Source organism: Enhydra lutris, unplaced genomic scaffold (genome assembly GCF_002288905.1).
Source record: "Enhydra lutris kenyoni isolate GAN:26980312 unplaced genomic scaffold, ASM228890v2 scaffoldscaffold3, whole genome shotgun sequence".
Taxonomy (NCBI): Eukaryota; Metazoa; Chordata; class Mammalia; order Carnivora; family Mustelidae; genus Enhydra; species Enhydra lutris.
This window is the reverse complement of record NW_019154087.1, coordinates 7243918-7316006: the sequence shown is the minus strand read 5'-3', so window position 1 is coordinate 7316006 and position 72089 is coordinate 7243918.

Genomic DNA, 72089 nt, shown 5'->3' with positions numbered 1-72089 from the left:
CATTCTTTTTTCTTCTTTTTTTAGCGGGGGGGGCAAGGGAAGAAAGAATCTCAAGTGGGCTCCATGCTCAGCATGGAGCTCAATGTGGGGCTCCATCTCAAAACCCTGAGATCGTGACCTGAGCCAAAATTAAGAGTCAGGTCGCCTAACCAACTGAGCCACCCAGGCACTCCTTTTGTAGTTTATTCTTAGTAACATCACATACCTCTTCTAAACAGAAAAACAGAAAAAAACAAATCTCCACAAAAATGCCTTACTCAAGTCCAATAATTTATAGTAGAAATCTTTTAATTGTTTAATTAATGAGATACTAGAGAAACTTATATTGACTTATTTAATATTATTGATAGGTGTACTATTATTCATAGAAACTTAATTACTATAATTATAATTTGCATGTGTTCCATGATTTAATGGAGAAAATATAAATTGAATATAATGCGAGAATAGAGTTGTAGAAATAAAAAATTAATTATGTCATACTTTAAAGACTTTTAAGCATGTATCATTTAATTGCATAAGCCAATGCTTTTAGCACAGACAGAAGGATCAGCATCCTGAGTAATAGCTAAATAGATTTATATTGCCTACTGGTGGAATATAAAATCCTTGAATTGTAAAATTTATTACCTGAATTACACTGAGTTGGGAAAAGTTGAGTTTTTCAAGCTTTGGTACCAGAGGACTGGTTACTAATTGCATATGATTTTGACTTTTGAATTACTGCATATAATTTAAGGCAGGAGGACAGACTCCTTAGTTTCACAGATTTTTTTCTTTCCTTGAACATCCAACACTCTAGGTAAGTTCTCAGAGAATTCTTAAACTGTTCTTTTCTGACACAATTTGTTTCTTTTTTTCCCCTCTATCTTTCTTTTGGCATTTCAATGTTCATCAGTTAAAATTTAGATAACATCTTAAATTAGGCAGAAGAATATTAAGAGAGAGAGAAAAGCCCATATTTTTTGCACACTTTATAGCTCTGTGACAAAGAATTTAATATACTCTGAACAGCGAGACAGATGACTGCCTAGATTTCCAAACTCTGTGTTGAATTTAAAGCTATCAATTGGATTGTAAGTTAAGGTAACTTAAAATTTCAATTGAGAATCTTCAAAGCAGAATCATAAAGTGCAAGCAGGGGTTGCATAATGTACACGAGATACTTAGTGATTATGTATATATGTAAGCATGTTTTTAAATCTCAATGGATGTATCAATCAGGCTAGCTAATAACCTCACCTCTCCAACCTTTCTGCAAACTTGGGAGCCTGTCTAAATTGTATCTTAATTTAAATTAAATATATATGTGTGTATATAGCACTTTATTCACATTCTGTACAATGTTAAACACTTCAAACCTTGAGAATTTCCTCAACTTAGTACTAAAAAATGGGGCTTATGTGTACTTATTTACATTCTGGTTGCTATTGAATGGTGAACATTATTTGCTTTCGTTTTTGTGCGAGGCTTTTTAAAAATAAAAAATCAAGGGGTGCCTGGGTGGCTCAAGCCTCTGCCTTCGGCTCAGGTCATGATCTCAGGGTTCTGGGATCGAGCCCCACATTGGGCTCTCTGCTCAGCAGGGAGCCAAGGATATTTTTTGGCAATGGAAATAACACTTAGAAAATAGAACATGTGTAGGTCATATAATATTATCTCTAGAGACATAGATTTTTTTTTTAAGATTTTATTTATTTGACAGACAGAGATCACAAATAGGCAGAGAGGCAGGCAGAGAGAGAGGGAAGCAGGCTCCCTGCTGAGCAGAGAGCCTGATGTGGGGCTCCATCCCAGGACCCTGGGACCATGACCTGAGCCGAAAGCAGAGGCTTTAACCCACTGAGCCACCCAGGCACCCCGACATGGATCTTTTTTACAGAGGAGAAATATTTTGTCAAGTTTAGCTTATGCTTGAAAATTATGGTATTGTGTATTGAGAATCATTAGGAGATATATATATATGTTATATTTATATATAAATATGCATTGTGTTTATTAATATAGAAATATATTTATAATATATAAATATAATTTATATTTATTTATAAATTTATTTATATGTATTTATAATTTATATTAAATATATATTTGTACAAATATATATTTATATATCATTTATATAAATATATAAATATATTTCTATATAATATATATAAATATATAAATATATTTCTATTTCCACAAGCTGTCATCTGCAAGCTAGAGACCCAGGAAGGCGGGAGGTGTTCAGTCTGAGTCTGACGGTCTGAGAACCAGGAGTGCTGGTGGTGTAAGTCCCAGTCCAAGAGCAAGAGGAGACCAATGTTCCAGCTCAGCAGTGAGAGAGAGAGAGAAACTGACAGAACAATGAAGAGCTTTGGAAGTGTAGAGACCTGAAATCAATGATATCTTCCATTTCATATCTTTAATGGTAAATAACCAAACAATTTAAAGTAAATGTTCCGTATTCAATGCATCCTTTGAGAGCAGTTTCATTTTCTATGACACTGAAGTTTAGCTGGTACTTGAAAGCAATTGTATTTTTAAATTTCAGAAACCTTGTTCTGAAATTTAGGACAGAACCCAAATGCCAGAAATCCATGTTCAATAGCAAATAAAATGAAACTGTACCTTTTAAAATTTAGAAGATATATTCCATATTATTTTTTATTTATTTTGAAGTATACATATAGAGAGCGTGGCTTATAGCATGACCGTTCAGCACTAGGGAAGACCTTGCCTCTAAATTTCTTAGGCCCAGCTGGGAGGGATAAAAAGAGGAAGCCTGGTCTCCCCTGAAGGTGCCATGGGAGAGGGGAGGCAGGGCTGCATTGCTCTTCGTAACACGTGGTTATTGGGCCCCTTGGTCTCTTCTGGACACTACGTGGATTCCATTTTCAGTCCACATCATTTTACCACAAAAACCCCAAATAAAAGTTCTGGAGCCCTACCTTGACGTAGATTCCCAGTTTGGCTGAAGGATCCAAATCACAAGGCACCGTGTCCTGTGTTTTCCCCACTCTTTTATCTCTAAAACCTAGCATAGCACTTGGCACATAATCAGCACAATATAAATATTAATTCAATAAATGAGTATATGAGAAGTCTGAAGTGAACCCTGTCTTCCTTTATATAAATATATATTGAATATCTTATGAATTTACCCCAACGTATGCTGACCCCTTCCCCCATGCTAATGATATAAGAAATAACATTTCTGGGTATTAATTACAATTTCTGTCACTTTTTTTTAACCTGGGAATTTATTTTTTTTTAATTTTTAAAATTTTAATAAACATATAATGTATTTTTATCCCCAGGTGTCACTTTTTTTTTTTTAGTTTAAGGATGGTATTGGGAAAGAACAGCAGAGACAGCTTTCTTCTTTCACTTTCTATGCCTTTATATAGTAAATTTTGTTTAGCTAATAAAATGTATCCAAAAAGAACCAAAATGAAGTCCATTGCATATTATCTAAATTAAGATTCTATAAAATATTGAGGTTGGCCTTAAAATGTACATTGTCCAGATTATGTGACTATATTCTGTGAAATCTTGATAAGATTCTGCTAGTTTTGAAATACAGTATATCTTCTAAATTCTTTTCAAAGTTTAGTATTTTTCAGGAAGTTCTTTTGTGCTTGAAATTTTCTTCTCATATTTTCTTAAGTTTCTTGCTTGCTATTCTGTTCTCAGTAGGCATTTCCTAATTTTGCAATTCCAATTTATGTACTCTACAATTTGGATGACAGTTTCAGATGTCATAACTAACTAATATACTACCTAGCCCCATATTTTACACAGAAATAAAATAGTCACAGACAGAAAAGAAATGCTATGTTAACATTTTCCCACAGTAATTTCTCTTATTATGTAAATCATAGTAATGGTTGAAGAGAACAATTGTACCTCATTTTAAAAATAAGCTCATGGTTGTTCAGCTAAATATTTAAAATGTCACATAAATGTTCCAATTATTAAAAGCCAAAATGTAATCAGGTAGGGCCTCTGTTATTCAGACAACTCTTACAGCCAAATTTAAATAGTCAAGATTAAAGGAGAATCATTATTTTAAAATCATGTTATAAGATTTTCAAACACCATTAAAGTCCAGATTTCTACCCCTCTTACCTCTTATCGATAGCAGACCTTGATTTCTAGAATTTCTATGTTATCTTCTTTTAAATATATCTGTTTGCCAACCTAGGTTTTTTGCTTTTCTTTCTTTCTTTCTTTCTTTCTTTCTTTCTTTCTTTCTTTCTTTCTTCTTTCTTTTTCTTTCTTTCCTTCCTTTTTTGAAACTGAGCATTGGGGGTGTCTGGGTGGCTCAGTGGGTTAAGCCTCTGTCATCGGCTCGGGTCATGGTCTCAGGGTCCTGGGATGGAGCCCCACATCAGGCTCTCTGCTCAGCAGGGAGCCTGCTTCCTCCTCTCTCTGCCTGCCTCTCTGCCTGCTTGTGATCTCTGTCTAATAAATAAATAAAAATCTTAAAAAAAAAAAAAGAAAGAAACTGAGCATTGGCTGATATAAGTTTTTCAATTCAAAAAGATTAAGCTACTATTTCTTTTGGATTAGATTTAACTTTAATTTCTTGTCTTGGTTGTACCTTTTATATGATACCCCCAGAAAACTTCATTATGTTAATATATTAAAATGTTAAGGTATAAAAGGTAAAAAAAAATAAAGTACAAATCAGAAATATATTTAAATTTGTATACATTTTTGTGATATGTATGCTAATGTCTCTAAATTTGCATTCTTAGATTGACTCCTGATTTCCCTAAAATGTGATCCTTTGAATGGGTGTGTATTGTGTTGCCTGATGGGGCTCCAGAAGGGTCACTAGGATGATCTGAACTTGCTGTATTGTTTGAGGATATTCAGCTCTTCAAGAAAGACAAGAAAAACAAGTTGTGATAGACATAAGAAATACGAATTTTAAGGGGCGCCTGGGTGGCTCAGTGGGTTAAAGCCTCTGCCTTCAGCTCAGGTCATGATCCCAGTGTCCTGGGATTGAGCCCCGAATTGGGCTCTCTGCTCAGCGGGGAGCCTGCTTCCTCCTTTCTCTGCCTGCCTCTCTGCCTACTTGTGATCTCTGTCTGTCAAATAAAAAAAAAAAAAAAAAAGAAAGAAAGAAAGAAATACGAATTTTACGTACTATCTAAGCTGGTAGCTTATGAATTATAGGCACAATGTATAGTAAATGGCAAAAATACATAATAAAGAAGCTAGTAGCTTCTGAAATAAGAACAGAAAAGGAGTAGCTTCTAAAATAAGAACAGGATTGATGTAAGTACAAAAAATAAGTTAATAATGTGTGAAACATGCCAAAAATAGAGTCAGTGGAGACTATGGCAGAATAAAAAAAAAGGGTTGATGGTAAAAAGAGATGGAAGGAATAAAAACTGGTCCTGCCATTTCTGGGCTGAAAGCCATCTCTCTCCTAAATCAGCCACCCATTGATGACACCTAATATGTTCCTGTTCTGACTCCACATGTGCTCTATCCAAGAAGTGTAAATAAAACCCATGGCTGTTCAGCAGCCTGATGACAAGCTGCTGTGGTAGCCTCATATACTTGCCCCTGCATCTCTGATAGCATGCATGTGTATCACTGATCTGGGGAACTTTCTCTGAGGGCCCCTTGCTCAAACATGAACTTTGGTGCTGGAAACTTGTGTAAAAACAGATCAAGGTAGTGTGGACTTTTAACCACTTGCAAGGTATCCTCTTCCTTTCTTCCTTCCTTCCTTCCTTCTTCCCTTCCTTCCTTCCTTCCTTCTTTCAAGATTTTATTTATTTATTTGACAGAGAGAGCAAGAGAGCACAAGTAGGGGGAGCAGCTGGGGGAGAGGAAGAAGCAAGCTTCCTGCTGAGCAGGGAGCCCAACTTGGGGCTTGATCCCAGGACTCTGGGATCATGACCTGAGCTGAAGGCAGACTTTTAACTGACTGAGCCACCCAGGCACCCCCTCCCACCCTTTTTAAAGATTTATTTATTTGGAGAGAGAGGAGGGAAGGGGCAAAGGGAGACAGAGAATCTCAAGAAGACTCTTTGCTCAGACTCCCTGTTTCTGGGGGCTTGATCCCACAATCCCAAGATCATGACTTGAGCAGAAACCAAGAGTCAGATGCCTACCCAACTGCACCACCTAGGCATCCCATTTGCATGCTATCCTAAGTGTGTTACCTTACCTCATCTCTCTTCTTTTGTCTCTTGCTGTGTGATTAAGCTGTGTGATTAAGCTAATAAATAGTGTGACTCAAGCATTTTATTTGGGTTTGTAAGTTTTCCAATTCTTTGGTCTCTGGGGTAGCTTACCTGGTAGTGTGGAAGCTAGGAATTGCTTCAGAATAATTTCCCACATGATACTACCTTGCTAGCTTATGTACCAGGAAAATATTCAAACCCTGGACAGAGGGTCTAGAGACAGTTGGGAGTCTAACCAACTAAACGTTCAAGGTCCATAGTTTATGTTAAATGAGCAGAATTTAACCTGCTCAGACATAAATGGACTTGTAGTCCTTATTGGATCAGTTAGTATGCCATCTCCAAGAAAGACCTGGGGAAAAATAAACTTAAAATCTAGTAGTGAATAAAATATAGTTATGTAACTTGCTCTTTATCATTTTGTTCATTACATTATTATTACAAATAGACCAAATGCATAAACAACATACTTCTGTCAGTAATATTTCTTATTTAAAACTGAGGTTTACTTGTTGAAAAATAATTTGAGAATTACCATTTTAACTATGCTATATCTATATCTTAATCACCAAATAATAAAAAGGATTACAATATTTTCCCACAGTCCTTTTTGTCTCCTAAGAAGCAGAAGAGCTGATTTCCATGTTATTTATAAATTCTAACTAAGGTAACATATACATTTTAACAAAATTTCTGCATAAAGTTAGCTCCTAGGCATAAGTTACATTATTTCCTTGCATTCTTTAGTAACAGTCCTGGTTTCCATTCTGGAATAGGATTTTTGCTTTTCCTGTGATTCTTGGTCATGAGAAACATAAAAAGAGGATAAAGAAATCATTTTTAGCTCAAAATATTCATTTGTGGGGCATCTGGGTGACTTAGTTTGTTGAGCATCCAGCTCTTGGTTTCCTCTCAGGTCATGATCTCCAGGTGCTGAGATGGAGCCCCATGTCAGACTCCGCGCTTAGCTCTGAGTCTGTTTATCCCTCTCCCTTTGCTTCTCCTCCCACTTACACTCTCTCTCTTTCTCAAATAAATAAATACATAATATCTTTAAAAAATGGTCATTTGAGGTCAATGTTACTTTTTTATGAAGTATATATAAATAGAGATCATAAAGTAGTAGTCTTTTTGTTGTTGTTGTTAGTGATTTTTTATTTGATTTTAAATGCCTTTGGGCTCTAGTGGATATTGCATTCCATCAGAGTTTCTATCATTCCTTATTGTCTTACTGCTTCACACAATTTCCACTTGTCCCCAGAAGACATTGGAGTCTGTCACTCCACGACTCAAGGCACATTTAAAGTTTAATGGGAACAGTGAGAAAGACAAGGATGAAAAATTACTCTTGGTTCTAGTTTCACCAAAAAAGATGAAATTTACTAGACTGTTCTAGAACCATACCCTAATTTTCCTTTCCTTAGGAGCTTTGAATTGCCTTTGTTGTTAAATGATAAAATGTTATAAAATACATTTTGTTGCTAATTTACCCATTATCTCTTTTTTTCTACTTTGCGGTATTTTTATAAATATTCAAAATTTTCATGTTGAATATCATTTGGTCAAAAATAAATGGACCATCATTATTTATTCAAAAAATCTCTGTCATCTCCAAGAGAACGATCCAAGAAAAAAGATTTTCACATTCCATGGTAAGATTTCTGCTTCTAGGGATTAGAGAAGATGTATTTTTCCCATCAAATATAACTAAAAACCCTGGAAGATAACACACATATTACATATAATACATACACACACACACATATATATTTTCTATAGATATAATTTTATGCATTATATATAATTAAATAATTCAAACATAAATATTATATTGAGAAATCAAATATATAATTAAAAGGATATATACAATACTTAGGCTTATTTTACATACTTATAAATATATAAAGTATAAGCATATATACTTTAATTCTTATATTTATCTTATATATTTATATACTATTTATGCTTATATTTATATGCATATAAAATAAACATAAGAATAATGAAAAGTGGAGTGGAGTGAAGGTAGCAGAATGGACCAACTTGGAACCCCAGACTCAAGGAATAACACATGGGCCAGTCCTCTGTTTTGATTTTTCTTTTTTACTTTTTGCCTTTTTTTTTTTACTTTTTGCCTCTTAAATTCCAGCGGCTAGTAACCTACGCAACAACCCCTGCCCTCTTTAGCTGAAGGACCTCAGGCTAGCAAGAGAGAACTATTAGACAACAACCGCTCTACTCCACACAGAAACAGAGGTTTAAGGATGTCTACCAGAAAGAGCCTGGTGGCCAATCTAGATTTGCCAGAAGTCAGTCCCAGCCAAGGAGGCCAAGAAAATTCTATTTTTCTTGGTCTACATTTCTACAGGAACAGTTGATAGGAAGGGATAATCACAAATTGTGATAATTCTCTGGCAACATAATATTATCCAAAGGAGAGGAATTCAGCCTGAGAAATACAAGTGCAGTCTGAGAAAATGGCTAGAGCAGACACATCTCAGACTTTTGTTCCGGCTCCTGTCAGAGAGGAACCCGGTGAGCCCCAGGAGCATGGCCAAGTACAGTATAATTACTGAGTATAATCAAAATAGGGGGAACAGGCTGAGAATTAATTGTGAAAAGTGAAGGCCAGCTTTGCTGCAAACCAATACTTGTCTTTGGGAATGCGCTTAGAGGGGAAAGGTTGAGCTGCTGAGAATTGGGATTTGTAGGAATGGTTTGAGAAATCAGACCCCACCATGCTAGGAGGAATTCAGGGCTGGCCCTGTACTAAGGGACCTGGTGCCCAAAGGCCTGAACAGGATGGGAGACCCGAAGCAGTGCCCCAGCTTGAGGAGGGCACAGAGTGGCAGGGTGCGTGGAATGGAGTTGTGGGTTTGAGGTAGGATAGAACAATTGGCATGCTTGTGAGCCATCTTTTTAAATCAGGGGATCAGTTTAGAAATTGAGGTGGTTGAATGAGATGAATTCAGGATCTTTCCACTCTTGGATTCAATCAACAAATCTATGCATAAATAAAATCCACATCATGTTCTTTCTTAGAACTGTGGAGTAAAATGCTTATAATCTGTCTTCATTTGTTTTGAAAGTTCATAAAAGGTGGAAACAAAATAATTCAAAATAGCATAAGAAAATATAAAATTGACATGAATGGTGTTTCAGAACAGTAATGCATGTTAGCCAGCTGCATCTCACAATATTTGAAAGGTGTAATGGTAGAATAATCTTTAAGCCAGAAGAGCACAAACCAGTCTCTAATGACTCTGGAGATAATGAAGTAAAAGTACAAGATTACCCATAAATCATAATTATTCTGGTGTCCAAAAACATTTTACTAATAGAATGATTCTGAAAATCTAAATAATAAATTGTTAAGGAATAAAAATAATTTATAATTTCTACCTTTTAAATACAACACTTACTCTAACTCCAGAAACCAACTATGACACCCTGGTCTCTACAATTAGTTGCATGAATCAACTTCTTGTTTTTTTTACTCCACTGATTTTGGATTCACATTATTAACTGCCTGGTGCTTTTCTCTTTTAAGCACAATGTGTTATGATGCAGAATTAATTTGAAAAGTATTTTCTCAATCTCACCAGTATTTATTCAAGCAGAAAAGCTGAAGAAAAATAAATCCTTCCCGAATAGCTATTTTAAGCTAAAGGGTAAATGAGATTGGATACTATATGAATGCATACCTATGCACATTAATACATAAAGCAAAGTTTAAAAACATCTGAAACCAGCAGTTGCTTTCTTTGACTTTTCAATTCTGCTTAATCGTAGTGGGATTTCCCCAAACCTTATAAAATGTTGCTGTAAAACCTAAGGATCATCTTTTATCATTTTAAATACACCACTTAGCAGAAACATCATGATCTAGCATTTAGTATAATTTCGGTCGATGAGCTTAAGGTATTGTGTACTTTCAACTCAGTATTAAATTAACTTCTGTGTTAAAGGAAGGCTTAGTCAAGAGTTATAAATTCAATTTTTTTTGTTCTTGTTTAAACGCAATGGTTAGTGAATTGGACACTAATCTCTTTTCTTTAAAAAGAGCATACTGATGGCAATTTATTTCCAGAGAGAAGCTAATGCAACTAACTGGGTATTGAGTGTTGTGGCGTGTCCTGGGCACTGATCTAATTGTTTCACATTAACTAACCCGTTTAATCCTCACAGCAGTCTGGAAAACAGGTGCATTTATCCCTCCCATTTCATAGAGAAGGAAAGTCTTGAACAGAAAAGGTAAATCATTTACAGAAGTTGTCAGAGCTAGTAAATTTTAGAGTTCTGTTGTCTTCTGGCGGGCTATGGTATAAGCATTTCTGAACTATCAACTATTCCATCCATTCCAAGGTAATGTATTAAAGGAAAAGAAAAAAAAAATGTCACATGGAAGGGTTGCTATTTAACTCTATACTCAACAGATATTTGGAAGTCTTTCATCAGAAACTGTATCAAAACATAATATTTTCCTCACCATTTTTGCAGCCAATTGATATGCTTATAAATTGTGAATGAGATAGAAGAAAAAGCTGAGTTGGCTTAAAACAGTTTTTTTTAAGTTTTGTTTTGTGAGGTGAAATTAAATAAGCATGTGGATAACTGACATTGCTTGAATGGTTATCTGTCTTTTGCCAGATAAAGGAAAGAAGATGTTGACTATGGCCGTAAGGAATGATGTGGGCCCCTTGGTCAAACTGCTGATGAAATGCCTACACCGTCCTCGCCTGCAGTCACGCTCTGATGTTCTGCTGGTTTCCAGTCAGCTGAAATGGTCTCTTCTCTTCTGTGGTGAAACTGGTTTTTATTTCTCAGGAGGACACTCTGTGGCAGAGAAGCAGGTTCGATAATTCAGAGCAACTGTCTCAAATGGCCCAGGTTAAGACCTTTTCCAAAGGTCAAGCACTAATCACAACAGCTGCTTAGTTACCCAGCAGAATAATAAATAGTTCCCAAGCCCAGTCTCTCTATATGTAAACACACTTGGTCTCTGCTCTTCACTGCAACATTTTAAGGTGAATTGCAAAGAGTGCTGTTGTTTACAAAGCAGATGTTAGAGCATTAATGGTGTACTATTTACAACTCCTGGGTGGATGTTAAAGTTTGTGTTTGCTTGCCTTGAACACTCCGTATCAACACAGCTGCCAGAGATGGTCTGTGCAATGTTTGAAACAGTGTTGGGAGTGGCTGCTAGGAGCCACATTCTCAGCATAGGAATCAATATTAGTGAAATGTGGTTGGTGGTGTTGCATTTCCATCAGGTTCCTCATCTGTCAATTTGTCTTCTCATATCCAGATGAATACATCCAATTTATTCATTTTGTAAGACATGTAAGAGACTCTCTTTCCTTCCAAGATGAAACAAGGCAATTGATGTGTATTGTTTTTGCTGCCTACAGCAATGACGTTTCAATATTTAATGGATCTCCAGCCGGGTGGCATTGACCGCTCTGCCAAGATAGTAAGAATCCTGGAAAACCAATGCTTATCTTAAGGCTATGGATTTGTTCTGCTACAAGAAAGACAATGACACAGAGTAAAGAATAATGGTGAGCTGGCATTATTTGGGGTGGAGGAAAAAAAGAGTCAACGACCGCCATCTTTAATAAAGAAAGGATTGGGGTTTGGAAGGAGGAAGCATTTGCTATTTATTTATTTTTTAAAAGATTTTATTTATTTATTTGACACAGAGAGAGAGAGAGAGTGAGAGAGCGCGTGCACAAACGGGGAACATCAAGCATATGGAGAGGGAGAAGCAGGCTTCCTGCCTAGCGGGAAGCAGGGAGCGGGAAGTCTCATGAGGGGCTCAATCCCAGGACCCTGGAGTCACAACCTGAGCCAAAGGCAGACAGTTAACTGACTAAGCCACCCAGGCACCCCAGCATTTGCTATTTAATTTTCAAAAAGAATGTGGTGGAACTCTCTCTGGTTTCCCTAGGAGTATATGTCACACACACAAAAATCATAAACAATTCTTGCAATCTAACAAAGCTAATATTGTACAGTGCTTATACCCATGGCCAATTATTTCTATTTTAAATTGACACATTCATTCAACTTCAGTCCAAGGCATGATTTTATAAACCTTTGGATTTCTTTTTATTGCAGATACTAGTATATTAGTTTTGTAGCACTTCAAGGGAGAAAAACCTTCTCATCAGTTTTTTTTTTTTTTTAGTTTATAGTTAAAAATTATGAAGTAGCCTATTAATTGTCCTTTCATTGTTATTCAAAAGCTATTTATGCTTATGGTTTCAGTAAAAGCAATGACAAGTAAATGTATTTATTCTTTAGAAGACCATTATAGAGCAGCTAAGTGAGCCCTAAGTTTGAATAGAGTAAAAGTGAAAGTAATATAGGCTAAAAGTAAAGAGTAAATATAAGTAAAGTTATTTTTATCTTAATTCTGTGGCTCAAGTGAATGTATAGGTTTGCAATGCAATGGAAAGAAAAACAAAAGAAAGAGCAATTCTCCAGTCATCTCACTTCCAGGTAAGGAGCTAAACTTGAGAGATGGTGACTGGATTTCCAATTTCTGGGAGCCAGCTGCTGACCTCAGAGCCGCCCCAACTTCTGGCCTACACCCTTACGTGTTTGTGTGAGCTACACTTTCTCTTTATCCTGCAGTGGTCCATTCTCTATTGTTCAGAATAGCATGCTGGTTACAACTGCTCCTCAGGGTTGCTATTAAGACCCTTACTAATCATTTGACAATATTCTTACTCTTCTAGAGGGTTTTTTCCTCACACTGAAAATGAGATCATGCCTCCATAAGTCCCAAGTATGTTTTCAGTGTCCACAAAGGGCTGGGTTTCTATTTAGGTGAAGCAAGCCGCTGCTGCGTGGTAGGATTTCAGAGGGCCCGACTCCTCCCCCTTCCTTGTCCCATTCCAAAATCTGCTTGCCACACCTGTTCACCAACTTAGGACATTCCTTTAACAGGGGACAAAAGCTTTCGATTTATAATTAGAAATATGATTTAGGAAACCCCTCTGCCGGAGAGTTCCAAGCACAGAGGCCCAGGTTACTTTATGGGGTGTCACATTTCTCTTGGCTTTGGCTGCCACCCAGAACACTCAGAAAATCTTTCCACTGTGCCACTCACGGGCCTGCCAGCATCTCACTGATGTGTAAGCATATGGTCGTGATAATGTGTCTAGGGGAAGCTTTATTAAAATAGACCAATTCAAAAGCTGTTACACATCTTTCAAACAAGAAGTTACAGTATCTAGAGTCCCAAAGGATTATTGCTCTTTGTTACAAAGGTGCAAACTTTCTTAGGAAAATCCTCTGTGAATCTTTAGCACAAAGTTCGAGGTAGTGTCCCCGGCGTTAGCCTTCTGTTGACATGATGCGTTTCCTTTTCTTCCCATATCAGTAATGTTCAAATATGATGGAGGTCCATTTTCGAATGCAAGAGTTTTAAGTGTTTTATTGAAGAGAGTAAAAGTTTCACACCATTTTTTTTTTCTTTTAATGTTTCAGACAACTCCAGGGAAAACTTTCCCATTTGCTAGAGTTTTGGGAAACCTGCCATCACTTGGAGCACCGGGTTTCAGTGTGAGTAGAACTGTGACCTTCCCTGACTATACTCTTCTATGTGTCAGGAAGCTAAGTTCTTGAATGTTTCAGTAAAGACCCGACTTTTGCTGATGCGAGGCTGGCTAGTATTACTGTCCATACAGCAATTATACTCACTCATTACCGCATCATTTTATCTGTGTAGTTCAAACAGTATTAGGAAACATTACTTTCACCACTGACGTCAGTTTGTCAACACGTGTAGATTTACGGAGTATCACTGTGTCTGAGGATCCTCGTGGTGTTTGTTTCATGAGGAATCCCTGATGTGATTTACCAGGTCGATGTGTGGCTTATGATTTCCAATAGCCATAGCAATACATTTTATGCCAGCAATTTCTAACTAGAGCTTATTTCACTTTAACTTAACCCCTGCAAAGGAACACTCCCCTCTCAAACCTTCATTACTCCTCCCTTTCAAGTTTTGACCTCTTCTGGTTCCAAGCATAGAAGTAAAAAGAGCACCCGCTCTATTTGCATGCATTAGCTGAGACCTTACTTTAATCTAATGCCATTTTGCACTTCTCCAAAACAAGAAAAAAATCTTTCCTTTTCCCCAACGATATTTTTTATCGGTTTTCTTTGGACTAACAAGATTCCCCACCTACGTTATGATTTCTTCAGTAGACACTGAGTGGAAAAAATTAGTTGATTCTTAGTGAGAAGTGTTCATCACAGAGGATACCCACTCTGGCCAAGATATGTTTTCAATAGCTCCTAAAGTCTGTGTATGCCTAAATATGCTTTTAATATAAGAACATAGGGAAGGAAAAGTTGCTATCAATGTTCCAGGTGCCCGGTGTTGAAGGGTAAAAATTCATTATCATTATTATTGTTGTTGTTTCTGGAGGGAACTTCCTTTGAGGGTTGCTATCAGTTTTTATTTCCTGAAGATGGAAATTTTGTTTACTTTTGTCACATACACCCTTTGTTTTGGGAAATTTACCAGGCTGGGTCTTTTAGGTTGACAAAAGTAAAGCAAGTGGTCATTATCATTTATTGTTCTTGGAGAAAACACAAAATAATTTACACATTGGAATGAAGATTTTAGACTAAAAATTTAAGATCCAATTAAATATCTAAGCTGGGCAACTAATCAGTTAGGCTTTCCGTAGAGCAGGGAGCTGATGTGGGGCTCGATCCCAGGACCCTGGGACCATGACCTGAGCCAAAGGCAGATGCTTAATGACTGAGCCACCCAGGTACCCAGGTTGGTGGATTTAAAAGCTCTGGTGGGAAGACTGACACCAGAGCTTTTAAATCCACCAACCTGGGTACCTGGGTGGCTCAGTCATTAAGCATCTGCCTTTGGCTCAGGTCATGGTCCCAGGGTCCTGGGATCGAGCCCCACATCAGCTCCCTGCTCTACGGAAAGCCTGCTTCTCCCTCTCCCACTCTTCCTGCTTGTGTTCCTCTCTTGCTGTGTCTCTCTCTGTCAAATAAATAAAAATCTTAAAAAATAAATAAATAAATAAATAAATCCACCAACCCATCAGTTAAGTTTTTTATTCCCCAATAATTGAAATATACTGAATTATTGGGGGTTTCTATACTTGGTGCTGTGTAAGATTTAATAAGCTAGATTTGGGGAAAATAATTGTTCTTTGCATTCTCTTTAGTAGGCTCTAGAGATCAGACCATCTCCTAGGGATTGGGTTAGAAGAGGAAATTTGGAAACAGAAATATTTCCTGAAGGAAATGAATGGTCCTACTGTTCTCTGTTCTTCACTGAGCGCACCTTAGACTGGAGAGAAGGCAGGCTTTTCTTGTTTTGGAGCTTAAGAGTAAGCAGTTGTTGGATTCAATGTTTACAGTTTCTGGAGATGCTTGATGACAACTCGCAAGAACTAGGCAGGGATTTTGAGATTAAGTCAGGTTCCTGTGGGCTCTAGGATTAGTTTGTGCTATTGATCATGTAATTGACACATGAAATTTATTTCTGTTACACCTTGTATATTCCAGATATTCTGGAAATAAAAATAATGCATATAGCCTGCCCTCATTTTTGCTTTGAAGTTTTAAGGTCTACCATGAAGTCAACACGAAGAGTAAACATCAGTGAGGAATTGAGTTTAATAACAAGGACAATTCATTGTATCTTGTCAATAATCCTAAGAGAGAGGTGATTTGCCTATCTCTTTTTGACAGCTAGGGAAACAAAGGGAAAGAGAGATTAGGGAACTTCCCCTAAACTACACGGATATGTGTGGAGTTTAGCAGCCACAGAGTTCCACTGGTTCATTTTTTCTTTCATTCACACATTTATTTGTGCTCTCTCTAGTGCCAGTCACCATTTGTCTTTTTTTTTTTTTAAGATTGTATGTATTTATTTGCGAGAGAGAGAGAGCAGGCACACACAAGCTGGGGGAGGAGGGAAGAGGGAAAGGAACAAGCAGACTCCCCGCTGAACAGGAAGCCAAATATGGGGCTAATTCCTGGGACCCTGGGATCATGACCTGAGATGAAGGCAGGTACTTAAGGACTGAGCCACCCAGGTGCCCCACCAGTCACCATTTGAACTGAAGGATATAACAATGAATAAGACAGAAAACATCCCCACTCTTCTGGGGCTTATATTCTATTGGGGCAATGGCAGTGGGAGAAAGAATCACCTACCTGGAAGAATTCATAGACTAGAGAATAGTTCCTCAAAGATATTGAGAAATTTCTCACCAAAGGAAATATGAGAATGGATGGACTGGACATATAACAACTTGCAGAGCTAATGGTTTGACAATTAGGGTATTGGATTTTGAACACCAAGAAAATGAATTTAATTATAATTAGAATATGGCATCAGCAGCAAGGTGATGCTTTAAAAGGAAGAATATTTGTTGTTGTTTTTTAGAGATTTATTTATTTATTTTAGAGAGGGAGAAGGAGAGAGCGAGTGCATGCGTGAGTAGGTGGAGGGGCAAAGGGAAAGAGAATCTCCAACAAACTCCCCACTAGTGTGAAACCAGATGTGAATCTCCATCCCAGGATCCTGAGATCATGACCTGAGCTGAAATCAAGAGTTGGACACTTAACTGAATGAGCCATCCCAGTGCCCCTAAAAGCAATAATATTTAATCATGGTAATGCTTCATTACCTTTCACACTATGATAGATAGATAGATAGATAGATAGATAGATAGATAGATGATAGATAGATATATGTGTACACACACACACACACACACATGTCCATTCATATCTATCTATCTATATATAAAGAACAGCTTTCTGAGGAAAATGAATGTACTCAAAAGACCTAAAATTTGGATGGGGGACAAGAAAGAAGGGAGAGGGGTTATATATGTTGGTATAATAGTTATCACATAGAGACAGTAAGTGATTTTGGATACATTTCCTATCCCTTGTGTTTATGACATTTGAATATTTTCTTTCCTTAAGTATCTTTTTGGTTTTGCTGAATGGTCATGAGACTCACAAGTTTTGTATGGCATACTATATTCTTTTCATTATCACAGTAGTTTTCCCTGCTGAGTCTTTAAACCAACTTACCAGTTTCGTTTTCTTTTCTCTCAGCTGGTGCTTCCCCATGTGATTTAGCCAGCTTAATTTTCTCGAGTTTATATTTTTATTTTATGATGTGGACAAAGCTAGAGACTGTTTATGAGGAAACTTATAAAGAAAAAAAAAAAAAAACCCGAGTCATTAGGTAAGTGATTTCTTTTTTGCTTGCTACCTGATGGCCTTAAATGCCTTCAACACATGGAGAACACCATTTTTTTTTTTTTTTTAAACCAAAACTATTGTGGAGAAAATGAAAAGCAACAGGTAATGACTGGAATGGTCTAATTTACAGTAGGAGTTTTAAATGAATTTTCTACAGATTTGATCCTTACCTATGCATTCTTTATATATTTCTTTGGAGAATACAAATTTATTTTGCATATGAAAAAAATGGAACAAAAAGTTCTTTAAATGGAATTTTCCAGCTTTAATCAGTGGTAAAAATAATATATATACCTTTACTATGTTATGCTCATGTAACCTCATTAAGGTACAATTATGCTTCTATTTCATCTTCTCTGATTCTTCAAACTCACTGGTGGTCTTTCCTCTTCTATCACATGAGAGCATGATTACTGAAAATAAATATTCTTCTCTATAAGCCTCAGGTTTACAAACTCCATAAATATTAAATGTGTTTTTTTCCCCACTCTCCTAAATAAGATGGGGGGAAAAAGCAAGAAATAGAGATTTCAGATATTTTGGGTGGAATAATAGAGGTTTTTACATTGCATTTAAGAATTGCAATTTTAGGGGCGCCTGGGTGGCTCAGTGGGTTACTGCTTTCAGCTCAGGTCATGATCCCAGGGTCCTGGGTTCAAGCCCCGCATCAGGCTAACTGCTCAGCAGGGAGCCTGCTTCCCCTCCTGTCTCTCTGTCTGCCTTCCTGCTTACTTGTGATCTCTGTCTGTCAAATAAATAAATAAAATCTTAAAAAAAAAAAGAATTGCAATTTTATATAAGTGTGTATTTATAGGGAGGCTCAGAAAGCTATAAGGAAGGTTCAGAAATCTGTGTGTATTTAGGAGAAGTTCAGAAACGATAAGGAAAGTCTGCTGGCATTTCTGCTCATGACCATTGCTCTGTTCTTCTACCTCAGCATATGGCCTATCTCAGTGAACACGACAGGTGCACTTAACAAATGTATATTCTGCAGGGACTGTTCTACGTATACTTAGTCGTGACGTTAACATTGCTTAAAACTTTCATATACTTTCAAACTTTTATCTAATTTTTCTATCAATTATTGAGAAAGGAATAATAAAATCCTGAATTATGGATTGATTTATTTCTCCTTTTAATTATGTCAAGTTTTTTTTTCCACATATTTTAAGGACTGCATACACATTTAGGATTATTGTATGTACTTAATGAATTCACTCTTTTAACATTATGAGATGTGTCTCATTATCTCTGGTAATACTCTGTGTCCTGAAATGGACTTTGTCTGATATTAATATGGCAATACCAATATTTTTGTGTTAAATGTTGCCTGGTACTTCTATTTCCTTCTTTTACTTATGACAGGTCTTTATCTTTATATTTAAGGGTCATCTCCTATGAACAGCATATACTTGGGGTTTTCTTTAGGGATTATAATAATCATCCTTAGTTTATCACAGTCTGCTTTTAATGCTATTATAACACTTTATGATTATCTTAGAAAATGATAACATCCTTTATGTATTTTCATCATGTATTTTATTTCCACAAATGTAATGAAACCCATGATATAGTTATTTTTGCTTATGGAATCAACTAACTTTTATGTTTTCTGTTTTTAACTGGTTTTAAATAATTCAATAAGAGGAAAGATATTGTTTTCTTATTTACCCAAACACTTACAATTTTTAGTGCTCTTTATTTTCCCTGTAGATCTGAATATCTATCTGGTACCATTTATCTTCTGCTTGAAGAACTTTCTTCAAAATTTTTTGTAGGGTGGTTATATCCATTGGTAAAGTATTCTTGGCTTTTGTTTATATAAAACATCCTCAAAAAGAATGTTCTTCCATTCCCACCACTGTATTTCAGTTTGTATAATTTCTGTTGACTTGTTTTTAAATTCACTGATCCTTTCTTTTAATTTTCTCATTTGTAATTATGTAATCCAAAGATTTTATAGATACTGCATAGGTTTTTCATATGGTTATAATTGTTTCATATGATTGTTTTAGCTTTTTTAAAACTTTTATTTAAATTCAATTTAGTTAACATACAGTGTATTATTAGTTTCAGAGGTAGAGTTTAGTGATTCATCATTTGCAGATAAAACCCAGTACTCATCACATCACGTGCCCTCCTCAGTGCCCATCACCAAGTTACCCCATTCTTCCTCCCACCTCCCCCCGAGAAACCCTCAGTTTATTGCCTATAGTTAAGAGTTTCTTATGGTTTGCCTCTCTCTGTTTTTATCTTATTTTACTTTTCCTCCTCTTCTCCTATGTTTATCTATTTTGTTTCTTAAATTCCGTATATAAGTGAAATCATGTGTTATTTGTCTTTCTCAGATTGAATTATTTCATTTAACATAATACCTTCTAGTTCCATCCATGCCATTGCAAATGGCAAGATTTCATTCTTTTGATGGCTAAGTAATATTCTTCTTTGCCCATTCATCTCTTGATGGACATCTGGGCTCTTTCCATACTTTGGCTATTGTAGAAATTGCTGCTATAAACATTGGGGTGCATGTGCCTCTTCACATCATTAGTTTTGTATCCTTTGGATTAATACCTAGAAGTGCAATTGCTGGGTCATAGGTAATCCTATTTTTAAATTTTTGAGGAAACTCCATATTGTCTTCCAGAGTGGCTGCACCAGTTTGCATTCCCATCAACAGTGTAAAAGGGTTCCCCTTTCTCATATGGTTTATTTTAAAATTTTTGCATAAATCAAGTCCATTGCTGTTAATTTCAAAACATGTTATATCAGAGAATCTCTTCTTTGATTTTATGAGTCATATTTTCCTGTTACTTCTCATATCTATTGATTTTCTATTAAATACAGGATATTTGAGTGATGCATTATAAAGACTTAGAATCTGTTATCTTCTTCTAAAGAGTGTTGAATGTGGTTTTAAATTGCTATTGATTATGCTGAACCTACGGAGTCTTGATTTTAGATTGTGTTATGATGTGTCTGTTTTGGTTTTCCCTTTAATCATGGTATGTGGACCTTGTTCCTAAGGCATAGTTATTCTTGGGTTTTAATAGAAATATTACTTTGTTTATTTTATTCTCTTACTTGGCAGAGCTTGAACTTTTTTTTTTTTTTAAGTTTTATTTATTTATTTATTTGACAGAGAGACAGTGAGAACAGGGAACACAAGCAGAGGGAGTAGGAGAGGGAGAAGCAGTCTCCACTGAGCAGGGAGCCCGATATAGGTCTCCACCCCAGGACCCTGGGATCATGACCTGAGCCGAAGGCAGAGGATTTAACCCACTGAGAATAAACAAAATAATATTTCTATTAAAACCCAAGAACAACTATGCCTTAGGAATAAGGTCCACACTCAAGTTGTCAAAGAATCAATTTTAGTGCTAGAAAGCTGAAGGGCTCACTCAGGCTTTCATAACAGAGAGAACTGAATTCACGTACAGGTCTGCGTTTCATACCTGGGTACTTTAGGCAACATACTTAAATCCCCCAAGCCTCAGTTTCCTCATTTTTACATAAGTTTAATAGTAAGTCTATATCTGAGAGATGAGTGGGTCATAATGAAAAATGTGTGTAAGTCACTGAGCGTGGGCCCAGAACAAAGCGAGCCTCATAGGATGTTACTGGTTATTCTTATTAACTCAACAATAAGGATGTGTCAAGTATTTTTCCCAAGTACAGTAAAATGATCCAAATAAAATTCCAATTAGAAAATTAATAAAATTAATGAAATCAACTCTTATGCACTGAATTATGCCCCCCCCAATTTTTTTTCCCACATGCTGAAGTCTCAACCCAGTTTCTCTTAATGTTGTAATTGTATTTGGAGAAAAGGTCTGTAAAGGGGTGACTGAGGTAAAATGAGGCCATTAGGATGGGCCCTATTCTAATGATGGGCCCCATTCTGATGATCTTAAAAGAAGAAGAAATTTCAGGGATGTATCTTCAGAGGGATGACCATGTGAAGAGGCAGTGAGGTGTCTATCTGTCAAGGAACAGAGATCTCTGATGAAACCAGCCCTGCTGGCTCTTTGACCTTAAACTCCCAGCCTCCAAAACAAGAAATGTCTGTTGCTTAGTTCATTCAGTCTGTGCTATTTTGTTATGGCACCTCTGGAAACTAATACACAAAGATTCAGAATTTTATTTTGGGAGGCAGTTTTTAGTTTACGAGGAAGCCTTCAGCTGAGTTTTTGGATGGGGAAGGTCCTGTAAATTGCCAAAAGAGGACAGGTACTTAACTTATTTTAAATATACCCAGCAAGGCATATTTCAGAATATGATCATTTTTTTAAAAGATTTTATTTATTTGAGAGAGAGTGAGAGAGAGAGCACAACCAGAAGGAACAGCAGAGAGAGAGGGAGAAGCAGACTCTCCCCTCAGCAGGGAGCCTGATGTGGGGCTTGATCCCAGGACACTGAGATCATGTCCTGAGCTGAAGGCAGAGGCTTAGTAGACTGAGCCACCCAGGCGCCCCCAGAAAATGTTCATTTTATTTTATTTTTTAAAGATTTTATTTATTTATTTGACAGACAGAGATCACAAGTAGGCAGAGAGGCAGGCAGAGAGAGAGAGAGAGAGAAGCAGGCTCCCTGCTGAGCAAAGATCTCGATGTGGGGCTTGATCCCAGGACTCTGGGATCATGACCTGAGCTGAAGGCAAAGACATTAACCCATTGAGCCACCCAGGTGCCCCAGAAAATGTTCATTTTAAAGTAATAGGAATAATTATAATAATCATGACCTTGAATTACGGTGTAACTATATTAATTATTTTATGCATAGTATCTTATTTGATTTTATTAACATTCTGTAAAAAAGTTACTGTTAATTACATTTTAGCAGGATGAAATTGAGACTTAGATGAGTGAAAACCATTGAATGAGTAAGGTTGGAGTTTGGGATGTGAGTTACGGTATGTCTGACTGCAAACCCTGTACTCTTAACAATGTGACTATTCTAATATTCATAGTATATCATAATGTTCCTAAATATTTTTAGGAATAAATGAAATAAGTGAAATTAAACAGCAATATACATAGCTGGCCCAAGGAGATTTAAGCATTCATGTGAATCACACACACACACACACACACACACACACTCACACACGTGCCTGCGTGCTAAGAATTTGCTCCAATGTTAAAATTGTCTAGAGCCAAATAATCAACGTGCAAACAAACAACAACAACAAAACTAAACAACCACAGAAACAACAGAGTAGTGGTATTTCTAAGAAGGGCTTGATAGAGAGGAAACGGAGTAAACATTTAGTTAGGGACAGAGTATGTACAGGAATTCTCTTTAGTCAATTTGAGTTTCATTTTTTAAATTTATTTTTTTTTATTTTTTCAGGTCTTTATTTAAATTCCAGTTAGTTTTAGTCATATTTCAAGTCTGTTTAGGAAGCTGATAATTGACACATCCCTGCAGACATATACTTCAAGAAACCTTTCCTTTTAATCAATTCTGCTAATTTTCTTTGTCTTTCTACATCCTGAAGGATACCTTCCTTAGAAGACCTGTATGCAATCAATAAACCAGCAATAATCTTTTCTCAAGGTTTCTATTTCAGATTCATTAGGGATTTAATAACATTTTGCCACACTCTGAGTGGGAAGATCTGGCTCATTTTTTTCTGATTAATGAAGGACCCCAGTGATTCATGATCTTCACTGAAAGGAGGGACATGGAGGTACAGAAATAAGTGAATATTTACTTCTCCTAATATCTCCAAAGTCTGAAAACTCTAACTATGTTTCTCAGATAATTGTACAAAAAAAGAGAATTTGGGTGAGGCAGCTGATTGGTTTCTTACTCAAAAGTAAAAGTAGGGGTGGTTGGGTGGCTCAGAGGTTAAGCTTCTGCCTTTGGCTCAGGTCATGATCCCAGGGTCCTGGGATTGAGGGAGAGGGAGGGAGAATCTCAAACAGAGTCTGTACTGAGCTCTGAGCCCAATGCAGGGCTTGATCCTCAACCCTAACATCATGACCTGAGGTGAAATCAAGAGTCAGACACTTAACCGACTGAGCCACCCAAGAGCCCTGAAAATGTTTTCTTTGCTGTCTGTGTCTGTGATTGTTGCTAAGTGATAGAATCATTGACAAATTTTAATTTGTCTTTAAACCTTCTTTATACTCCATTTAGATTTAGTATAAAATATAAATATTTTATGATAACATTTAGTTTGCATGTTATCAAAAAACAAAGTTATTTACTTTTTAGTGAGAAGCATATATACAAAGAGATGATAATACAGGGAAAGCTACTTGACTTATTTTACTTTTATTCATTGGATTTTTATGTTATTAATTGGAGAATATTTTATACCTTCTCAAGTCACAATAATTACTTAAGTAATTAAATGCATATTATTTTTATCTACTTAATATGGGAACATTTCCCTGGATTTTTACCAAATCATTTTTTTGTGTGTGCTACAGTTGTATTTTTATCCCTATGTCTGACAAGACAACAGTATGTTAAGTACATTTTTAGATGCTTTTAGTTTCCTTCTTTTTACTTCTTTGAATTTTTTAATTTTCTTATAAAAATGTCTGAATCAAAGATTTTAATTAGAAATCAAACAACAAAATCAAAAAGTGAAAAAAGGGAATTTTCTAATAGCTTTTGATGTGTAAGTGACAAAAATGATTTCATATGGAGGTACTGGAATATTCTGGGAAAGTGTTTGTGTTTCTTCTTATAGTATTGCCTAATCAACAACCACTCTTTTCCTTTTCTACAAATGGACTCACATTTTTTTCAAGGTGGCAGTGTGTATAGTTGAAAACCCTTCTCCATCCACCCTTGCATGTGATGCAGTGTTAGCAAATGAGATGTATATTGCAGAGATGGTCTGGGATAGTTTTTCTCTTCCCATATAGGTGATGACTCTTCCTCCTCATTACAGGCCTGTGGTGCCTTAACACCAAGGTTTCCAGAAAATTAATAGTTCTTAGATTCATTATTGCCCTTAGAGCAGGTAGGATGAACCCCTGTGAACCCCATGGTAACACTTCTCTAAAAATCTTAACTTATGTTCTTAAAGCAAAATGTGACCCTGTCTGAATGTCATGAAGGGTTTCAGATTGCACCAATGAGGATATTGCTTTGAAGACTGGAGGATTTGAGCAGCGGTACCAAAATAATTTAAGTAAGAATGGCTATGAATCAATTAATTTGTCAAATCTAGTCTATCAAATAACATACTCATATATACATTTATATTAAAATATATTTTTCTCAATCGTGCTGAATATCTGTTTCTTATTTCTTCTCATATTCTAAATAATGGTTCTGGAGACCCTCACAAATTTGTGTGTTATTCAAAACACAACCTGACAACCAAGGTACGCTTTGCTTTATTAAGTATTTCATATTTGTTCCAAATTTGTAAATATATAATGATGTAAAATGTAGAATATGGTACCAATTCCATACATTGACATCCAAATAGGTATTAAATGTTAGAATTAAGAATAACTTTACCTTATAGAGAATTTAAGTAATTTAGTAATTTTCAGCTTTCTATTAAAAGGTCATTGATAGCAAGCTTATGGTGATGATGCTAGCTGGTATGGTTAATAAAGCTGAACAGAAGCCAAAAATTTGGCCAAGGAGCCAAAGTGTTCTTTGAGCAATGTAGAGTACACAGTTAGAATTTTTGCTAGAAAACATATCTTCAACTATGCCAGGATTGATAATATTTTTACAACAATTCAAAATGATAGTCTAAATTTTCCACACTTGTTCAAAGATACAAATCTTAATGAAGCCCCTGTAAATTTTTTTTTAAAGATTTTATTTATTTATTTGACAGACAGATATCACAAGTAGGCAGAGAGACAGGGGAAGTGGGCGGGGGGGAGCAGGCTCCCTGCTGAGCAGAGAGCAGGATGCCCGGGCCTTGATCCCAGGGCCTGAACCTAAGGCAGAGGCTTTAACCCACTGAGCCACCCAGGTGCCCTGAAGCCCATGTAAAATTTAACGTACAATTAATTACCTTTGGATTTATGGTTGAAATGCCATCAACATGTTACAGCAGACTAGATGCAAGAAGCACAAGAATAGGTGAAACAACAGATGATCAACTAAGGAAGTCATGCTTTGTGTTGAAGAATTAAATTAATTTTGAATATGCATTAACCAGGCTTTTTGGTGTGAACTGTTACTTACAATTATTAGTTTAGTAAAAGCTTATGGAAAACTCAGAGATTTAAACTTGGCTATTTTTGTTTTAAGGGGATTAAATATTTTAAATGTTTTAGATTAAGGTTTTTTTTTTTTGGTCCCTAAATCAAAATAGACTACATGTAAAATATGTAACAAAGGAAATGTTCCATGAAACTATAACAAAATTAGAACAAAGAAATGATAAGATTTTCATACAAGTAAACACTAAAGTATTTTTAAGAAATTATCTTATAACCAATATAGCCCAAGGAATAGTTGTGATTTTTTTTTTAAGATCTTATTTATTTATTTGACAGTGAGAGCACGAGTAGGGGAAAGAGAGAGGGAGAAGCAGGCTCCCTGCTGAGCAAGGAGCCTGATGAGGGGCTCAATCCCAGGACCCTGGGATCATGACCTGAGCCAAAGGCAGATGCTTAACAACTGACCCACCGAGGTACCCAGGAATAGCTGTGACTGAGCAGCATATTTCTGTTTTTATTTTCTTATTTTATCTAAGCTTTTACAACTCTGGAAAAGGAAGAACTTAAGAAATATGTTATATATCCAGATATTATTGTAAGAGATAGTAAAATTGGTGATATTAAGAGATAGCAATTTATACAGTAAAATTAAAATATTTTTCAAATTATGTGGGAAAATGAAAATTTTTCACTTGGGGCCTCATTTACATGATATCTGTAAATGAAAGATTCATTCTTGAATCAAAGTATCAATTTAAGAATTTTATTGGTATTTCCAATTGCTATCACTTCAGCAGAACAGTCCTTTATTAAAGTGTGAAATTAATAATAAAAAAAAGTTACCTACTTATAACCCAACACATGTTTAATTTGGTATTGCTGCTAAAAAATACAAATAATGTAAAAAAAAACCTTGCTAATAATATCATCATTGGTGATTTAACTAAAACAATGATGAGAAAAGATTTTGTGGGATAAATACATAATGACTCAAATTACGTTAGTCTTTATTATTTTACTTACCCAAACATTTCAGACCCGACAACAGAACACATGGACATGCACAATAATAATTGATTTCAAACTACTCAATGATATGTCAACTTTCAATCATATAAAAAGCATATCTTTGTGCATGTTTAAAAAAATCTGTTCTTAAAAAGTATATATACACATATGGTATGTGGGCCTGCATTTCTATTCTTGTCCTGGGCCTTGGAAATATTAAAGAACAGCCTGTCTTCATTACACAGAGTCATTGAGGAACAAAGAGCAGAGCTAATGTCCATAAGGAGAAAAATGAAAGGGGGGAAATGGAAAGTTAGAGAAACTGATACCTGTTGAGCCGTTCATATGTGCTAAGGTCGAATCCACATCATTTAATTTTTATAAATGCTTGAGACAGGTGGAGTAGGTCAGTTTCAGAGATGAAGAAATTAAGAGTAAGTAATATTTTATAATTTTCCAAGTTCATTTTGCTAGTTAAGTGGAAGAGCCTGAATTCAGAGCAAGGTCAGTCTTGGCTGGCTCTAATTACACAGCTGTTTCTAAACTTAGATTGTAAAAGTAAATAAACGTGTCACAATAGAAGACAGACCATAGTAGGCACAGAAACTATTTATTATAGAAAATTGGTAGAGATATTAAAAAAAAAAACTCAGCAGGGAGAAAAGAAAATAAGGATGTTTTAGAATTTTAGAAATACTCAAGTTTTAAATTCTAGTAGAAGAATTAAAAAATTTAACAGTTATCATAATGAATCTACAAACTGTCCACATTTTAAGAATATGGTAGATGACATGATGGGAAATGATGACATATTCAGGAAACAGTGTTAAGTAGTTTTATTACTACATTGATCAAAATAAGTTGAGGATGACCTAACTGTACATTGCAAACATTTAACAACACGCAAAAATGAAGACCCTAAGAATATTTTTATAATTTTGAGGTAGAAAGGCTTTTTGAGGTATGATGCCAAGTCAGGAATCATATAGACAATATATTACAGTCTTACCTTTTCTAAAAAGTTAAACTGAAACAACATTGGAACATTAATAAAAACAAACAAACAAACAAACAAACAGGATTTAGATTATTTAAATGAAAAAAAAATCTTACAAATTGACCCCTCCTCAGAAAATGGGCAAATGACACCAATGGGAATTTATACGAAAAGAAATACAAGTGCTATTTGCCCACTGGGGGAGTAACATGTTTTATCTCTGTTTTGCTTTTTGCACTCATTTTTCTTTCTTATTATTCTAAAGTCCCTGTTGCAGAAATACCCAAATTTAGTTCCCAATTGTTAGACATGTTTCTATTTAGCTCCTTATTAAATCTTAGTCCCTAGTGTGGCATTTGCTTAAAGAAATTTGTCTCAGAGGCTGGTTACAGCTCCAGGGCAAGGATCATAACCAGGATTTTTCTAGGGATAAACCCAAATGTGTGTGCATGCTACCCACTTTTGATCACTGGGCTAAAACCTAGGTTGGACAAATGATCACTGACTGGGTCTTGTATTATCTCCCCTAACAAGTATGCAAGTGGGATATCTCTGATTGGCACACTATCAGAGGCTTCACCATCTGGCACCTGGGAGAGCTTAACAGGGTCATGCACCCTAACTTCCCAATCACTGATAAGGGTTTAAGGATTTTCTTTTTCTAAGTTAATTTGCATTTCAATAAGTAATACAGGATTAGGCCAGTTAATAAAGACTAATTTATAAAGCTAAGACTTCACACAGCCTTGAGACCACTGGCTTAGGCATGTAGGAGGGCCAGAGGCCTTTCACAATCTCTCAACTGGCCAATGGAAGCACATGCTTCCCTGGGCCCTGCAGGTAAGTAGGTGGCAACACTGAAGATTTCTTCCACTGACTCTTTGAGAAGAGTGGGGACAAAGAGCACAGATGCCAATTTACTTTCCAATTATTCAACCATTGCTAGCTCTTTCCCTTTGAATAATAATTCCACCCATCTTACATTTATAAAAAGGCTTAATTCCCTCTTGATAACTCCCAAATTGATTATTTTAGGTAGGCAAATTATGAGAACAATTTTATATGTCCTAGCCAGTGTCTGCTTAATAAAGAGAAGTGAGCAAAAATAGTGCTGAATAAATCAAACAAATCAACTTTTTAAAAAGGCTTTGTAATAACAAAAAATTGAAATAAGGTAAGAATAGTTTACCAGATGGTACCAGACATTATTTTTCCAAATAAACTGTTTAATGAAGACCCTTGGTGATCTCATTGAGGTGCATGGTGCCTGGGTATTTCTGTATCGTTTTCAGACATATTTCTGCTGATAACCCGTTTCAGCTGAAACTTTACCTGTAACAGAGCACTTAGACAATCAATATCAGCATCTCAGAGCAGAGCTTACCCCTTAGTGAATCTTTACTGCAGTTTATAGAGCATTTATTGTATTCTCCTCTGATTCTTTTGCTGCAAAGGCATTGCAGCATATTTAACCTAGTAGCTTCTTGGTCAGACATGGTATGTGGCTATTAAAGAGTATTATGCCGTCTCTTAAGCAGAACATCTAGAGAAAGACAAGACTTAGTTTGGTCCTCACTGTTTGCACCATTTAGGGAAATGTGGGGCTTGCTATTAAAATAAAGTATAGAGGTTGTTCATCAGATATTGGATCCCAATTTAGAATATAATTTTGTGTTTATTTTACTAGAGAAAAGACCTGTCTGCCTTTTGCAGAAATGGGAAAGGGAAAAAAATACAGAAATACATATAAAATATGTAGTTTATATAAGCATGTAAGTATATATTGTTATATAAATTGGAACCAATGTGTTTATTATATATGTACATTCATAAATACATAATGCCACAAGAGCATTCACATGAAAGTTAGCCACTGAGCCACATGCATGACGTAATTCCTACTCTTTCCATTTAACTCTTTATAAGGAATAAATGTAGTTGGTTTGGTGTGGTAGAAAATGTTTTATCCAGGACGCCTGGGTGGCTCAGTTGGTTAAGCAGCTGCCTTCGGCTCAGGTCATGATCCCAGCGTCCTGGGATCGAGTCCCACATCGGGATCCTTGCTCGTCAGGGAACCTGCTTCTCCCTCTGCCTCTGCCTGCCATTCTGTCTGCCTGTGCTCGCTCTCTCTCCCTCTCTCTCTCTGACAAATAAATAAATAATATATTTAAAAAAAAAAAAAGAAAAAAAGAAAATGTTTTATACTAAGAATTAGGAGACCCCAACTCAAGTAAGCACAAAGAATCTTCTATGTTATCATCTGTAAAAGTGTTTCAAATAGAACTCTTTGATTTCAGAGGCCCCTGGGTTCTAATATATTATAATACATTTTGTAATCTGACATTTGTGTGACCCTATATCTAAGTAAAAGTGAATCCAATTTAAACAGTTCCAAATAATCATTATACTTGGTGGTGAGTGAAAAGCATATTTTTATTAGCTTTGGAATAATATTTAGAAAATAAAAAATAATTTTTAACATAGAAGAAAATATCTTCTGAAAACAATCTGCACTCATGCAAAATTATAAGAACCTTAAGATTATACGTATGAAAATATATGATAAATATTTAAATGTTTAATGGAAAGACAGTAGAAATATTCCAAGTAATTGAGTTAAAACAATGAACTTCTGAAAGGTTAATTTTTCATTCTTAGTATTCTTTTTATGACACCACATTAAATTTTATTATAAATTAAAAAAGACAAGTATAAGAGTACTTGGGAAGTGTTAAATACCACATTGTATGTGAAAATATTTGTGAAGTGAATTGGTTATCCAAATAGCATCATGAAAACCATTTGGTTTGGAAAGTCGTTCTCGATGGATTATTAAAAAAACTAGTTGTATCTTTTAATGTAGATACATCAGTATTTATTTTCTTTAGCAAGAATTTCAACAGACCTGTAAAAACTGATGACTTCTGTTAATGGAGACCCTTAGGTTTTTTTTTAATTTATTTTTTAATTATTTTTTATAAACATATATTTTTATCCCCAGGGGTACAGGTCTGTGAATTGCCAGGTTTACACACTTCACAGCACTCACCATAGTACATACCCTCCCCAATGTCCATAACCCCCACCCTTCTCCCTCCCCCCCTCCCCCCAGCAACCCTCAGTTTGTTTTGTGAGATTAAGAGTCACTTATGGTTTGTCTCCCTCCCAATCCCATCTTGTTTCATTTATTCTTCTCCTACCCCCTTAACCCCCCATGTTGCATCTCCACTTCATCATATCAGGGAGATCATATGATAGTTGTCTTTCTCCGATTGACTTATTTCGCTAAGCATGATACCCTCTAGTTCCATCCACGTCGTCGCAAATGGCAAGATTTCATTTCTTTTGATGGCTGCATAGTATTCCATTGTGTATATATACCACATCTTCTTTATCCATTCGTCTGTTGATGGACATCCAGGTTCTTTCCATAGTTTGGCTATTGTAGACATTGCTGCTATAAACATTCAGGTGCACGTGCCCCTTCGGATTACTACATTTGTATCTTTCAGGTAAATACCCAGTAGTGCAATTGCTGGTCATAGGGTAGTTCTATTTTCAACATTTTGAGGAACCTCCATGCTGTTTTCCAGAGTGGTTGCACCAGCTTGCATTCCCACCAACAGTGTAGGAGGGTTCCCCTTTCTCCGCATCCTCGCCAGCATCTGTCATTTCCTGACTTGTTAATTTTAGCCATTCTGACTGGTGTGAGGTGGTATCTCATTGTGGTTTTGATTTGTATTTCCCTGATGCCGAGTGATGTGGAGCACTTTTTCATGTGTCTCTTGGCCATTTGGATGTCTTCTTTGCAGAAATGTCTGTTCATGTCCTCTGCCCATTTCTTGATTGGATTATTTGTTCTTTGGGTGTTGAGTTTGCTAAGTTCTTTATAGATTTTGGACACTAGCCCTTTATCTGATATGTCGTTTGCAAATATCTTCTCCCATTCTGTCAGTTGTCTTTTGGTTTTGTTAACTGTTTCCTTTGCTGTGCAAAAGCTTTTGATCTTGATAAAATCCCAATAGTTCATTTTTGCCCTTGCTTCCCTTGCCTTTGGCGATGTTCCTAGGAAGATGTTGTTGCAGCTGAGGTCGAAGAGGTTGCTGCCTGTGTTCTCCTCAAGGGTTTTGATGGATTCCTTTCTCACATTGAGGTCCTTTAACCATTTTGAGTCTATTTTCATGTGTGGTGTAAGGACATGGTCCAATTTCATTTTTCTGCATGTGGCTGTCCAATTGTCCCAACACCATTTATTGAAGAGGCTGTCTTTTTTCCATTGGACATTCTTTCCTGCTTTGTCGAAGATTAGTTGACCATAGAGTTGAGGGTCTATTTCTGGGCTCTCTATCCTGTTCCATTGATCTATGTGTCTGTTTTTTTGCCAGTACCATGCTGTCTTGAAGATGACAGGTTTGTAATAGAGCTTGAAGTCCGGAATTGTGATGCCACCAACTTTGGCTTTCTTTTTCAATATTCCTTTGGCTATTCGAGGTCTTTTCTGGTTCCATATACATTTTAGGATTATTTGTTCCATTTCTTTAAAAAAATGGATGGTATTTTGATAGGAATTGCATTCAATGTGTAGATTGCTTTAGGTAGCATAGACATTTTCACAATATTTATTCTTCCAATCCAGGAGCATGGCACATTTTTCCATTTCTTTGTGTCTTCCTCAATTTCTTTCATGAGTACTTTATAGTTTTCTGAGTATAGATTCTTAGCCTCTTTGGTTAGGTTTATTCCTAGGTATCTTATAGTTTTGAGTGCAATTGTAAATGGGATTGACTCCTTAATTTCTCTTTCTTCTGTCTTGTTGTTGGTGTAGAGAAATGCAACTGATTTCTGTGCATTGATTTTATATCCTGACACCTTACTGAATTCCTGTACAAGTTCTAGCAGTTTTGGAGTGGAGTCTTTTGGGTTTTCCACATATAGTATCATATCATCTGCAAAGGGTGATAGTTTGACTTCTTCTTTGCCGATTTGGATGCCTTTAATTTCCTTTTGTTGTCTGATTGCTGAGGCTAGGACTTCTAGTACTATGTTGAATAGCAGTGGTGATAATGGACATCCCTGCCGTGTTGCTGACCTTAGCGGAAAAGCTTTCAGTTTTTCTCCATTGAGAATGATATTTGCAGTGGGTTTTTCAACCCTTAGATTTTTGAAGACAAAGGGTATGTGGGTGAAGTGCCATGCCCTAGAACCTCTGTCTGCCTAGTGAATCGCATCCTAGAGATATGTCTGGATTTGTGGAGACTGCCTGAACCCAGCTGGGACTGATGATTCCTCCTTCTCTCTAGAAGCTCTATGACTATCGTTCAAGGGGAGGAATACATTTTGGAGCAGTTAATGGGATTGCGCTATATTTCATTGGTTTATATGCCAACATACTTTTGGGAAGATGATACTCAGTAATCTTTTGAAAATATTGACAAAGATATCACCCACTAGACATAAAATGAAAAAAATAAACCCTGCAAACTTCTTATTACAGCTTTTGGGGACTATAATAAACCCTGTTTCATCCGTATAATGTTTATTATCTAAGGCCTGAAAAATAGCAGGACTTCAGTTGAAACCACTAAGATCTGTCCAGTGTTTCCTCAAAATTATTAATTGGTCCAGGTTTGGCATGCCAGTAAAGTTCACATGAAACTTAACTAACTAAAAACTTGGCATTTGTCCTTGGAAAAAAATCATCTTGAGTTTACTTAAAGGTCTGTGAACTTCAGGAAACCTTTCAGTGACCCTTCCTACAGTGTGGTGGTTTCTAGTGATATCTGAAACCAGGAATGTTTTGTGAAGGGTTTGGGTTTCATCTGGAAAGCCATATCTAATCCTGGGTACAGCCTAATGAATTAGGAGTCTGGTCCTCCTTGGATCCTCATAAAGGCAGTGTGATGCGTAAAATCCGACTTTCACTACAGATCAAAATTGCACCACTTAATGAGTCCCTTAAAAATGCGTTTACTGGATTTTTAAAAATGTTCTTTCTGGGTGTATTTATTCTATCATCACCATTGCCTAAAATACAGACACACGTGGAGCCTACCATTTGAAGCTCTAGCATATGTCTATTAAATAACAGATAACTATTATAACAGGTAATTCTTTATTGATGGTATTACACATACTAAAAATGTTTTATGGGTTTTATAGACCAAGACAGTCCTAAGAGTAGCAAGTTCTGACCATGTAGGACCAGGGAAAGTAACTACTTCCCAAGTAGTCACTAACTGGATGGTCTTCAGGTGTTGAGTGGGGTACTGGGAGATCCAGCTTTTCTTACTCTTCTTTTAATCACTCACAAGGACACACACAGGCCCACATACATACATTTCTCTCCAGCATGTGGAAATTACCTCCCATCAAATGCTGAAAATGACCCACTGGATATGAACAGTTGGAAATAAAAGATTCCTAAAATGTGTTACAAAAATAACATCTACAGTTGATGTCAAGGAAAGTTTGCATTATTAAAAAAGTCTGCGAGATATGCATTGGAATAACTCTCTTTGTTTTCCTCTTTGAATCCTCTTTAGGGGTTTTTTTTGTCCTAAAAGAACTTTTCAGTTTCTTGCTCTAAGGATTCATTGTCCATCAGTTTTATCTCAAATTCTTAGATAAAATTCCTGAGAAGTTTTGACATTCTTTATGCTCCTAAATCTGTTCAGAAACCATTATTTGAGGGCCCGTTTTTATTTTAGGAATCAGTGGGAAAGGTTTAGGAAAAGAAATCTATATGAGGATTGTTAAGAAATATATATATATTTAAGAATATTAGAATATATATTTTTGGTTGTTCTGAGCCACTAGGCAACCACAGAGAGAGAAATGTTTATATTGATAATGACTAATTTTGATTTCCAGAGAAGTAAAGATAAGTTCTGATAAAGTCAAAGAAGAAAATGAAATCCTGGTGAGGTAAGGAATAGCCTTTTAAACTTGATATATAGGCACTAAAAAACTCTCTTTTCCACTGATCTTTTGACAGTGTGTAGTCATTAACAGTTCGCTGTTCAATTTTTTCATTTGGAAGTTTTAACATTAAATTTTAAATAGATTTATCAATTAATACCTTACCAGAGAGGCGCCTGGGTGACTCAGTCAATTAAGTGTCTGCCTTAGTCCCAGGTTGTGATCCCAGGGTCCTGGGATCCAGCCCCAAATCTCTGGGAGGCTGCTTCTCCCTCTCTCTCTCTGCCCTTCCACCTCCACCAACCCCTCCGCTGGTGCTCCCACTCAACCTTTTTCTTTCTCTTTCCCTTTCTCTCAAATAAATAAACAAAATAATTTTTAAAAAATACCTTATGAAATATGCTTTATATTGACAAAGAGTACTTTCCACATGGATGGCATATCTATGGACAAACTGACCAGGACACAGTATCCAATTTTAGACTCTTCAGTTAGATTTTCTTTTTTGACCCATGAGACATCATAAGCAAGTGAAACATCAACATTAGGTGCTTCTGACAGATATAACCCTACCTGGAATCTGTATTATGTAGTCTTTTTAAAATATCCTAGACAGTAGAAGGGAAAACATGTTTCTTATACATTTTTAAGGAAAAAAATACTTCTCCCCCCTCCCCCCAATTATAAGGCAGTTTTTGATAAAAGCCAATTCATAATCAAGTAAAAAAAAAAAAATGCAGTCCATAGGCTCTGGGCCATGGAGTGCTCTAGTAAATGCTGGAAGTAGACTATACCATGTCATCATCAGTGATCTTACATCCCAGCTGCCATTATGGTTATACATCTTTCATCTTTCTAAACCACCTCTAAACTACCACTCATGTATTTCAGATCTTTCAATAATCAGTTAGCTTTTGGAGGACCTTGTCATGTAAATCCACAAATTTTCTTACATCTCAGCTGTGATCTGTATCTTAGTAAATTCCAGTCTCTTTTTATTTTACTTCTCACCAATTATGTTGTCAAGACAAATGCTTTTTCCTTCTACACAGAAGTCATCCATCTGCTTATCTTATTGCCATTGATTTTTTTCTTCCTGCTACACCACAACCACCCGATTAAAAAAATAAAGAACCCACTCACATGAATTAGTAGTTAAATCTTTTTATATATTTCATTTGCATAATTCTTACATTTATTTCCATATAGTTTGATCATTATTTGGTATGTGGATCACGATGTATACCTCAATCCTGCTTTTCTTTGTTCTAGTACATATATTTTCTTTATAAGCTGTGCACTTACTGTTTATAAGTTATCTATTTTTATAGAGTGGGGCTAATTGATAATGAATTATGATGTAGTGTTACATTCTGAGAGACAGAGTTAGTTTTGAAGAAGTAATTTTATTATAGAATGTTAGGCCATTTGCAGTAATGAAAAGTTTGCTTTTTTGATGAGAGCATAAGAAGGTGATAACATATAATGAGACAGTGTATAGAAAACAGACAAGTCCTTTTAACTTTTTTTTTAAGGATAAAGATGATTTACTCAACAAAGAATAGATTATGGCCTGTCAAAATGTCAAAGTCAATGACATTATCATTACCTCTTCCTGCAGTCACGAGCAAAAACAATTTCGTTTCAGAAATAAATGATATGAAAAAGAACTGTTTGGCCAATATGTTATCATTAAACCATCCAGAGAATTTTTTTTTCCTTTCTTATTATTTTCTTCCAGGTAAATTCACTTCTCCTTAATAAGTGTCATTTTACTCTTTCCTTTAAGTGTACAGGATCAGGAACATGTTGATGGAGGGAATCAAGATCACAAGCACGGCAATATCTGCTGATAATTTTCCTTAAGGCAGAGAGTTCACATACTCACAATGCCAGGTCATTCAGAGGGCAGGGTTTACGAGAGACAGAGTTCAAAGAAGCTTGGCACTGGGAGAGTTTGCCTACTGCAGTCTATGTATTTAAGGTCAGTCTTGGAAGAAATTGCTTATCTATTCTTCATGGAACCTAGAAAGATTTTCAGAGGAGTAACTTGAGGACGCTGTCTCTGTTTCTTTTCAGTTTGCTGCTTCTTATCTCAGAGGATTTTGTGATATTAAAATAGGCAAAATGTATCATTTATTAAGTTCATCTAAACGGCAGGCAAAGTTTAGGAGGCTTTTCATACATGTTGTCATTTAATTCACAGAGCAAGCTCTGAAAATAGGCACTCTCATCATTATCAGTCCCCTTCTAGAGATGAAGAAACCAATGCACCCAAAGATTAAGTAGCTTGTTCAAAGAACTACAGTTTGCAAGTTTCAGAAGAAAACTGCAACATAAGTCTTTATGATTTTACACAAATATAGCATAGAGCAGGGTGGATTCTGGAGCTTGGATTAAAAAGTAAGATCTCTGGGGTGCCTGGGTGGTGCAGTTAGTTAAACATCAGACTATCGGTTTTGGCTCAGGTCATGATCTCAGGGTCCTGAGATCAAGCTGCTGGTTGGGCTCCACCCCCAGCAGGAGTCTGCTTAGGACTCTCTCTCCTTCACCCTCTGCACCCCCTCCATAAATAAATAAACAAATATTTAAAAAAATAAAAAGCAAGGCCTCTTATTTATTAATTGTGTAACTTTGGGTTAATTAGCTTTTCTGTGTCTGTGTCTTACTGTCTGTGTCTTACTGTCCTCCAGTAGGGATAATAGTTATTTAAGATACACAGAGCACTTCAGACCTAACATGTAAGAAATGCTTAATAAATATTAATTACAATGTTATACTTCCTTCAAAGAATTTTATTATGTATTAATTCAGTATGCTGATCATAAATTTTTTTTAAAGATTTTATTATTTATTTGACAGACAGAGATCACAAGTAGGTAGAGAGGCAGGCAGAGACAGAGAGGAGGAAGCAGGCTTCCCACTGAGCAGAGAGCCCGATGCAGGACTCGATCCCAGGAGCCTGGGATCATGACCTGAGCCTAAGGCAGAGGCTTTAACCCACTGAGCCACCCAGGCACCCCCATAAATTATTTTTAAATACAAGTATTCAGACTTTCATATTTGAAATAACTTTTAAGAATGGCTTTATTATATCCTACACACAATATATGTTTATTCTCTTCTGCTGAATAATAGAGGAATGCTGTGTGTTTTTCTGATAGCATACAATGTCAGTTTTCCATATAACATGCAAATGCTTTATTTCAAAAGGCCAAATCTAAAAGTAATGTCTAGCTTGATTTATTTGGGTCTATTTTAATCAGGACTGCTTTGACATACAAACTAAATTGCTGTAAGGAGGATCTCTCTCTGGGAGTGTATTATCATTTTGGCATTGTATGTCTGTTGAAGAGGTCTTAATTTATGCTCACACAGCAGGAGGCTTCCTTCACTATAATTGCACTTCTTTTAGCTCCTCTTCTATGTATGAGGCAAGACCTTGGTGGGAAGAAATGGAAAAGCGAGACCAGACATTGTTACGGCACAAATAATAGCACGACGAAGTATACACAGGTGCACAGAGGCACAGGCATGAATACAAGTTCAAGAGTCTGCTGATGTAATGCAGAGTCAGATTGCCCATGCACAACCTCACACAGTAATCCAATGTACACTGATAGTGTAGATTATAGGATTACAATAACTGAGTAATCAATAATGCATGGAATTTGGTAGAATTCACAACCTCCACTTAAATCTTTTTGTCTTCAATATTCTGCAAATCCATCATTTACAGGAAGGAAAGGAGTTTGAGAGCAGATCAGAGACTTATGCCAGGATCTGTACCTTATTAGTTAAGGTAGAATCACTGACCCCAGAGCCCAGTTCTTTCCATTATAAATCCTGCCTCTGATCAAAATTAAAATTAAAAATGTTTTTGGATCATTAGGCAATAAATCAATAATCTGATGCTTAGGGTTGATTCATATTGTGTGATGAAGAGGATTCAGGAAAGATTTCATCAGAGTACCAGTCCATGAGCTGGCATTGAGCGTGGACATGGTAAGGGGCAAAGGCGATAGAAAGGCCTTGGCTTTTTGTACTTTGCAAATTTATTTGAGTTAAGGATGTCAAAATTTAAATACATTAGCAGCAGTTTGGAAGCAAGAATGAGCATGTCAGGAAAACGTGTGGAGACGTGGGTGTCTAGAGTTTGAAGTGCCCATTGAGGACTGGTTGGGAGAAGTAAGATAGAAGAGGTGGAGTCTTTCCTTACTTACTCTTTGGGTCTCCTGTCTTGTGGTGCTCTGACCATTTCCTAGCAGGGGACATAAAGAAACACCTGTAGAATGAAAAGCCTACAACTCAACAGCGTCATTTGAATAAGTAATAGACATGTCTTTAAAAATTAGCAAGATATTTTTTCTTACTGTTAAAAATCTGGAAGCAGTAGGGTGAATATATGTGTAAAGATTGCCAAACACTAACAGTAAAATGAACAAAATAAACCAAAAAACCCCCATGTACCTCAGGAGTAGAACAAGGAAAGAACAAAGGGAGGTAAGGAAAGTGATGATAAAGGAATATGATTTATCAAAAAGTGTTATGATCCAGCATAATGGAGAAACTTTGTGGAGAAAGTGATACATTTTCATATAATGCTCCCTCTGAGCTCAAGACTTTGTGGCCGATGGAACAGCTCTCTTATTCCCTTCTCTCTAGTCTGTCCTCCTCTGTCCGACCTCCTCTGTCCGCCATACAAAACAAGATAAACGCACCAACAGAGCGAGGGAAAAACCCGAGGGAAGAATGTCTGTTCTCAAAGCCAGACAGGCACAGTTGCTGCTGGCCGCACACATCTCACAGCTTGGTGCTTGGGTCTGCAGCTGCCAAGTATATCTCAAGAGTGACTATAAACACTCTTGGCCTGAGTGGAGTAAGGGATCCAGAAGGCTGACAGAGAGTCCATGAGCTGATCGCCAGCACAGGATGGGGACTTGCCAAATGCTGATTGAATTACACCCATGTGGCACTTCCTACTGTAATCACACCCTCCTTTGGCAGAAGCCAGGCTGGGACTAGGAAAGCAACGACTGTGAGTCAGTGTCATTAGAGAAGGCTGGTTTCAGTGCAGAGCACAGCTCTGCAGTTGAGGGAGCTCAGTCAGTCATACGCATGCTCCAAGAGGGATTTGCCTAAAGGGCTGTCTAAGCTAACAGATGGAAGAAAGACAAATATTTTTCTAGAAACATGCCCGGTGCTTACTAATGATTAGATTTTAATGAGGTATAACAGGAATAAAATGCTTTAACAAATAAGAGTTTTTGGAAAGTCTCACTGGGCAAGGTGCACAGAAATACATAAAGCAATGCAGGGAGAGAATGGTTTTTTCAATCTCATTAAATAAATGAATGCAATATTTCACCTTCAAAATATTTTCATCTTTCAAATATTTTTAGGATCTTTCTAATCTCTCCTTCCACTGAATTTAGCTGTAGCTTTCTGATCCTGGACACGATGTCATTAAACTAGAACATTCCCTGAACTTGCAAGTGTGTGCTTGCAAGGACTAGCATTGAATTTATATTAAACTCAATGCAGGGTGGGAAAGGGCTTTTCAGGTTGAACCTCAGCCATGAATAAACTCTTGCTTCCAGAAGGAAGGCTGGTTATGTTAGGAAATGGAAGTACAAAAAGCAAACATACAGATGACAGAAGTTGTTCTTGGATTGGCTAGTTATGTCAGACAACCAGCATTTTGCCAGGAAGAAACGTGTCTACAGAAGTCAGTAGAAGCATATTTAAAAATTGAAAGTCATTTTAATCATTATACTATTAATGACAAAAAATAATCTAAATAATAAAAGGCAACTATGTGACCAGTGAATGTGAGTAATGATCAGTGTAGGAAACAGAAGAGAAGCAGCAGAATTTGATGGTAAAGGAACCCAGAGAAAAAGAGAGAGAGAGGTTTCATATTTATTTATGTCCATTGGGAGGAAAAATATCCAGTGTTTACATGTGACTTAATACAATTCCAAGTTGAATAATTCCTCCTACTATTGTTTTATGTGAGACTTGAATTTGTAAACCTTCACTGATGGTCCCAATGGATGAAATTCATGCTAAATTTTTAGTGTTGTTTGCAGACCAGGCACTACATGAGAGGACAAATACAGAAACTGAGAGTAAGTGATTAAAAATTTTTATAGCAGTTTGAGCAAATTTTAGGTCTGTTGAATCAAGTGATAATTTGGGCTTATGTTTCATGTGTCTAATGTTATTTATTTTTTAGATATTAATTTTATACTTTATAAAATTATCTCTCTCTCAAAAATCTCTTACCATGATTCCTTGCATAATGCTAACTTAATAAGGCATTATTCTGACTATGTTCCACAATTACTTATGCTCATCTATCTGCATGCTTACTTCAAAGGCCAGTGTTGCAAGCGGAAATCAAGATGAAATGTATCACATCATGATCCCCTGGAAGAATTTTAAACAGCACAGTATTTGCTTCCTCAGGATCTCTGCTGAGCAAGGGTGACAGGGTTGGGGATAAAAATGAGTATTAATCCACAGAGTCTGAGAAAGTGGTCAGTATTTAATAATACAAGAAACCATCCTTGTGGAAACTCTCCATCTTGACACCCATGCATACCATAGAAGAACAGATTATTGTGGAGAAAACATCATTTTATACCATTTAAAACTGGAGATATTGATACCTAATATATAATGAATACTCTCGTTTTCTGGGTATAAACTGGTTTTACTACTTTTTTTAGCAATGCATCATGATCTTTTAACAATACTACTTTTTTCCTTCCTCTTTTCTACCCTTTTCTTCTGTCCCTTCCTTCCTTTTCTGCATCTGTGCTGGGTTGTTGGGAGAGAGAGAATTATGGGCTTAAAGTTTTATTATTAACTGGAAATAGATTTGGAACAGATTGCCCCTTGCTATATATGTCATATGTGATAGTTGCATGTTTGTATGTCTATAAATATAGATAAATTTGGTTTAATATTTTCCAGTGTTGGTCCTTTGGAAATTCTCGGGAAGGAGTATTTGTAAATCTATAGTAATATGATGAAAAGAAAAAAAAGTCAGAAAGTAAGAAGGTAATCAAGGTGGGGAAATTTGTTTTAATTTCAAGTTAGTTAATGAGAGAGATACAGTGATTTTTTTTTAATCTATTTTGACATGTACAAATTTATAAATATGAAGATTTGGTTTTTCACTCTGCTTTATATAGAACCAAGTATGCTGAACCATACAGGGTTACTCTTTATTTCTGGTCAAACAAGTTTTTCTATCAATACCCCAATTATCTCTAGCAGTTGTTCCCAGGCTAAGTAATTATCAGAATCATCTGGGGAGCTATCAAATAAAAATCTCTGGAGGTGAGGCATGGAAATCTTTAAACTTAAAATCCTCCACAGATGATTTTAATGAATAGTTTAGTCTGGGAAACACTTGTCTGGAGGCAATAGACCCAAAGTGACAAAAACTAATTTAACGTTTTTATAAGGATCCTAATTCAAATGTTGGAATTTCCATTCCTACTCAAAGTTCTATGGCATTCTCTTAAGACTTTGGGCTAAATCATGTGGCATGTGTCCTGTATGGACCCCCTCTTCTAACCTCCTTGAGGATGAGGACACAATTTTCTTTTATTGCACTCTCCCACATTGTTATTACATTGCACTGAGATGAGACATTCAATTAACTCTAGTGAATAAGATGGCATTCCCAAGAGAAAATGTGGCTTTAAAAAGGAATACAGTATTAATAGGAGGTGATACAACACCACCTACTACACACCAGAGGCTTCCTTGAGCAGCCAACTGCTGGTGAAAACTGTCACTCCCCTGAGAATTCCTTGCCAATGAAAGATTTTTAGAGGTTTATTTATGTGGTTGAGTCTTAGCTGTCTCAGAAGTAGGACACAGAATTAAAAAACAGGAAGGGATTATCCTTCGTATCATCTTCATGGAAAAACAAAATTTAAATGAAGCAGATAAATTTATGGGTCATGTACTCTAACTTGAAAGACCTCCAGAGAAGAATTCTCGAACTCTTCCAAATAGTACTTCCCATGTACAATTGTCATTATTTAAAAATCAGAAAATTCCCTGGGGTGTCCAGGTGGCTCTGTCTGTTAAGCTTCTGAATCTTGGTTTCAGTTCAAGTCATGATCTCAGGGTGGTGGGATCCTGTCCTGTGTTGGGCTCTGCACTCAGGAGGGAGTCTGCTTGAGATTTTCTCTCTCCCTCTGCCTCTCCCCTTCTTCCCTCCTGATGCTTGTGTGTGTGTGTGTGTGTGTGTGTGTGTGCATGTGCACTTACACACATGCTCTCTCTCTCTCTCTCTCCCAAATAAGTAAAATCTTTTTTTTTTTTTTTAAGATTTTATTTATTTATTTGACAGACAGAGATCACAAGTAGGCAGAGAGGCAGGCAGAGAGAGAGGAAGGGAAACAGGCTCCCCGCTGAGCAGAGAGCCCGATGCGGGGCTCGATCCCAGGACTCCGAGAACATGACCTGAGCAGAAGGCAGAGGCTTTAACCCACTGAGCCATTCAGGCGCCCCCCAAATAAGTAAAATCTTTAAAAAAAAAAATCAGATAATTCCACTCAATTGTGGTGAATTGCACAAAAATGGCAATAACTGAGACCATCATTTTAATAATATATTATAATTTCTAAAGCAACCATGATTTTATTTAATGTTTTGTTTGATAAATCCTTTCAAGATCTGAGATTAATTTTTCTATTCAAAAGGCAGTGTTAAGCTAAGCTAAGCAAGTTTTCATTATTTTTAAAATTTTTGATCATACATAGTTGCTTATAATCACAAAATTTATTGTTGCATTGTTAATATTATCATATTCAGCAAGTAACGATTGGACTCCATTATTTAAGAATAGTTTTTTACAAGGTATTAAGCCCAACTAAGGACATTGGTAAGGATGAGAGAACTGCATTACTCTAAAAATGCCAGATAGAGTCAGAGTATTGTATTTTATAACTTTCTTCTTCTTTTTTTTTTTTAAATATCTTTCTAGGATTGTCATCTCGTCTAAAAGGTCACCTTCATCTGTTGTTCTCATTTCTAATTCATCGGATTAATCAATTCTCAAATGTCTGGAGAATGATAGAGTAGATCAAACCCTGATCAAAACCATTCATTCATACACTCATCACAATGAAACCTGAGTAATTATAGAATTGTTGAATCACTGTATTGTATACCGGGAACTAATACAAATCTGTATGTTAACTATGCTGGAATTAAAAACAAAAACAAAAACAAAAAATAGTCATTTGGATTTCCTGGGATTCATTCCTCTAAATATTAACTCCATTACTTAATATAATTTAACTAGTAAGTTTGTATTTCCCACAGTCTTTTTAAAACACCTGACTGATCTCACCAAAGATTTCCCAATACAAAATTATAGGTTGGGTCTAATAGTCTCCTTCTTCCTCATATCTCGTGGGTGTCCATCCCAGGCAACACACCATTCCACCTACTCCCCACGCTTAGAATTTTGGTTGCCCTCTTTTGAAATTACCTGACTTGTGGTTCATTATGTTAACTGGCTAATCAACTTCCTCTGTTTGATACAGTCTATGAGAGGAGTTAAAGGGTTGTATGCCCAATTAATGTATACATTTTGTGCTTTTTAAAAAGTTTTTTCTTATGGAGAAAATAGAAGCACATATTTAATTACATGTTACATAAGTGTTTATATTGGAAACCAAAAATTCTCTTTCCCAATTTATTCTCACTTCTGTGTTGCTCCTTAGGGGCAATGTTTTAAAAATGTATCAGTATCCCATTTTCTTACAGATACCTCCATATCTTTCAAATACATTTTTATTACTGTATCTTTGTGAAATTTAGAAATTTTTATTTTTCTCTTTTATAAGTATTTAGTTTACTTATCTACTTTTGGTCTTCCCTAAAACCTTTCCCATTTCATAGTTATTTTACTATTATAGTTTTTCTACTGTTACTTTCTAAGCTTGAATGATTTAAAAAATTTATTTTCTGTTCCATCAGAAATTACTCTTAATGGTTAATTTATAGATTAAGGATCTTGACACCTTTTGTCTTTTTTTTGAGGGGGGGAGCATTTCTTTCTCCCTCCTTTCTCTTTTTCATCTTCTGTCCAAGTTACCTTGAATTTTATACTGTTGCATTGATAACATTTTTATTCAGTTGTATAATATAAATCTAATCTTACATGCTTTATCTCTAGAATCACTTTAAAAATGGAAAACTATAAGCTAGTTAACTATCTGTTTAAAAACTTTTTTAAGCATATTGTGACTATGTAAATTTGGTTTATTGTATATAAAATAAATAGTACATCATGATTATATTTCTTTCTTAGGTGCTATCCTACCAATTTTGGGATCACTTAAGGGAGACTATTTCTGCAATTACGTTTAAATGTAATATCTTTCATTATGCTTCACCCACTATTCAAAATCATACTTAATTTGATCCATATTTGTCTATGGATTTTTTGTTTAATATTTTTTAACTTTTTGGTAGAGTTTCTGTTGCCTTTGTTTTTTCTTACTGGGATAAAAGACATATCTCTAATATTATCCAGGTTCTTATTCATTTTATTTATTTCTTAAGATGTGTTATGTCCTTTCTGCTTCCATTCTTCTTGGAAGCCATTACCTTTCCATTTTACATTAAACTATTGTTTTTAGGCTCGTATAAAAGAAATTGAGGTCATTCTTAATGTGTCATTTGTTTTGCTGGTTATGTGGTAGAATTGCACTAATTTGAAATTGTACAGGGTCACATGACTTGCTTTAGGCAATGATGTATGAGAGGAAGATCCCCAAAGCCAGTGGACTATAGGCCATATATTTTCCTCCCACTGAGCCGAGATAGGTGGAAACTCCAAATTTTAGATCTCAGGGTGAAGAGACATAAAACAGAGCTCTTACCCATTATTCATCAGATATTCATTAATTGAATACACAGTATGTAGCAGATATAATTTAGGTTCTGGCAATACAGCAGTGATCAAAACTAGAATTTCTTACTGACATGATTTTAGATTCTACTGAAATGAAAGAGAAAGAGAGCAAACATATATGTAATATATCAGGTGGTAAGAAGTGTAATGAAGAAGACTTAAGCAGGTAAGTGGAACTGAAGGAGACCAAAGCCTAATTCCTTCACAGTGCAGTTAGAGAAGACATTGTAAGATGGAAACAGTTGAGCAAACTCACGAAGGACTTAAGAAAGCTATTTATTTGGATATTTGGAAGAAGAGTTCTAGGGCAGAAGGTAACTCTAAGTGCAATGACCCCAAATCAGGAGAATGCCAGGCTTGAATATGGAGCAATGAGAAGGTAGGTCAGTGTGGCTAGAAAAGGAAAGTAGTCTTCCAGTCTTATAGAAAAGTAGTCAAGGGCCAGATTGTGAAGGGATTTATGTGCTGTGATAAAGTTGGGATTTCATTCTGTGTGAGCTGGGAAGCTACTAGAAGATTTTAAACAGAAAATGACATGGTCCAGCTTGGATTTTCAAAGACTCACTCTGCTGTTTGCAGAATAGACTGTAAATAGCAAGAGAGGCATGGAAATCTAAGTTGTAAGTAATTATTCCTCAGGACTTTAAATCCTTACTCAGCTACATTTTAGCATTCTCTTTCGCTGGTAAATTTGATATGTGTTATTTTCACTCTTTTATTGGGAAGACTTTTTTTCATTACTGATAAGCTTTTAGGATCCTCTTATTCTTGTGTTCTGAAATTTCATAATGATGTGTTTTGGATAATGATGTGCTTGTATTTAAAATTTAAATTGCTCAGCATTTGTGGAACTTTTCAGTTTAAAGACTTCTGTCTCCCTTCAGCTCCTGGCTTCATTTTCTCTTATTCCTTTGGAAAAAACTTTACTCTCATTTACTTCCTTTTTCTCTTTCTATATATGTGATTAGAAACATTTAACCTTCTCTTTTAACCTTATTTTATATTTTTATTTCTTTATCATAGAGTTAACTATTTTTTTTGTACATCTCTGCTTCTATCAAAGTAGGAAAACCAAGGTAGTATAAGAAGACTATATATTTTGAAAAAAAAGTGGGAGCTTCCATAATTTTTTGTGTAAAATATTTCAAGTGCTTATTACATATGGTTTTAAGAAATCTGTACCAGTTCATTTCTTTGTGATCCCAAATTTATATTCTTATTTCTCCTAAATTTTAACTTACCTTTTCACTGGGATGTCAGAGAATAGGGGATAATTTATCTTGTAGATCTAACCCATTTTAATGATATTACCACTTTAAAGGGAGAAAATAGGTCTTTGTTCAATTATTTCAGACTACTCAAACAATACCACAAATTTCTTTTGACCAAAGCCACAGCTAAATTTCACCTCCACATTTCCAAGTTTAATGTAATTGCTTCATCCAATAGGTCCTTTTAGATACCAACTGAATTAAAATTGTTTGAGATAAATGACACAACTTGCAGAATTATATTAGAAAAGAGTTTTCTCTAGGATTTTGAATTTGTGGTTGACTTTGTGATTTCAAATAAAAACTACAGAGATCATATTTACCCAGTACTTAATTAAAAAAACAAAACAGAAGTGACATTAAAACATCACATTGATACATTTTGGATAGTGTACAAGATTTTAAAGTAAGTGGATAAATACAAACAACGACATTTAGGACACTTGTGAGAGAGTGAATTAAGTTTGAAAATGTAGATACTTATTTGGCAAAAACATACAACATAGATAGTTTACCTGTGATGATTATAATATATGCACAGACAACATTTTATAGACTATGCCATGAGACTTATAGATATTTGATTCTGGAGAAAAAAAATCGAGACAGATTAATTTGCCAAAAATTTCTTGCTTGTAAGAGACGTTGTGCTTTAAGTTTGTAAAGAACGATTAATATATCATTCATTTGCTGCAGAGAAGTGGGTGAATGATAGGAAATTTACAGTTATAATTTAAAGAAGAAATATATCAGAGGCAGGTACTACAAACTAACAGAGCATAAAAATGAAACCAGTCCTCTGTTTTCAGTTATAAAAGCAAAGCAGTACCAAGCCAAGTGAGTTTTAATTCAGGTAATAAAAATATCTATATAATGAAACTAACTCAGTGTAAGAGATTCTGTATGATTCTTTAGAGGTTCTATGAAGTGCATCCCTTTTCCCAATAATAATTATGTAAAAAAATACTAGCAGACAATTATTTATGCTAAAAAACACAATTCTACCTGTCTAGGTAGAATTAAAAATTTAAGAATGATCTTAATGTATTTCTTTTTATTTTTATTTATTTTATTTCTTTTCAGTGTTCCAGAATTCATTGTTTATGCACCACACCCAGTGCTACATGCAATACATGCCCTCCTTAATACCCACCACCAGGCTCACCCAACCTCCCAACCCCCTCCCCTCCAAAACTCTCAGTTTGTTTCTCAGAGTTCACAGTTTCTCATGGTTTGTCTCCCTCTCCAATTTCCCCCAACTCACTTCTCCTCTCCATCTCCCAATGTTCTCTGTCTTATTCCTTATGCTCCACAAGTAAGTGAAACCATATGATAATTGACTCTCTCTGCTTGACTTATTTCACTCAGCATAATCTCTTCCAGTCCCCTCCATGTTAATACAAAAGTTGGGTATTCATCCTTTCTGATAGAGGCATAATACTCCATTGTATATATGGACCATATTTTCTTTATCTATTCATCTGTTGAAGGGCATCTTGGTTCTTTCTACATTTTGGTGACTGTGGCCGTTGCTGCTCTGAACATTGGGGTACAGATGGCCCTTCTTTTCACTACATCAGTATCTTTGGGGTAAATACCCAGTAGTGCAATTGCAGGGTCATAGGGAAGTTCTATTTTTAATTTCTTACAGAATCTCCACATTGTTTTCCAAGGTGGCTACACCAACTTGCATTCCCACCAACAGTGTAAGAGGGTTTCCCTTTCTGCACATCCTCTCCAACACTTGTTGTTTACTGTCTTGCTAATTTTGGCTATTCTAACTGGTGTAAGGTGATATCTCAATGTGGTTTTGATTTGAATCTCCCTGATTGCTAATGATGATGAACATTTTTTCATGTGCCTGTTAGCCATTTGTATGCCTTCTTTGAAGAAATGTCTGCTCATGTCTTCTGCCCATTTTTTGATGTGATTATCTGTTTTTTGAGTGTTGAGTTTGAAGAGCTCTTTATAGATCTGGGATCTATAAAGTAGTGCCATTTGCAAATATGTTCTCCCATTCTGTGGGTTGCCTCTTGGTTTTGTTGACTGTTTCCTTTTTTGTGCAGAAGCTTTTGATCTTGATGAAGTTCCAAAAGTTCATTTTCACTTTTATTTCCTTTGCTTTTGGAGACATATCTTGAAAGAAGTTGCTGTGGCCGCTGTCAAAGAGGTTACTGCCTATGTTCTCCTCTAGGATTTTGATAGATTCCTGCCTCAGGTTAAGGTCTTTTATACATTTTGAGTTTATTTTTGTGTGTGGTGTAAGAGAATGGTTGAGTTTCATTCTTCTACACATAGCTGTCCAATTTTCCCAGCACCACTTATTGAAGAGACTCTTTTTTCCACTGTATATTTTTTCCTACTTTGTCAAAGATTATTTGGCCACAGAGTTGACCAAACTAACCCAAAATAAAAGAGAGAGGACCCAAATTAATGAAATTATGAATGAAAAGGGAGAGATCATGATTAACACCAAGGAAATAGAAACAATCATCAGAAATTATTATCAACAGTTATATGCCAATAAGTTAAGCAACCTAGACAAAATGGATGCATTCCTGGAAACCTATAAACTTCCAAGACTGAATCAGGAAGAAATTGACAACTGAATAGACCAATATCTAGTAACAAAATTGAAGCAGTGATCAAAAACCTCCCAAAAAACAAGAGCCCAGGACCTGACAGATTCCCTAGAGAATTCTACCAAACATTCAAAGAAAAAATAATACCTTTTCTGCTGAAGCTGTTTCAAAAAATAGAAACAGAAGGAAAACCTCCCGACTCTTTCTATACAGCCAGCATTACCCTGATCCCCAAACCAGGCAAAGACCCCACCAAAAAAGAATTTCAAACCAATATCCCTGATAAATATGGATGCCAAGATTCTCAACAAGATCCTCGCTAATAGGATCCCACAGTACATTAAAAAGATTATCCACTATGACCAGGTTGGATTTATCCATAGGATGCAAGTGTGGTTCAACATTTGCAAGTCCATTGATGTGATAGAACAAATCAAAAAGAGAAGAGAGAACCGCATGGTCCTCTCAATTGATGTAGAAAAAACATTTGATAAGCTAGAGCATCCGTTCCTGATTAAAACGATTCAAAGTATAGGGATAGAGGGAATATTCCTCAACTTCATAAAATCTGTGAAAAACCCACAATGAATATCATCCTCAATGGGGAAAAGCTGACAGCCTTCCCTTTGAGATCAGGAACACTACAAGCGTGCCTACTCTCACCACTCTTGTTCAACACAGTACTAGAAGTCCTAGCAACAGCAATCAGAGAACAAAAATATGTAGAAGGCATTCAAATTGGCAATGAAGAAGTCAAACTCTCTCTTCACAGGTGACGTGATACTTTATATGGAAAACCAAAAGACTCCATCCTCAAACTACTAGAACTCATGCAGCAATTCAGCAATGTGGCAGGATACAAAATCCATATACAGAAATCAGTTGCTTTCTTATACACTAACAATGAAAATACAGGAAGGGAAATTCGAGAATCATTTCCATTTACTATAGCACCAAGAACCATAAGATACCTGGGAATAAACCTAAGCAAAGAGGCAAAGGATCTGTACTCAAGGGACTACAGGACACTTATGAAAGAAATTGAAGAAGACACAAAAAGATGGAAGACAATACCATGCTCATGGATCGGAAGAATAAACATTGTTAAAATGTCTATACCACCTAGAGCAATCTATACTTTCAATGCCACCCTGATCAAAATTCCACTGGCATTTTTCAAAGACCTGGAACAAACAATCCTAAAATTTGTATGGAACCAGAAGAGACACTGATTTGCTAAGGAAATGTTGAAAAAGAAAAACAAAACTGTGGGCATCATGTTGCTTGATTTCAAGCTTTACTACGAAGCTGTGATCAACAAGACAGCATGGTACTGGCACACAGACACATAGACCAGTGGAACAGAGTAGAGAGCCCAGATATGGACCCTCAACTCTATGGTCAAATAATCTTTGATCTTAATGTATTTCTAAGATGTAATTTAAGAGATTTTGCAGGTGATGATATTGTACATGCATAAAAACCTCTAAATCTTTTTATTTTTACATTGCCTTCCTCTTCATAAAAATTTCACAAGTAGATGGTTTAAGGATATTGTTCTGTCTTCTCACCCACTGCTCATGCCAGCCATTTCCTATTCCTAAACACAAGATTTCTGAAGGACTGATACTGTGCTTACAGACTACACCACGTCAGTTCACCTTTGTTAATTTTTCTGTTTATAACATCATCATCATTTGTAATGTCATCATCGTGTTCAGAGCATACAGGTAGGTGTATGCATGCTCCAGGATAAGCAGAAGAGCTGGTCCCGACGCTGTGTCTCCAGGACTCAGACCAACCCCACCACAGCTTATGTGGCCCTGTGTGCTCTGGCTCCATTGTCTTCAGATTTCATTATATGTTATTCTCAAGGCAAGTCAGAAACATGGTTTTGTTTTTTTCAAGTCAGATAGGTCCTTTTGTATCATATCTTATTCTTGTTTCTTTTTTCTTTGCAGTACTTCTAAAACCCTTATTTTTTTAAATGCCTTAAATATGTTTATTTTTTTATTCTGAATTAGAGAATTTCAATATTTTCAGGGCTTTTGTGTTTTAAACAGGACTCATTTGGTTTATTTGTTTGTTTGTTTAAGTAGGCTCCATGTCCAATGTGGGGGCTTGAACTTACAACCCCAACATCAAGAATCATATGCTGAGCCAGCCAGGCACCCCTCAAGTTTTGTTTTGTTTTGTTTTGCTTTTTAGCAATTTTAGTTCATAGCAAAATTAAGAGGAAGTTAAAGAGGTTTTCCATATACTCCCTGACCTCACACATACATTATCAACAGCCTCCCCCAGAGTTTTACATTTATTACAATGATAACCTACCCTGACATGTCATAATTGCTGGAAGTCCACAGTTGATATTACCCTTCTTTCTTGATGTTGTACATTTTGTGGGTTTAGACAAATGCATAAGGACATGCATCCGTCATTATGGTATCATACAGCCTACAGTCACTGCCCTAAGCATTCTCTGTGGTCCACAATTCATTCCCCCCACCTCTGCCCCTGACAACCACTCAACTTTTCATTGTCTCCATAGTTCTGTCTTTTCCACAATGTCCTATAGTTTGAATTATATGATATGTAACCTTTTCAGTCGGGGTTCTTTTATGTAGTAATATGCACTTGAGTTTCCTCTATGTCTTTTCATGGCTTATGAACTCATTTCTTTTGAGCACGGAATGATATTCCACCTCTCTGCATACACCACAGTTTATCTACTCACCTACTGAAAGACATTTTGTTGCTCCCAAGTTTTCACACTTTGAATAAGGCTGCCCTAATCATCTGTGTGCAGGTTTTTGTGTAGACATAAGTATTCAATCCCAAGAGCACAATTGCTGGATCATTTGGTAAAGTACGTTTAGATCTGTAAGCAACTTCCAAGCTGGGGCACCTGGGTGGCTCTGTGGGTTAAGCCTCTGCGTTTGGCTCAGGTCATGGTCTTAGGGTCCTGGGATTGAGCCCCATTTTGGGGTCACTGCTCAGTGAGGAGCCTGTTTCCCCTTCTCTCTCTGCCTGCCTCTCTATCTACTTGTGATCTCTCTCTCTCTCTCTCTCTCTCTCTCTGTTAAATAAATAAATAAAATCTTGAAAGAAAGAAAGAAAGAAAGAAAGAAAGAAAGAAAGAAAGAAAGAGAAACCTCCAAGCTATATTTCACAGTGGCTGTACTATTTTGTATGTCCACCAGCAAAGAATGAGAATTTTTGTTGCTCCACATCCTCACTAGCATTTGGAGTTGTCAATGTTACAGATTTTGGCCATTTATTTTTTTATTTTTTATTTACTTTATTTTATTTTATTTAGATTCTGGCCATTTTAATATGTATATGATGGAATCTCATTGTTGTTTTAATTTAAATTTCCCTGATTACATATAATGTGGAGAAACTTTTCATGAGCTTATTTGCCATCTGTATATCTTTGGTGAGTTGTTTATTAAGGTCTTTGGCCCATTTTAAAACATGTTTTCCTAGTATTGAGGTTTTTTTGTTTGTTTGTTTATTTGTTTTTTGAGTGGGGTTAGAGGAGGAGAGGGAGAGAGAGAATCTTAAGCAGACTCTACGCCCAGCACATAGTCTGATATGGGGCTCAACCTCACAACCTTGAGATCATGACCTGAGCTGAAATCACCTCCGATGTTTAACTGACTGAGCCACCCAGTCACCCCTCTTTCTATTGAGTTTTAAGAGCATTTAGTATATATTGGATAATAGTCCTTGATCAAATGTGTCTTTTGTAAACATTTTCTCCCAGTCTATGGCTTTTCTACTCATTCTTTAATCATTTTCTTTCATAGAACAGAAGTTTTTAATTTTAATGAAGTCTAGCTTATCAATTATTTATCTCGCAGAGCTAGCTTTGGTGTCGTATTTAAAAAGTTATTGCCAGGGGGCGCCTGGGTGGCTCAGTGGGTTAAGTCTCTGCCTTCTGCTCAGGCCATGATCCCAGGGTCCTGGGATTGAGCCCTGCATGGGGCTCTCTGCTCATCAGGGAGCCTGCTTTCCCCTCTCTCTGCCTGCCTCTCTGCCTACTTGTGATCTCTGTCTATCAAATAAATAAATAAAATCTTTAAAAAGTTATTGCCATTTCCAAGGTCACACAGAATTTCTCTTATGTTATCTTCTAGGAGTTTTATAATTTTATGTTTTACATTTAGCTCTATGACCCATCTCGAGTTAATTTTTGTGAAGAGTGAAAGTCTATGTCTATGTTTGTTTTGTTTTCATGTGGATGTCCAGAACCAGTGGTTTTGCTCCACTGCACTACCTTTGCTCTTTTGTCAAAGATTAGTTGACTGTGTTTATGGGGACCTATTTTTGGTTTCCCTCTCTGCTCCATTGATCTATTTGTCTATTCTTTCACCAACAGTACACAGTCTTGATAACTGTCCTTTGTAGTAAGTCTTGAAGTCAAGTAGTTTTGTTCCTCACACTTTGTTCTCCTTCAATATTGTACTTCATTCTCTGTGTATCTCTGTGTATTTGTTCTCCTTCAACATTGTACTGTTGATTCTGGGTCTTTTGCTCTCCATATAAACTTTAGACTCAGTTTATCAATAACCATGGTTTTGTTGTTTTTTTAAATTACTTAATCACAGTGGGCTTTTTTGTGTGTGCGTTTTGTGATTTTTCCTTTTGGGTCTTATTATTTGAACATTAACCTATGAGAAATCTTTGAAGTCTAGGTCTAAAGTATTTCCCTCCCAAGAGGATATGTGTATGCTTCTTCCATACATTAGAAGGTAAAAACAATTTTACAATCAGATAAGAGATTTTTTAAAGTTTCAGATTCCAAGTATTTCTGTCACCCACCATCAGTTCAGTCATCTTTTCATATATACAATCTGATTTTTATCCAAAGGAAAGTGTTGTTTGCTGTGAGAATTTTTCTGGCTATATAGTCTACCATATTGATAAAAACAGAAACCAGAGAAAGAAGAAGAGACTACTCTGATTAGTGGATTTGAGGAAGGGGCTAATCATTCAGACTCAACCTCTCCTGGGTCCCCTAGTTGGAATGCCTGGAGAGAGGATGCAGGCTGATAATTTTCTCTGTAAGATGACAAGTGTCGTTGAAGGCTCTGCTCAATGTCTGTCCAGATCTGCCTGTGACTGGGTGGAGAAGTTTGGTGATAGTTTTGGCTTATTTCTAATTCAAAAGAAATGAAAGTAAATATTTCTTGTAATGCTTAAGTCATTTTCTCAAATTGTTTCTAAGGGCTTAAGCATTACAAGAAATACTTGCTTTCATTTCTTTTGAATTATAAATAATAATTTTATCTATACTTTAATGATTTCTATATACCTTTCTCAATTGATTCTGAACATGGGAGAAGAAATGAGTGAATAATTTCAGCAATATCCTCCTTAATTCCTATTTGCTTGGTATTAATATTGCTTAGAGGTGAATCCTGGTTAATAGCTTCCCATTAGATCTGTCCTATTCCTTTTTTGACATTTTGGCAACATAACTTTCAGGTTTGTTTTTTGTAAGCATCAAAATTATAGACTTGCTAAAAATGTGATGTATATTTCCATCTTCTAATTGCTATCATTAATCTATTCGCATTCATGGAGATTACTAATATTTTAGACATGTTTGTATCATCTTATTTTTTTTTCACTTAACATGATTTTTCTTCACTGAAATACTTTTCTTTTTACTAATTTCATGGATTTTCTTTACTCTCTTTACTTTTCCCATACGTTTAACTCCCAATAAGTTTTTTCAGAATCCATTTTAAAATGTTTTTGTTTTCCTTTTCCTTTTATCTGAAAATCGAACTGTGTTTGGAATCGTCTTCTGGTATCTATTGTTGCTGTTGAGAAGTCTGCCATCATTGGTACTGGTATTTTAAGGAAGTAATATTTATTTTCTTCCTGTTAATTTTAAAAATTTCTCTCTTTTTAATTTTTTTCAGGATTCCCTGTGTTTCTACCAGTAGATTATTGTTTAGTCATTTTGTTCAGTACATATTGTGATGCTATATACTCTATTATTTGTTTACTTTTTAAAAAATTCTGAGCTGTGGGGCACCTGGGTGACTCAGTGGGTTAAAGCCTTTGCCTTCGGCTCAGGTCATGATCTCAGGGTCCTGAGATTGAGCCCCACATCGGGCTCTCTGCTCAGCGGGGTCCTCCTTTCCCCTCTCTCTCTGCCTGCCTCTCTGCCTACTTGTGATCTCTCTGTCAAACAAATAAATAAAATCTTTAAAAAAAAATTCTGAGCTGTTTAAATGTTTGTATATTGTCTTTAATGATCTCTCTTCACTCTTCATATGGTATTTTAAATTTCCTCCTTCTATCCTTAATATCCACTGATGTCTAGTTCATATTTCTATCCTTATATCTCTTATCACTGCATTTTGTGAGATTTTATTTCTATTATTACTTAATTCACAAGTTCTCTTATCAAATGCATTGCTACACTCTTGTAAATGAGTTCTATAAATGTATTATCAATTATAATGATTATATTTTTGTTTCCTGTTTATACATTCTTTAAAAAAATATTTATTTATTTATTGGTTGGTCCTATTTTAAAGCTACATTTCTTTAAAAAAAAAAGGCTGCTGGTGTCTTATATTCTTATACTTTTTGTCTATCTCTTGTATTTTATAAGCCCTTCAGATTTTTCTAGAATCTTCAGTTCTCCCATTTATTGTTTTTACTGACTTCTTGATGTTTTAATGCCCAGAGGCTATGATTTTTTGACCGTTTACTTAAGCATAGATTTTTTTCTGTGTTTTCAAGTCCAGGACTCTGGTGGCGTTCCCCAAAAAGATGGTTTTGAGTTTGACTCTTTTTCAGATCAATTTTTATATTAATATCTCACTTCAATATTCTTATCCAACAAGGGTAGTATATTATTTATCTTTGCTGCAAAACAAATTGCCACAAATCTACTGGTTTAAAACAATCACGACCATTTGTATACCTCACAATTCTCTATGTTGGCATTTTGGACAGGGCTCAGCTGTTTTTCTGGTTATCTTAGGTGCACTTACTGTTGTGTTTGTGGTCAGAACCCAGGTGAACTGAAGGCTGGTTGTTGTTTTTTGTTTTGTTTTGTTTTGTTTTTAATTTTATTTTATATTAAAGAGATAGAAAGAGCATGAGCAGGGAGAGGGCAAAGGGAGAGGGAGAAACATGCTCCTCACTGAGCAGGTAACTCAACAGGGGGCACAATCCCAGGACCCTGGGATCATGACATGAGTGGAAGGCAGATGCTTAACTGACTGAGCCACCCAGGTGCCCCTGGAGGCTGGTTGTATGATGAAGTGGTTTAGCTAAGATAAGTGAACTCTGCTCTAGGTGATCTCTCATTCTTTTTACCAAGACTAGCTTCTTCACAGAGTAACCACCCTACCAAGAAAGATAGCAGTTCCTAGTGGGTAAGCACTTTGAGTCTTGCATGCCTCGTATTTACTATTGTCTTATTATTCAAGCAAGCTGTGTCACCAAGCTTAAACTGAAGGATATGGAAATAGATTCCACCTCTCGATAGGCCATTTTTATCTTGTTCCATAAGTTATGTGCATTTGGCTTCAGAAGAACATGTTTGGAGTTCAGAATTTTTTAAAGTGATTGCTTTTCTTTCCAGTGCTTTAAGCACAAAACCAGTTTTTTGACAATTTTTTAAAAGATTTCACTTATTCATTTATTTCAGAGATAGAGAAAGAGTGAGCAGTGGAAGGGGCAAGGGGAGAGGGGCAGAGGGGGAGAGAGAGGGTAAGCAGATTCCAGGCCCAGGGTGGAGCCCAATGTGGGGCTTTATTTTACAGCCCTGACATCATGACCTGAGCCAAAACCAAGAATCAGATGCTTAACCTGTTGAACCACGTAGGTGCCTCCTGAAGTTTTAATCTCTATTTTAGTTATAACGCTAGTCATAACTTCTGTTATAGACTGAAGTGTTCCCCCAAAATCCATATGTTGAAGTCTTAACTCCTAATGTGATAAAATTTGGAGATAAGACTTTTGGGAGGTGATTAAGATTAGATGGGGTCATGAGAGTGGGACCCTCATAATGAAATGAGTGCTCTTATAAGAAGACACTAGAGTGTTTTTGTTCATGTGCACTGAGAAAAGAGACCATGTCAGCATGCAGTGAGATACCACCATTTATAAGGCAGGAAAGTGTCCTCCTCAGTATCTGACCATGCACCCTAATCTCAGATTTCCAGTCTTCTGAACTGTGAGAAAATAAAAATTATCTGCTGTTTATTCCACCAGTGTACGGTATTTTGTTTTGTCAGCTCCAACTTCCCATCCTGCAGCAGCCTGAATGTCTTTTTTTCTTTATCTTGAATTTAAGAAGTCTCCTACCCCTACAATTTAGTTCCCCCAGTGAGCCACTCAGCCTTAACACTTGTTCATATCTTTGACTTTTAGTTCTTTCCTCATTTCTGGCATCTGGAGGTTTTCTTTTCTCTCTTTCCTCTAAAATTTGTCTAATAAAATATTTTTAAATGTGTTATATTTTGCTAAGCTTTTTTGTGTGATTCAAGTATTTTTCAGTAACATGAACCTCAATACATTAATTGAAAATCTGGTCTTTCCATCTTAATTGCAATTCAGGGATAGTGGATTTGAAATTGCTAATGGATAGGCCACATATGGTCACAGAAAATACATTTGCAGCCGATGTAATTGAACAAGTAGACAGTTGTTTGGGGGAATACCAACTAGGATTAGGAAATCTCTGGTGTTGCACTATTTAATATGATGACTACTAGTTTTATGTGGCTATTGAAAATTATACGAGTTAAAATGAAGCACAGTTAAAAATTCTGTTCTTCAGGTTCACTAGACATATTTCAAGTGTTCAGTGGCACTTGTGGCTACTGACTACAATATGGTAGACCCCAGGGAATATTTTCATCATTTAAGAGAAGTCTATTGGGAAGTGCTACTTCAGGGCATTTGCTGAGTATCAGACTAGTGACCATAACTGGGATAGTAAGTCCACTTGACCTATGAAAAAAGGTTAATTTTTAGCCCCAAGAGACAGATGGTGAGGAGGGACATGGATTATTGCTATCTTTACTCTATCTAGATAAATATCAACTCAGAAGAGTTGAGAGATTGAACCTGACTGAGAATGATATCTTAGATTCAATTACATAGAGTTGGAGCAAAGCAGAGATGTTGACAAAAACAAAACAAAACAGAAAAATACCAGACAGATGCTTTGAAACTTCCTTGTCTTTTGTTTGTGTGTGTGTGTGGTTTTTTTTGTTTGTTTTTTGTTTTTTGTTTTTGCTTGCTAATAAAAATAATGTATGAGCACTGAGGAATATTTGAAAAGCATAACAACTTCCTTGCCTTCTTATGAAGAATATACTAAATGTACTTATTTCTTCCCTAATGACTGAGTCATCATTATTGAGGTATAGATGCTGCATCCAGAAGAGGATGGAGAGGAATGCTGTCCCAAACTGCTGGGATATTTAGAGATTTAATGCCTGCTCTCCCTTCTACATTAGGTGGCTCTACCGTATAATTATTTTTATCTTGCCATTCTTTACCTCCTGTCTGGTTATTCTCTGTAACTCCTTATGTGACTTGTCTGCTTCTGGTAACCCCCACTGCAGTACTTCCACTTCATTGTCTTCTGTAACTTAATACACAAAACAGTGTATTGAAAGTCACCAGGCAATCAAATTAGTCAAGTGAAATTTTAACTTTACCATCTAAATGCCTCTGACTTGCTCCATTACTAAGTAGAACGTATGAACATTATGTCAAATAGTTCCTCACCCATCATACCCTTCTTCCTCTGTGGAGATTCTCAGTGAGGCACAAATGAAAGAACATTGAACATTAAGTAAAGAAGTGGGGGGTTTGACTTGTGGCTCAGCTTTATGACTTCAGCCTGGGCCAATCTCCTATCTCCATAACATCAGGGTTCTTATTTTTTAATTCTCATTTCACTATCATCATCTCGAAAGCTCATAAAGTCTTTGCATGTGACAAGCAGTGTTCTAGTACTTCCCATGTACTAATTCATTTTCATCTCTACAACATCTTATGAATTAAGTACTATCTGGTACTATCAGGTATTATTCACATTTTACACATGAAGAAACTGAGATATTAATAAATTTCCAAATTGCAAATGTTATGTTTCTTTCAGAGATTTTTAATTGTCCTTTGAGGTCATGATTTTATTCTGGATGTTTTGAAATTTGGGGTAGTAAGTTTCTAGAGAACAGTACATCTTAAAGCGCTTTTGGAATTTCTTGAAGAGTCTGTGGAAAGCAGCATTCACTAGCAGATGAACTAAGTGGAATCCATTCTTCTCTAATGAAGAAATGATCAAAGAAATGTAGTTGGGGGAAAGTAAAAGAAATCCAATAAGCTTGGCTACTGTCTTTTACAATTTTATAAAAACTATGTGTGCTATTAATTTAAGCTGGGAATTTAGAAAATATCAAAACAAAGTTTATCTGACAAGAAGAAAAACTAATACATTGGCTAGGTGGGAAAATCAAAGTTTAGTAGAATTTTTGCTCAGTTTGAATTTTAAAAAGCATTTTCAAGATTTTCTTTTGATACTAAATATTGTTTTATATTAAACATAAATAAAAAATAAACATATAAAAATATATGGGCTCAATGGTCTTGTTCTGGAAATAAACATGCCTTTTTAAATATTTCTATGGCAATTTTCCCAAATATAATTTTTTTAAATTTTATTTTATTTTTTCCAGTGTTTCAGAATTCATTGTTTATGCACCACACCTAGTGCTCCATGCAATACATGCCCTCCTTAATACCCACCACCAGGCTCACTCCACCCCTCACCCCCTCCCTCCAAAACCCTCAGTTTGTTTCTCAGTGTCCACAGTCTCTCATGGTTTGTCTCCCCCTCCAATTTCCCCCAACTTACTTCTTCTCTCCATCTCCCAATGTCCTCTCTGTTATTCCTTATGCTCCACAAGTAAGTGAAACCATATGATAATTGACTCTCTCTGCTTGACTTATTTCACTCAGCATAATCTTTTCCAGTCCCCTCCATGTTAATACAAAAGTTGAGTATTCATCCTTTCTGATGGAGGCATAATACTCCATTGTATATATGGACCATATCTTCTTTATCCATCTGTCTTTTGAAGGGCATATTGGTTCTTTCCACAATTTGGAGACTGTGGCCATTGAACTCTCCCAAATATAATTTGATGATTTAAGCAGAGTTCTGAGAGCCCAGATGTCTTTTAAACTATTCCCACCATGTATAAACTAGGGTCTTTATATTCTAAGAGGAGATCATACCCAGCTATTTTTATTTCAGGATATTGTGAGGTGGCATCATTGTCCCTTAGGCAGACATCAGTGCTGGAAGACATTTTTGCTTGGGAAGTGGCTTTCAGTGAGAGTTGGGCAAACGATATTTCCCACAGAACTAGTGATCTAGTGATGAGATTGGGTTAGTGGATTCACATTAGCTAAAGTTTACATGAAAGTAGAGAGTATTAAAAGCAATAAATTTTTTCATAAAACCCACTTAATGTGGTGCTCAGAGAACTGGAGATGTTTAATCACCTTCCCAATTCTTTTGCATACATAATCTCACATCCCTCCTGTCATCACAGCCATACTCTTCCAAAAATATACACACTAATTTTTAGCATTTGTATCTTTAAGAAAGCTTAACATTTTAAAGAAAACTATGATGGATTTTAGTTTAGCTAAAAGAAAGGCTGTGTATCAGGTCTAGCAACATTTCCTTCCAAATTACTGTCAGAAAATTGAATTCTTCCAGTGGTGAATCACAGAAGTAATTTACAGTGGTGTGTGATTTTTGTCATCCTCTGAGAGGCCATGAACTTTGTGGTCTTGGGGCCTTTGTTATTCTGTGCCAGAAGACAGAGGCACCTTATCAGTACTTCTGGCTGATCACTTTTTAGGACTGACCACAGGGCTTAGGCTGGCTGGGGATGGGGTACTGAGATGTGTTTGGAAGAGCTTTCCTCTTAACTCATTTTTGTTTTTGCACGTTTGAGGGTAGCAGCGAGCACCTCCAACAAAGCAAGCCTATCTGTGTCCATTGGAAATTAGCAGGGACTGCCCACACTGGCTGGTCCTTCATCTTGCTAGAAGTTCTTAGTCTTTTTCTCTCCTTAAGGTATATATAACCTGATACTGGTAGGGCACTTACTGCCCAGTGAAATTATAGTTGACAAAACTCAGAATAATTTAGATGACAAAGTACTTAGGGGGCAAAATACTAATTTTGTGTTAATATGTATTAAACTATTAATAAGATTATTTAAATTCCTTAGGAAATCAAGGATGAAAGGCATAAAACCAAATAACCCCATAAAATAAAGCATTACAATGGCACACAGGAACTGAAGTTTGTGGCAGCAGTGTGTGAAAAATAAAACACATTTAAATCTCATTTGTTTACGGCTTTGCATTGCATTGCTGAAACTCTGGGCTGCTGTTAGAATTCTGTGAAGTGGAACATATGGGGGTACTTATAGGGGTCAGTACTTACAGTGTGTTCTTCCTTGTTCTCATGCATGCATTCTGCTTTATTTTATTTTTTTTTTCTTTTTCTTTTTTTTTTTTCCATGTGTTTGTTTTTGGGAGTTTTGACAATGCATCCCAAACTTTAATTAAGAAAATGTGAGCTCTATTTTTATGGCCTTACATAAGGATATGCTAAATTTAGTTAGGAAAAAAGGAAAAGTAGTTTAAAAACACACCAACCCTAAGATTCTATCTTTTTTTTTTTTTTAATTTTATTTTTCATAAACATATAATATCTTTTTATCCCCAGGGGTACAGGTCTGTGAATCGCCAGGTTTACACACTTCACAGCACTCACCATAGCACATAACCTCCCCAATGTCCATAATCCCACCCCCCCAACCCCCCTCCCCCCATTAACCCTCAGTTTGTTTTGTGAGATTAAGAGTCACTTATGGTTTGTCTCCCTCCAAATCCCATCTTGTTTCATTTACTCTTCTCCTACCCCCTTAACCCCCCATGTTGCATCTCCACTTCATCATATCAGGGAGATCATATGATAGTTGTCTTTCTCCGATTGACTTATTTCGCTAAGCATGATACCCTCTAGTTCCATCCATGTCGTCGCAAATGGCAAGATTTCATTTCTTTTGATGGCTGCATAGTATTCCATTGTGTATATATACCACTTCTTCTTTATCCATTCGTCTGTTGATGGACATCTAGGTTCTTTCCATAGTTTGGCTATTGTAGACATTGCTGCTATAAATATTCGGGTGCACGTGCCCCTTCGGATCACTACGTTCGTATCCTAAGGGTAAATACCCAGCAGTGCAATTGCTGGGTCATAGGGTAGTTCTATTTTCAACATTTTGAGGAACCTCCATGCTGTTTTCCAGAGTGGTTGCACCAGCTTGCATTCCCACCAACAGTGTAGGAGGGTTCCCCTTTCTCCGCATCCTCGCCAGCATCTGTCATTTCCTGACTTGTTAATTTTAGCCATTCTGACTGGTGTGAGGTGGTATCTCATTGTGGTTTTGATTTGTATTTCCCTGATGCCGAGTGATGTGGAGCACTTTTTCATGTATCTGTTGGCCATTTGGATGTCTTCTTTGCAGAAATGTCTGTTCATGTCCTCTGCCCATTTCTTGATTGGATTATTTGTTCTTTGGGTGTTGAGTTTGCTAAGTTCTTTATAGATTTTGGACACTAGCCCTTTATCCGATATGTCATTTGCAAATATCTTCTCCCATTCTGTCAGTTGTCTTTTGGTTTTGTTAACTGTTTCCTTTGCTGTGCGAAAGCTTTTGATCATGATGAAATCCCAATAGTTCATTTTTGCCCTTGCTTCCCTTGCCTTTGGCGATGTTCCTAGGAAGATGTTGCTGCGGCTGAGGTCGAAGAGGTTGCTGCCTGTGTTCTCCTCAAGGATTTTGATGGATTCCTTTCTCACATTGAGATCCTTCATCCATTTTGAGTCTATTTTCGTGTGTGGTGTAAGGAAATGATCCAATTTCATTTTTCTGCATGTGGCTGTCCAATTTTCCCAACACCATTTGTTGAAGAGGCTGTCTTTTTTCCATTGGATATTCTTTCCTGCTTTGTCGAAGATTAGTTGACCATAGAGTTGAGGGTCTATTTCTGGGCTCTCTATTCTGTTCCATTGATCTATGTGTCTGTTATTGTGCCAGTACCATGTTGTCTTGATGATGACAGCTTTGTAGTAGAGCTTGAAGTCCGGAATTGTGATGCCACCAACTTTGGCTTTCTTTTTCAATATTGCTTTGGCTATTCGAGGTCTTTTCTGGTTCCATATACATTTTAGGATTATTTGTTCCATTTCTTTGAAAAAAATGGATGGTACTTTGATAGGAATTGCATTAAATGTGTAGATTGCTTTAGGTAGCATAGACATTTTCACAATATTTCTTCTTCCAATCCAGGAGCATGGCACATTTTTCCATTTCTTTGTGTCTTCCTCAATTTCTTTCATGAGTACTTTATAGTTTTCTGTGTATAGATTCTTAGTCTCTTTGGTTAGATTTATTCCTAGGTATCTTATAGTTTTGGGTGCAATTGTAAATGGGATTGACTCCTTAATTTCTCTTTCTTCTGTCTTTTTGTTGGTGTAGAGAAATGCAACTGATTTCTGGGCATTGATTTTATATCCTGACACTTTACTGAATTCCTGTACAAGTTCTAGCACTTTTGGAGTGGAGTCTTTTGGGTTTTCCACATATAGTATCATATCATCTGCAAAGAGTGATAGTTTGACTTCTTCTTTGCCGATTTGGATGCCTTTAATTTCCTTTTGTTGTCTGATTACTGAGGCTAGGACTTCTAGTACTATGTTGAATAGCAGTGGTGATAATGGACATCCCTGCCGTGTTCCCGACCTTAGCGGAAAAGCTTTCAGTTTTTCTCCATTGAGAATGATATTTGCGGTGGGTTTGTCATAGATGGCTTTGATAATATTGAGGTATGTGCCCTCTATCCCTACACTTTGAAGAGTTTTGATCAGGAAGGGATGCTGTACTTTGTCAAATGCTTTTTCAGCATCTATGGAGAGTATCATATGGTTCTTGTTCTTTCTTTTATTAATGTGTTGTATCACATTGATTGATTTGTGGATGTTGAACCAAACTTGCAGCCCTGGAATAAATCCCACTTGGTCGTGGTGAATAATCCTTTTAATGTACTGTTGAATCCTATTGGCTAGTATTTTGGAGAGAATTTTTTCATCTGTGTTCATCAAGGATATTTGTCTGTAGTTCCCTTTTTTGATGGGATCCTTGTCTGGTTTTGGGATCAAGGTGATGCTGGCCTCATAAAATGAGTTTGGAAGTTTTCCTTCCATTTCTATTTTTTGGAACAGTTTCAGGAGAATAGGAATAAGTTCTTCTTTAAATGTTTGGTAGAATTCCCCTGGGAAGCCATCTGGCCCTGGACTTTTGTTTGTTTGGAGATTTTTGATGACTGTTTCAATCTCCTTACTGGTTATGGGTCTCTTCAGGCTTTCTATTTCTTCCTGGTTCAGTTGTGGTAGTTTATATGTCTCTAGGAATGCATCCATTTCTTCCAGATTGTCAAATTTGTTGGCGTAGAGTTGCTCAAAGTATGTTCTTATAATTGTCTGTATTTCTTTGGTGTTCGTTGTGATCTCTCCTCTTTCATTCATGATTTTATTTATTTGGGTCCTTTCTCTTTTCTTTTTGATAAGTCTGGCCAGGGGTTTATCGACCTTATTAATTCTTTCAAAGAACCGGCTCCTAGTTTCGTTGATTTGTTCTATTGGTTTTTTGATTTCTATTTCATTGATTTCTGCTCTGAACTTTATGATTTCTCTTCTCCTGCTGGGTTTAGGGTTTCTTTCTTGTTCTTTCTCTAGCTCTTTTAGGTGTAGGGTTAGGTTGTGTACCTGAGACCTTTCTTGTTTCTTGAGAAAGGCTTGTACCGCTATATATTTTCCTCTCAGGACTGCCTTTGTCGTGTCCCACAGATTTTGAATTGTTTTGTTTTCATTATCATTTGTTTCCATGAATTTTTTCAACTCTTCTTTAATTTCCTGGTTGACCCATTCATTCTTTAGAAGGATGCTGTTTAGTCTCCATGTATTTGGGTTCTTTCCAAATTTCCTCTTGTGATTGAGTTCTAGCTTCAGAGCATTGTGGTCTGAAAATATGCAGGGAATGATTCCAATCTCTTAATAACGGTTGAGACCTGATTTAGGACCGAGAATGTGATCTATTCTGGAGAATGTTCCATGTGCACTAGAGAAGAATGTGTATTCTGTTGCTTTGGGATGAAATGTTCTGAATATATCTGTGATGTCCATGTGGTCCAGTGTGTCATTTAAGGCCTTGATTTCCTTGTTGATCTTTTGCTTGGATGATCTGTCCATTTCAGTGAGGGGAGTGTTAAAGTCCCCTACTATTATTGTATTATTGTCGATGTGTTTCTTTGATTTTGTTATTAATTGGTTTATATAGTTGGCTGCTCCCATGTTAGGGGCATAGATATTTAAAATTGTTAGATCTTCTTGTTGGACAGTTCCTTTGAGTATGATATAGTGTCCTTCCTCATCTCTTATTATAGTCTTTGGCTTAAAATCTAATTGATCTGATATAAGGATTGCCACTCCTGCTTTTTTCTGATGTCCATTAGCATGGTAAATTCTTTTCCACCCCCTCACTTTAAATCTGGAGGTGTCTTCAGGTTTAAGATGAGTTTCTTGTAGGCAACATATAGATGGGTTTTGTTTTTTTTATCCATTCTGATACCCTGTGTCTTTTGATTGGGGCATTTAGCCCATTAACATTCAGGGTAAGTATTGAGAGATATGAATTTAGTGCCATTGTATTGCCTGTAAGGTGACTGTTATTATATATTGTGTCTGTTCCTTTCTGATCTACTACTTTTAGGGTCTCTCTTTGCTTAGAGGACCCCTTTCAATATTTCCTGTAGAGCTGGTTTGGTATTTGCGAATTCTTTCAGTTTTTGTTTGTCCTGGAAGCTTTTAATCTCTCCTTCTATTTTCAATGGTAGCCTAGCTGGATATAGTATTCTTGGCTGCATGTTTTTCTCGTTTAGTACTCTGAATATATCATGCCAGCTCTTTCTGGCCTGCCAGGTCTCTGTGGATAAGTCTGCTGCCAATCTAATATTTTTATCATTGTATGTTACAGACTTCTTTTCCCGGGCTGCTTTCAAGACCTTCTCTTTGTCACTAAGACTTGTAAATTTTACTATTAGGTGACGGGGTGTGGACCTATTCTTATTGATCTTGAGGGGGGTTCTCTGAACCTCCTGGATTTTGATGCTTGTTCCCTTTGCCATATTGGGGAAATTCTCTCCAATAATTCTCTCCAATATACCTTCTGCTCCCCTCTCTGTTTCCTCTTCTTCTGGAATCCCAATTATTCTAATGTTGTTTCATCTTATGGTGTCACTTATCTCTCGAATTCTCCCCTCATGGTCCAGTAGCTGTTTGTCCCTCTTTTGCTCAGCTTCTTTATTCTCTTTCATTTGGTCTTCTATATCACTAATTCTTTCTTCTGCCTCATTTATCCTAGCAGTGAGAGCCTCCATTTTTTATTGCACCTCATTAAAAGCTTTTTTGATTTCAACTTGGTTAGATTTTAGTTCTTTTATTTCTCCAGAAAGGGCTTTTATCTCTCTGGAGAGGATTTCTCTAATATCTTCCATGCCTTTTTCGAGCCCGGCTAGAACCTTGAGAATCGTCATTCTGAACTCTAGATCTGACATATTACCAATGTCTGTATTGATTAGGTCCCTAGCCTTTGGTACTGCCTCTTGTTCTTTTTTTTGTGGTGAATTTTTCCGCCTTGTCATTTTGTCCAGATAAGAGCAGATGAAGGAGCAAGTAAGATAGCAAAAGGGTGGCAACAACCCCAGGAAAATATGCTTTAGCCAAATCAGAAGAGATCCCAAATCGTGAGGGGGGAGAAAGGGGATAAAAAGAGGTTCAGAAAGAAGAAAAAAAAAAGAAAAAAAAAAGAAAAAAAAAAAAAAAAAAAAAAAAAAAAAAAAAAAAAAAAAAATATATATATATATATATTAGATAAACTAGTTAAAAAACGTTAAAAAAGAAAAGGGCAAAAGTTAAAAAAATTTAGCAGAAGAAGAAAAATAAATTGAAAAAAAAAAAAAGAAAAAAAAAATTAAATTAACTGCAAGGCTAAAGAATCATGGGGAGAAAGCCATGAGTTCCATGCTTTGCTTTCTCCTCCTTTGGAATTACGCTGCTCTCCTTGGTATTGAAACTGTACTCCTTGGTAGGTGAACTTGGTCCTGGCTGGGCTTCTTGTTGATCTTCTGGGGGAGGGGCCTGTTGTAGTGATTCTCAAGTGTCTTTGCCCCGGGTGGAGTTGCACCGCCCTTACCAGGGGCTGGGCTGAGTAATCCGCTCGGGTTTGCTTTCAGGAGCTTTTGTTCCCTGAGCGCTTTCCATAGAGTTCCGGAGGGCGGGAATGAAGATGGCGGCCTCCCGGTCTCCGGCCCGGAGGAGCCGAGAGCCCGGGGCCCCACTCCTCAGTGCGCCCTCAGAGAACAGTGCCGATTTACTCCCGTCACCCTGCCTCCGGCCGCGCTCCGAGATGACCGAGCCTGCCACCGGTTCAAGGTAACCCCGAGTTTAGAGCTTACTCCTCGGCTCTGTCTCTGTAGCCGGCTTCCCTGTTCTAATACCTGTAAGCTCTGCGACACTCAGACACCCGTGATCCTTCTGTGACCCTGCGGGACCTGAGGCCACGCTGACCCTGTGTGGGCTTCACCCCGGTTAAGCCTCTGGAGCGATGTCCCTCAGCGGAACAGACTTTTAAAAGTCCCGATTTTGTGCTCCGTTGCTCCGCCGCTTGCCGGGAGCCGGCCCCTCCCCCCCGCGGTCTATCTTCCCGTCGCTTTGGATTCACTTCTCCGCCCATCCTACCTTTCAGAAAGTGGTTGATTTTCTGTTTCTAGAGTTGCTGTTCTTCTTCTCTTCGATCTCCCGTTGGATTTGTAGGTGTTTGCAATCTTTAGATAAGCTATCTAGCTGATCTCCCACTACCTGAAGTAGTCTCAGCCTGCTACTTCTCCGCCATCTTGACTCCTCCCCCCTAAGATTCTATCTTTACTTCTTTTTAAACTTATTGCAAATATTCTGATTGCATTAACACAGGTTTAAAGTTATATAAGAATCAGCAGAATTCTCAAATAAAACATGCTGAGGTCAAACCATCGAAGTATTTAAGCTGCTTGACCTCCACTTAAGCACATCTCTCCAGGGCTATAAGAACCATACCGTTGTACTTCCCTGTTTCCTAGCAGGTGGTCATCATGTTTCCAGTCTCAAATGCTGCTAAGGTTTATCCTCTGTAGCTAATTCTCTGACTGCAATCTTCTCATGCAGGCAAGGTGGAGTCTTTCTTCATAATAATTTGATTAACTTCTTTACATAATATTTAGCTTTAAAAATATCCCATTTACGTTCTCTTTCGAGATATAAGTATAATGCATCGGGAGGAATAAAGGAAAGGAAATGCTCTCTTTCTCAAATCCCAGTATCATGAGTTTTGGGACATGAAGAGTTGAGGAAAAAAAAAAAAATCTCGGTGGAGTGGTTTCTTTTCATCAGTTGGCAACATTTTATAAGACATAGTTCTGGAAGTCAGTGAGTGCATCTGGATTAATAATGTCTGGAGTGTTACGTAGAATTTGTAAGATTTGAACTAAACCTAAAGACATGATATATAGTTAAGGAGAGTTGAGAAGAAGGAAAAGGGGATATGAACTCTGACAAGTAATTACAGGAGGACTCCTTTAAAGAAATGATCAGCAACAAAGTTTAATGGTTGGACACCAGCAGGTTAAACCTGAGTGTAATTTTATGTTTATGTTCATAGGAATTATGTTAGAAAAGTGTGGCTAAAATTAAATTTGCATTTTCATTTGAGCCTCCTGTTTTCTCTCCCCTTAGTTCTATCACTTTAAAAAATTGAGAGTCAAACTTCTTTGGCTTGGAATTCTGCCAAAAATGAATTTCTTTCTGCATTCTTGATTAAAATTCACCATCTATTTTTGCAATCTTTGAATATGGGAAGAAAGAGATTTATCAGACTCACACCATACACTTCGTATAACTAAAAAATAGCTTTCTGTTTATGCTTCAGGCATGGTAGACAGGTAATGAATATGAGTCTGACCTTGTTTGAAAAACCTTGGTATTGAGAAAATAAAGTATGACACTTTCTAAATTTTTAATAAATACATACATAGAATTCAAGTGTATGTTTGATAGTAAAGTACAGGATACTCCAAGTTTATTTCCTGTTAAATTTATAAAGACATACTTGGGATGTCAGCAAGTGTGCATTCCTGAAAATCTTTGTGTTCTGAAAAGTCATACACTAAAAATAGCAGGGCTTATGGGAAAATAGGCCTTGGGGAAAGACTTTCCCAAAACGCATGCAACTTTGTAACCAAAGCAATAGTAAAGACAATAATTGGTATATCATGAAATAATTTAGCCCAGGGATGTTCCCTTAGGGCTATCAAATAGGTACAAAAACAATAAAGTAGAAATGTGGTTTTGGGGGCCACTGAGGTAAAGCAGATGCAAGCAAAAGTCTATGTTTTTTGGAGGAAGAACAACTTTCAGAGAGAGCCATGCTATGCTCAGGAGAGCCACTCTGAGATCAGAGCCCCAGGGCAGGAGTTTTTAATTTTCTTGTAACTCAAAAGTTCTTACCTGTACTGTAGCCAAGCTAAGAATCATTCTCCTTCCTAACAAAGATTATAATTCCATTCCTGCTCTACTAGCCTCTCTTCCCCAGGAAAATTTATTCATGGAAGTATTCAATTTCATGGTGTGTGTGTGTTTAGCCCTTAGAGCTAAGGCCAAATACAAGCATTATATAAATTTCCACTTTCCATACTATCTCTCCAAGCATCTTGCAGCTGTCCGAAGGTAGAGGAAGATCATAATACAAATGTAAAGGAGAAGAAGGAGCTCCCAGACAGCTGGGAGCATGACTCAGAGTGTGACAAGGGAGCCAAAGCAAGAGCGTGTGGCAGAAGGAGGGAGAGGGCAGCAGCAGCAGATCCAGCCCCAAGGCTCACGGAGGGTCATGGCTGATGGAGACATACTGTTTGAATTTAACAGCATTGAACTTGCCCATGACCTGACAGAACTGGCAGTTGGTCTTCTCTATTTGAAGTAGATGAGAACAGATAATAGTCTGACATTTGTAGTAGCTGCTGGGCAGGACAAGAAAAAGATGTGGACGAAAAAGAAAGGAGAGGGCTCAGTAGGAAGCATGGGAGGGCTGTGAGATGGGACCCCTTTCCCCCATCATTCCTGGAACCCAGTCTGAACGGACCCGCTGTGACACACACACTTCAGGAAGGTGATTGAAGACCCGTGTGCTCCAGAGGAGAGGTCACTTCTCCCACACAATCCTAATGAGGTCTACCTGATCCAACTATGCTTCTCACTGCTTTCCTGAGGAAAATGATCCTGGAAATATTCTTAGCAGCTCTTCTGGGTATGCTTCAGCCAGGTGAAGTAGGAATAGCACAGGCTTTGGCCCAGAACACACCCTGACTGACATCTGGGCTTCATTGTTTCTTAATAGTATTCCATGGACTTTGTTCTCTGGATCTTTAATTTTTATACAAAGCAGAATTAAATACCTACCTCTTACAGCTCTTACAAGGATTCAATGAGGCAATATGTGCCAAATTCCTGGCACAGAGTAGACACTCAGCAAACGAAGGTTCCCTTCCTTCCTACTTAAATGTTGGCTTAGTTATTAGCTTAATAAGACTCAGAATTCATGAGCTTAATCAGAGAGAAGATGACTAGATTTGAGAATTTGGAATGAGTCTGCCAGTGTTAAAAAATCTTTTTAGCTTTTTATGACTAAATTGCTAAACGGTACCCATGGAAGAGGTTTGTTTTATATATTTATGTTTCTTAAGTTAATTAATCAGTGTATATTTGAGAAAGAAGAGATACCTTAGTGCTACTAAACTCTAGCAGGTTGGCATTCATGCCAGGAAAACAAGAAAAGTAACTATTCTGATTGGGATACAGAGGAATTGTACTTTTTTTTTTTCTTCAGATTTCAACAGAATCATTCAGGTAGATTAGATAATGGATTATGAAATATACCTGTATTATCAAGGACAGAAATTTACTCAAAGTTAAATCCAGAGTTTTAGGGGTTTATTTTATGGATGAGGTATTGTAGGGGCCTACTTAGCCAGAGGGACTCCATCTCGGTTAAACAGCCATTTTGTTGTTTATGCAGTAAAACTTAAACTGACCCTGCCCCCCCCCCCCCAAGGGGAACTTACTTAAAAGCAAGTCTGGGAAACCAGTAAAATATGGTCGACCAGTCCCTGATAACAGAGCCCAAATATAAGGGCGGGTCAGGTCAGGTGGAGATAACAGAGCCCAAATACAAGGACCAGTCAGGCCAGGTGGAGACATCCAATCAGTAAAGCACACATACTATCTCCCTAACCACCAAAGAATGTAAACCTTGCCTTTTGGGCACCAAACTAGGGAGCCAATTCTGACTAGAGTGATAGGCTAGTTCAACAGCTACTATAGGGTAAATTGTAATTCAATTGGCAACCTACATGTGGCCAGGCTCAACCACATGGCCTTTGCTCTGTAAAAGCTAGTCTGTGAGGCTGGGGGTGGTCACTCTCTCAGTAAGAGATGGCCCCAGCTGGTTGGTTT